This window comes from Triticum aestivum, chromosome 6B (assembly GCF_018294505.1).
Source record: "Triticum aestivum cultivar Chinese Spring chromosome 6B, IWGSC CS RefSeq v2.1, whole genome shotgun sequence".
Taxonomy (NCBI): domain Eukaryota; kingdom Viridiplantae; phylum Streptophyta; class Magnoliopsida; order Poales; family Poaceae; genus Triticum; species Triticum aestivum.
The window spans coordinates 288,547,143-288,619,231 of record NC_057810.1 but is presented as its reverse complement, the minus strand read 5'-3'; positions in this window follow the sequence as shown (position 1 = coordinate 288,619,231).

Sequence of the window (72,089 nt, the reverse complement as noted above, 5' to 3'; positions counted from 1 at the left end):
CGGCAATATCTCCCTCGCCAGCGCGGCATGGGCTCGCACTAGGTTTGCGCCGGGGAGACGGCGCGTCTTGCGAAGAAGCTCGATGTGGTCGTCGTCCACCTCGGAGCCGTCCCACACGCCGGAGCGCACGGCAGGGGGTGTGGCGGCGGAGGAAGAGCTCATCACTGCGGGCGCGGTGTGGTTCGGCACGGCGGCGGAAGGAGGAAGAAGAAGCAATATGAAGCGGGGGAGCAGGGAAGATGGGCACGCGTGCTTCACCGCCCCTCTCCCCCTGCCTACTTATAGCCTCGTGGGATGAGAAGCCGATGGGGCGGGCGTGGGATTAACTGCGCGCAGGACCCCACGCCCCCCTCGATTTACCCACGAAGTTACTGCGCGCAGTAACAACGTGGGAACCCCAACCGTCCGCACGGCCGCGAAGGATCCGTTCGCGTGCCGAGGCGCGGTAGTGGCGGGCCCCGCCTGACGGCCTGTACCGTCACGCGCGTGGGGGGCAGACTGTCCCTGCCATGTGGCACCCTGCAACGGGTCCGCAACGGGCGGCTGCGTAGAAGCGTATCAGACACACTGCCTGGACCCCGCCGTGACTTTCAAACTCTTTAAGGGGCAAGACGGACTTCTGCGAGTCCGGCTCCAGCTAGTCGGCCGAAAGGAAGACGGCGAGCAAGGCCCAAATTCCACCACCAGAAGAATGAAACTGTTGAGGCCCCATGACGTATCACCCTCGGAGCCTCACCAGCTTCGGGGACTACTATCGGAGTAATGGCCCATGGGTAGGCTAACCCGAGTCCCCGAACCTTTCAAAATATCAGGGCAGGCTATGCCCCTCGAGCCCCAAGACGACATGCCGCCTTCCGAGAGTCGGCGGCGACGCTGCCGACTGCCCCTCGCGGCCGAGTCCCAGGGACGACTCCAAGATAAGCCGACTCCTGGCCGACAACTTCCAGAGAAGCCGGCTGTAGCGAGTCGGCCCGTGACTCCAACCACCCCGAACCATCAAGATAATGGACAGGACGGGGAATGGCCACCATGCGGCCCATTCCCGCCCCATTTATCGAGGGCAGGCATGGCCACAGTGCGCCGTACCGACGGAGATCTCCCTCCGGTGCGGCACTGTTGCCATGCCAGCCCTGACATCAGCCCCTGGGGGCGGAGCCCTGTGCCCACGACGGCCTGTCTATACGACCCAGGGACGGTGGGTCCCACCAGTCGGCAGGAGTACAGAAGATGGCGAGAGCGCCACAAGACGGACCCGCTGGGAGTCAGCCCCCCGGAGTCGGCTGGCCCCTCCCACGGGCCCCACACGCCATTAAGCAGATATGATGGGGAAAGGCAACAGTGATTGCCCGTCAGGCGGCGGCACTGTTGCCACGACCCCATGACCAAGCCAGCGTCATTAGAAGCACGGCTACAGTAATCCGCAGCCGGCAAGACCCGCCCGTGGCGGACAAGGACTGTCAGGCAAGTCGGCGGGGCCCACCAATCGGCGGGCCCCAATAGTCGGCGGAGAAGACGATGGCCTGAGAGACAGATGGCTGGGACCCGCGCCCGGCCGGTTTTACCATTGTACCCCTGGGGGGTAGGCCTATATAAACCCCCCTAGGGCACCCATGCAAAGGGTTCGAATCCATTATCACTAGACCAGATCATATAGGAAGGAGGGAGCTAGCCTTGCTTTCTCCTACCTCCAGAAATAGCTCAAGGAGCAACCTTTTACTCACTTTGCCTTAGTGATCATGCGGAGACCCTGCAGAGCAACAGTAGGGGTGTTATCTCCTCGGAGAGCCCTGAAGCTGGGTAAGATCCGCCGGCGTGCATGTCTTCGCCTCATCCCGTTTCCAGGCACCGGCGACGTTCTACTCGCCCCCACCATGATAAGCCATCCCTTGGCATATGTCGCACCCAACCCCCGACATCATCCATGCCATGCCATTCATTGAGCTTTCCTGAAATAATAGTCTTGGAATAGCATTAGCTCAATGAGCTATATGTTGTTATGAATTACCAAAACCACCTAGGGATAGTTGCACTTTCAACATGTTCACACATGTAGTTGAAACAAAATCAACATAGCCTCCATGATATTTATGTTCATGGTGGATTATATCCTACTCATGCTTGCACTCAATGTCTATTAATTTTAATGCATGTTCATGACTGTTGTTGCTCTCTAGTTGGTTGCTTCCGAGTCTTTTTCTAGCCTTCACTTGTACTAAGCGGGAATACTGCTTGTGCATCCACTTCCATAAACCCCAAAGTTATTCCATATGAGTCCACCATACCTTCCTGTATGCGGTATCTACCTGTCGTACCAAGTAAATTTGTATGTGCCAAACTCTAAACATTCAAATGAAATTCTGTTTTGTATGCTCGAACAACTCATGTATCAACTAGGGTTGTCTATATCTTTCATGCTAGGTGGGTTATTCTCACGAGGAGTGGACTCCGCTCCTCACTCACGATAAAATGGCCGGTAACCGGGATGCCCAGTCCCATGCTCAAATAAAAAATAATTGCGAACAAAACTCCCCCAGGATTGTTGTTAGTTGGAGGCACCCGTTGTTTCGGGCAAGCCACGGATTGATGATTGTTGGTGGTGGGGGAGTATAAACTTTACCATTCTGTTTGGGAACCGCCTATAATGTGTGTAGCATGGAAGATATCGAGATCTCTTGGTTGTTATGTTGACAATGAAAGTATGCCACCCAAAATATTATTTATCTCTGTTTCAAAACTCGAGCTCTAGCACGTCTACAAATCCCTACTTCCCACTGCGAAGGGCTTATATATTTACTTTTATGTTGAGTCATCACCCTCTTATTAAAAAGCACCAGCTGGAGAGCACCGCTGTCATTTGTGTGCATTACTATTAGTTTACATTGGGTATGACTGTGACTGGATCTCTTTTACCATGCATTACAATGTCTAGTCAGTCCTTGATCTTCAAAGGTGTTCTGCATTTATGTTATGCGGTCTCAGAAAGGGCTAGCGAGATACCATCTTGTTATATCATATTATGATGTTTTGAGAAAGTGTTGTCATCCGAGATTTATTATTATCGCTCGCTAGTTGACTATGAAATTTATATGAGTAAACATGAGACCTAAATGTTATTGTGAATGTGGTTAGTTCATAATCTTTGCCGAAAACTTAAATGCCGGCTTTACATATTTGCAACAAGAAGAGCAAACAGAGTTTGTAAAAGTTTTTCTTTATCACTTTCAGTTTGTCAACTGAATTGCTTGAGGACAAGCAAAGGTTTAAGCTTGGGGGAGTTGATATGTCTCCATCGTATCTACTTTTCCAAACACTTTTGCCCTTGTTTTGGACTCTAACTTTCATGATTTGAATGGAACTAACCCGGACTGACGCTGTTTTCAGCAGAATTGCCATGGTGTTATTTTTTGTGCAGAAATAAAAGTTCTCGGAATGACCAGAAACTTCATGGAGAATATTTTTGGAATTAATAAAAAATACTAGTGAAAGAATCAAGACCAGGGGCCCACACTCTGTCCATGAGGGTGGGGGGCGTGCCCTACCCTCCTGGGGGCGCCCCCTGCCTTGTGGGCCCCCTGGAGCTCCACCGACATCAACTCCAACTCTATACATTCACATTCGGGGGAAAAATAGAGAGAAGGATTCATCACGTTTTACGATACGGAGCCGCCGCCAAGCCCTAATCTCTCTCGGGAGGGCTGATCTGGAGTCCGTTCAGGGCTCCGGAGAGGGGAATCCATCACCGTCGTCATCACCAACCTTGCTCCATCACCAATTTCATGATGCTCACCGCCGTGCGTGAGTAATTCCGTCGTAGGCTTGCTGGACGGTGATGGGTTGGATGAGATTTACCATGTAATCGAGTTAGTTTTGTTAGGGTTTGATCCCTAGTATCCACTATGTTCTGAGATTGATGTTGCTATGACTTTTCTATGCTTAATGCTTGTCACTAGGACCCGAGTGCCATGATCTCAGATCTGAACCTACTATGTTTTCATGAATATATGTGAGTTCTTGATCCTATCTTGCAAGTATATAGTCAGGATACTTACCGGTGATGACCGTAGTTTGAGGAGTTCATGTATTCACTAAGTGTTAATGCTTTGGTCCAGTACTCTATTAAAAGGAGGCCTTAATATCCCTTAGTTTCTAATAGGACCCTGCTGACACGGGAGGGTAAGACAAAAGATGTCATGCAAGTTCTTTTCCATAAGCACGTATGACTATATTCGGAATACATGCCTATGTTACATTGATGAACTGGAGCTAGTTCTGTGTCACCCTATGTTATAACTATTGCATGAGAAATTGCATCCGACATAATTATCCATCACTAATCTAATGCCTACGAGCTTTTCACATATTGCTCTTTGCTTAGTTACTTTACCGTTGCCACTGTTACGATTACTACAAAACTGCTACTGTTGCTTTTGCTACCGTTACCGTTACATCCATATTACTTTGCTACTAAATACTTTGCTGCAGATATTAAGTCTTTCAGGTGTGGTTGAATTGACAACTCAACTGCTAATACTTGAGAATATTATTTGGATCCCCTTGTGTCAAATCAATAAATTTGGGTTGAATACTCTACCCTCGAAAACTGTTGTGATCCCCTATACTTGTGGTTTATCACGGCAGGCTGGGAAGTGAGCACACGCCAAACAGAGCGCTCGGCGGCACCCAGAGTGCGGCGACAAGCAAGTTGGTAGCATGTACACGCGTGGTCACCGCGTGCACTTTGGCCTAGAGCCACGGATGGCCCTACTTTCATGTCTGGCGTGTAGTCCTTAGTGTTTAGGGTTGTGCGAAGGCTTTGAGTCGAGCTCAGGTGTTGTTAGCTGGAGTTTTACTTCGAGGTAAGTTTCTGGACAGCAACTTTGAGAGTTAACTATGGTTAAATTCCTAGGATTTGGGAGCTGTGCTTTGGGGGTTAGCAATCATCTAGGAAGGTAGTGATGCACAAGAAAATGCAGCAGCATTGGAGCAAGTAAAATGGTAGTTGCTGTAGAAACTACCATTTCTGTCCAGAACATAACATATTTTCTGTAGCTAAAATATTCCAAAGAGTGATGCAATATTTTTGCTCAGGGAGGTGCCTTAGGGTTAAAAGGATTTTTGTGAATTTTCTCAGACTTTTGTGGGCAAGAAAAACTGGGGTTGCTTTGGAGCACAAGTGGGTGGTTCGGGTTTTCGAGGAGAAAATGAATATTTTCCATTTAAGAAAAATATTCATAATATTATTTTGAGGTAGAGCAGTGAAGAAATGATGGCTAGAGAAGGAAATGATTCACTTGGGTGAAAGTCAAGGTGATGCCCGAGTGTTTAAGTCCAACTGAAGTGATTCAGAACTCCAAATTCAAACCAAAACCAAATAAAACTTAGAAAAGAAAAGAGGGCAAAAACCAGGCTGTCACACGAGCCTCGGGCTCCAACTTGGGCAAGGCACATAGTCCACTTTCTCCAAACCGGAGAACTCCCCAATGACCAACATGAGGCTGAAAGAGTAGCCCGGAGGGCCAGTATCTACCAGTTTGTCGATGACACTCTGTACAGAAGGAGGACCAACAATGTGAAATTGAAGTGCATCTACCGGGAAGAAGGAAAGGAACTGCTAGCTGAAATCCACACAGGCATGTGAGGCTCCCACATTAGATCAAGGGCATTAGTTGGGAAAGCATTCTGTCAAGGATTCTATGGACCAAAGCCCTTCAAGATGCGGTCGAGCTCGTCACGAAATGTGAAGCCTGCCAGTTCCATTCCAAGAATATCCACCTGCCTGCCCAAGCCCTTCAAACAATCCCTTTATCATGGCCATTTCCGGTATGGGGGCTCGATATCCTCGGTCCTTTCCCCCGAGAAATCGGGGGCTATGAATTCTTGTTCGTTGCCATCGAGAAGTTTACAAAGTGGCCGAAAGTGACCCCCCGTGAGAAAGGTGACTGCTTAATCACCTATCAAGTTCTTGAAAGAACTGGTGTACCATTTTGGAGTTCTGGCAAGGATCATCACCAGCAACGGCACCTAGTTCACGAGTCGCGCCTTCATGCAATATGTTCGCACCCTCCGAAGCAAGATCTCATTTGCCTCTGTGGCACACCCTAAAGGCAATGGACAAGCTGAAAGGGAGAACACTGAAGTGTTGCGGGGCCTCAAAATAAGAACCTTTGATATGCTGAAGAAGCATGGAAGGCGGTGGATCGATGAGTTGTCGGTAGTCCTCTGGTCCCTCAGAACGACACCAAATCGAGCTTTCGGGCAAACTCCCTTTTCCCTGGTCTATGGGGTAGAAGCAGTTATCCCCACGGAACTCATTTACGAGTCGCCTCGAGTGCTTTCCTACGATGAAGTAGCGCAACATCAGCACCAGCGTGCGATGCTGTGCTACTCGAGGAGAACCGTCTCTGGGCTGCTATGCATGCTGCACGCTATCAGCACGCCCTGCATTGCTATCATAGCCGTAGGGTTCACGACCGGAGTTTTGAGGAAAGTGACCTTATCCTTAGGCGCGTTTAGTCGTCCAAGGGTACAAACAAGTTAACGCCGAAGTGGGAACGCCCTTAATGGTTAGTACGAGTCACCAAACTTGGCCTAGTCTCTCTGGAGATCGGAGATGGCATTCAATTGCAAAACTCAAGGAATATTGAGCATCTTTGCAAGTTCTACCCATAAGCCGCGGCTGCCGGACAGGCCTTGCCGCAGTTGCATGTAACCCCTTGTATAAAGCCAGGGCGATGACCCTGTGCACCAGAGAAATAAATGAAGCGCTGAGGGGGCCCCCGACCAAGTTGCTTGCATGCATAAGCATTCCAAGAGCATCTGCATAAGCATTTCATGAGCATTTGCATATGCATATAGATAGGATTGCATCATGCATCCTTCTCATCTGCATAAAGTTATAGGTTCCTGCCGTGAACTTGGTTTCTACAAGAAGATGAGAAGATGGACCGATACTGCGATCCCTGGCAAGCCAAATAGATAAGTTCTACCTCTTGTCCATAAGTGTTCTGTAAGCTAAAACTTGTGCATGAGAAAGCCTTGCCACTCTTCAAAGCTTAGGTGCTCCCACCTTTGGCTAGAACATTGCCGCCTAGGTGGTCGTAGTAGCCTTTGCTGAGAAAAAGTTGGTGGGGGGCTGGCCTCTCTATTCTTTGCCCGGTAGACTCCGGTCCCCGGCAACAAAATAGAAAAAGGGTGTCGGCAGGATAGTCCGCTGGGGAAAACTTGTTTATTTAATAAAAGATGCATCCCACCTCTGCATGAACCTACACATGCACAAGTCCCCGCGCAAGGCTCATCTTTTTCATTAATATGCAGATCATACAAGTACAAGCCTTACAAAACACATATATGAACTAGAGAGATTACATTATTTGAATTAAAATTTGGCAAGTACCTATAAGTTTAAGATTGAAAAAAAGATAAGTGCCCCATAATCCCCTTTCTTGTCCCTCACCTCCCAGGCACGGTAGGTGAAGGCGAAGAGGGCAAAAGGAAATCCTGGGTGGGAGCCCAGACCAAGCCCATCGGACCCCAGGAAAGGCAGCCCGACGGAGGCGAGGGGACACCGATGAAGGTGACAATGAAGAGCATGGTGGGGGCAACCCAACGACCACCGCCACCAGGGCCAGCAAGGCACGACAAGAATAGCAGAGCTGTAGCCCGAGAGGAAGCCTGGAGGGATCCAGCTGGTAGGCTGCTGGAGGAGGTCAGGAGGCACCGCTCCTGCCTCTACATCCAACTCCCGACAAATCGCCCTACCGGGGAGGAGATGCAGATGATGGTGCTGCCACCTAATGAAGATGGTACGGGTGAAGTTCAACCAGAGTCAGAGTCATCACCCTCCTGCTAGCTACCGTCGTCATCGCCGCCACTACCCTCCCCATCGCTCTTGCTTGGGAGGAGCTTTAGTTGTCGGTAGAGCTCTCCACACAGCATCGTAAGTGAATTCCCGAGTGTCCAAAGATCTTGACGGAGAGCAGGCCGCTCTCCATTAATTTGAACCATAGAACATGCCCCTCTGGCAAGCTATGGGCACGAGCAAAGGTCTTCCAACCACGGCGGTGGTACATAACATGAGGAGCTGGGAAGTCGACGTCAACCAACATGTCGTCGTTCCCACAACCCCTCATGTGCAACCTCAGAGCGTGTGGCGGATAAGCCTCCATTTCCCGTGCGAATGGAGTGGGAAGATGGAGGTGACCGTAGAGAGGCTTGTACAACCTGATGACGAACAACCGTGGCTGATCTCCAACATGGCCTTCAATCGGAGGAGGAGCCGCCAGCGGAGGCGCGACCAGAGCGCCGCCCGTCCTTCTCTCCCTCGAGCACCATGGCGGCCACGGCCTCTCCCCCTCCGTCCACCTCTCAGGAATGGTTTCGGCGCCATGGGATCGGGAGGAGGGGCAATACGCTGTCGAGCATAAGCCCTCATCGTCGTTGCTAGATTACCACCACGCCCTCACCCTCTCACCATGTGGAGCAAAGGAAGACTACGGGGGAAGAAGAAGAAGCTGGTGCATATGGAAATGCACCGTTCCTACCCCCTTTTATAAAAGGGCGAGGCCAGGGGCTGGCCTATCATCCAGAGGGCGGCCGCCCTCTCATCCAATACAACCTCTTCCCCCATCCAAAGGTGCAGGGGATCAGGACCGACCAGCTGATCCAACCAGCAACACCTGATTTCCCGTCATAGCACTCAGACCTGTGCTCCCCACATACACCACCTACCCTTCCTAATGCATGGAGCGCACGTGGCAGATGAACCCGAAGCACGAAGGCGAGTGGGGTGGCAGTTTGCACCCTGTGATCGTGGATGCGAGTGCCATGCGGGCCACGACCTGAAATTTTTCCCGTAACATTGCGCACGACGCGCGGAAAAACCAGAAACTGGCCCGGACTCGAGATTAATGAAGGAGCAAATAAGACGCGAAGGGGCCAACCTCTTCAGCGCCCCTGCCTATGCACTTATTAGGGCCTACCCCGATGATGCCCGACAGCATGATCAAGGCATGCCAGGGGGTTTCTGTCGGTGCAAAAGACCCTGGTATGTTGCCCTGACCGTGCACATGCACATGAACAAGATTATGGCCTCAGTCCATACCAGAGTACAAGGAATCAAGATCTTCAAAGGATCAACATGAAGAACAAGAGGACCAAGATCAAGCTAGAGAAGCCAGATACCACCAGGAGAAAATCCTCCCTTGTGAGGCAGGAGGACTTGGGAAGGGCGGGGCCACCCCCGGAAGGAAGCGTGGCAACCACTCGCCACATGGCAGCCCATTTCTATAGGAGAACCTATGGATGACACCCGTTCGACAATGTTTCAAAGGAGCAGGCATGGAGCTGGCAGATTAAGCCCGACAAGACTTGCCGGGGACACAATGATGTGACATTGAGCGACGCATTTAATGCGCCCTGTCAACTTGTAGAGTTATGTATTATAGCACTATTTGCTATCTTATCAGTGTCTAATGACCAATTTGCCACTTTAGTGACCCCTTAACCTATAAAAGGAGCCCCATGGCAACCGTAGAAGGGGTTGGAGAATTGATTGGGCACTCGCGAGGCTAGAGAGCTAGTCACCCAAACGAGCGTAGGCCACTGACGCCCCACCTGGTAAGTGTACTACGTCCCACCACCACTCTTCCACCATCAATCCACCAAAGTAGGAATAGGGTTTTTACGCCTCCGGCGGCCTGAACCTGGGTAAAATTGTTTGTGTGATCCTTGTCGTGCTTCCCCATGCTCCTCTGCTCTTTGCGCAACGCGACATCCCCCACGGGGGGTGGGGGTGGGTGGCAGTAAGGGGCCGCTTGGTCCCATAGGTGGCCATGGTTTCCCGTGACAAAACCCTAGGGGCGCCACCCCCTCCTACCTTCCCCTATATATAGAGAGGTAGAGAGAGGGCAGCCGCACCCTAGAGCACATCTCCATGCCATGGTGCTGCCTCTCCTCTCCCTCACATCCCTCTTCCTCTCCGTAGCGCTTAGCGAAGCTCTGCTGAGATTCTTCCACCACCACCCCCACCACGCCATCGTGCTGCTGGAGGACTCGAGCTACTACTTCACCATCGCTCGCTGGATTAAGGAGGTGAAGGTGTCATCAAGCCGTACATGTGTTGAATGCAGAGGTGTCGTCCGTTCGGCACTTGGATCAAAGTTCGCAGGACAGATCATGATTGGATCGCGAAGACATTCGACTACATCAATCGCGTTTCTGAACGCTTCCGCTTAGCGATCTACAAGGGTATGTAGATGCAATCTCTCCTCTCCTAGATGTTCATATCCTAGATTGATCTTGGTAAGCATAGGAAGCTTTTTGTTTCCCATGCAACGTTCCTTAACAGGCGCGTCTTCCTATGTGGGAGGGAGAGGCCCCCGGCGACAAGAGGCTGAGGTGGCATCGGTGGGCTTCTTTGCATCAGGACTGCTCTTAGGGAGGAGCTGCCTCTTCTTCGTGGGGGTAGCATCAGGGGGTGTGGCATCACGCTCGCTGTCAGAGTTTCTAGCCATTTCTACCCTGTAGGCATGCTCAAGGGAGCAAACCGCATCCTTCTCATCACAAGCGACACTGATGATGCCATTACACGTAGGCATCTTGAGGATGTTGTAGCCATGGTGAATGGCCGCCATGAACTTGGCAAGAGCAGGTTAACCCAGGATAGCATTGTAAGGGAGGCCGATGTGGGCCATGTCAAAGTCGATCAACTCGGTCTGGTAGTTGTCACGCTTGCCGAAAGTGATAAGGTGGCGTACCTGCCCTAGGGGAATGGTGGAGCCGTCGGTCACCCCAGAGAACGGCTTGGTGGGCATGAGCTGGTCATACGGCACCTGAAGTGTCTCGAAGCTCTGAATAGAGAGAACATTGAAGCCAGCGCCACCGTCGATGAGGGTCTTGGTGACTGCCATGTTGCTGATGGTGGGCATGCACAACATTGGGAGCGTGCCGGCGGTTGTTGAGCACTTGAGGTGATCCTTGGAGTCGAATGTGATGGCGTACTGGAACCACCTGAGGGGACGCACTTCAAACTCTTGAGCATGTGTTTGTTTTCCCTTGAAGAGGAAAGGGTGATGCCGCAAAGTAGTGTAAGTATTTCCCTCAGTTTTGAGAACCAAGGTATCAATCTAGTAGGAGACGACACACAAGTCACCTAGTACCTGCACAAACAATCAAGAACCTTGCAACCAACGTGATAAACGGGTTATCAATCCCTTCACGCTCACTCACAAAAGTGAGATCTGATAGAGATAGTAAAGTAAATATTTTTGGTACTTTTGTTGTATAGATTGGAAAGTAAAGATTGCAAAATAGTAAACGAGATGCGATGTAAGTAAAAGAGATGCAATATAATAGGAAAGAGACCCCGGGGCCATAGGTTTCACTAGTGGCTTATCTCAAGATAGCATGTATTACGGTGGGTGAACAAATTACTCTCGAGCAATTGATAGAAAAGCGCATAATTATGAAGACATCTAAGGCAATGATCATGAATATAGACATCACGTCCGTGTCAAGTAGACCGAAACAATTCTGCATCTACTACTCTTACTCCACAAATCGACGGCTATCCAGTGGATCTAGAGTATTAAGTTCATAAGAACAGAGTAACGCATTAAGCAACATGACATGATGTAGAGGGATAAACTCAAGCAATATGATATAAACCCCATCTTTTTATCCTGATGGCAACAATACAATACGTGCCTTGCTGCCCCTACTGTCACTCGGAAAGGACACCGCAAGATTGAACCCAAAGCTAAGCACTTCTCCCATTGCAAGAAAGATCAATCTAGTAGGCCAAACTAAACCGGTAATTCAAAGAGACTTGCAAAGATATCAAATAATGCATATAAGAATTCAGAGAAGAACCAAATAATATTCATAGATAATCTTGTTCATAAATCCACAATTCATCGGATCTCGGCAAACACACCGCAAAAGAGTTACATCAAATAGATCTCCAAGAACATCGAGGAGAACTTTGTATTGAGAATCAAAGAGAGAGAAAAAATCATCTAGCTAATAACTATGGAACCGAAGGTCTTAGGTAAACTACTCACGCTTCATCGGAGAGGCAATGGTGTTGTTGTAGAAGCCCTCCGTGATCGATTCCCCCTTCGGCAGATCGCCGAAAAAGGCCTCAAGATGGGATCTCATGGGTACAGAAGGTTACGGCAGTGGGAAAGTGGTTTCGTGTCTCTCCCTGGTGTTTCTAGGGTATAAGAGTATATACAGGCGAAAGAGGTACATCGGTGGAGCTATGAGGGGCCCACGAGGGTGGGGGGCACGCCTACCCCCCTTTGTCGGATTTTGGGTTCCAGCAGACCCTCAAGGTTCGAACACTGGGGTGCACGTGAAGATCACACCTCCAGCCTACCCATGTCTCACCGCCTCGCCAGGATCTAAAACTACGCGAAGGACAACACAAGGGACACGAGATTTATACTAGTTCAGGCCACCATTGTGGTGTAATACCCTACTCCAGTTTGTGGTGTGGTGGATTGCCTCTGGGGCTGACAAGGAACAGTACAGTGTAAGAACAGCCTTGCGAGGGTCTGTTCTTGGCTGGGGCAATGAACTGCTAGGAGGGTTCAGTCGCCTCTCTCTCTCTCTCTCTCTCTCTCTCTGTCTGTCTCTGTCTCAGATGCGGATCCGATGCCCTACCCTGTGGGTGGCTAGTTCTATTTATAGGCGAAGGCCTCGGGCCTCTTCCCAAATATTGAGCGGGAAGGGTGCCAACAATTGGCAAATTTGAAGGGGAACATCTAGTACACTTATCCTGACTAAAGTTAGTCCTCTCCTGCCAAAGACCCTGATGATGACACCGGCTTGCGCTCCACGATGACCTCCGTTCTGCCGTCCTGCTGGTCTTGGTCTTGTTGCACCGAAATGGTTGCCTTTGCTTGATACCCTTGCCTACACTTGCCCCCTTTGCACCAAAGAGGAAACAAGGACTCTGCGTAGGCCGGCGCCCGCCTGGTGCCCGCCTGGCCTTGGTCGTCATGGCTTGCATCATGGGCACCTTGTGAGGTACCCCGCCTTGATCTCTCCGCCTCCTCGCGAGCCAGCCTGACGAGGCCGTGCCTGAGGAAGCCTCCTGTCGTCCGTCCCGCGAGGCTTGGCCCCTCGCGAGGGTCTTGAGCATGTGTTGGTGAAGACGGGCCGTACTGGGCCACTCTTTGAGCGACGCCGCAGGCCGCAGGCAGGCAATTCTGGGTACCCCCGTTCCCAGAACATCGACAGTAGCCCCCGGGCCCAAGGCGCACTTGGACTTGGCTTAGCATAGAAGCGAAGAGGCAAGTGCGAAGCGCCGTGGGCCCCAATAGCCTGCGGCCTTAGGCGCCGCGTGGCAGTTGATTGGACGTGGGCGTCCCTGGCTCCCCCACGACGCCTTGGCAACTGCGCAAATTGATAAGGGAGTTGTACCCGTCTAAGCTTACCTTCTTTGCCTTCTCCTTCACTACCCAGATCCCCTTTCTCGCTCCTGTCCTTCTTGCTTCCGAAATCCCCAGATCTACTCCAACCCTGCATCCTAGCAAGGCATGGCGCCCCGCCAGACCCCAGTTGGAGCATGGTACTCGCCCGCTTTGGATCCTCCGAACGTGTCGGAGAAGAACCTCGCTCGGACGTGCCAGATGATGGTGGCGCAAGGCAACGACGGGGCGGCCGCGCTCAAGGTCGGCTCCGCCCTTCCTGAGGGCAGGGGAAGCACCTTGTACCCACTTTTCGTGAGCGCCATCGCTGCCAGTCTGGTGCCCCCTTTTTCCGAGGTCTTCCTTTCTGTTCTCCACCATTACAACCTGCAGGCTCTGCACCTCCATCCCAACTCTGTTCTTCTCCTGGCGATTTTTGCCTACTACTGCGAGGCTCATGTCGGGGTGAGGCCTTTGGTGGCTTTGCTGCGCCATTACTTCTACCTCCGGGTCTCTCACAGCCCCATCACCGCGTGCACGAGCTTCATCGCGTATGGCAGCTCCAATTCCATCTCGAAGCCCGGGAAGAGGATCGAGGGCTTCAGGAGCAAGTGGGTCATGGTGGATGCTGGGCGCACCCACTCCCGGCTGATTTTGCCCACGGGGCAGCCCAAGTCTGTTGACGCTCGGTCCCGCGCGGAGCTCGTTGATCCCCACGTGAAGCCGGTGCTGGAGAGGATGGACGCAGACCTGTGGCCGGACAACATGGCGGCGGTGAAACTGACCGGGGCGTCGCTCCTGAGGGAGTTCCTGGAGCATCGGGTGGCCCCACTCCGGGAACACTCGCTTCCTCTATGGAGACTCGGGGGAGCCGATGCCGCCCTTCGCCCGAACCCCGAAGTCCTGGCTGACGAAGATATGGCCGCGGTCCTCCAATCCTTGGTTGGGGGTGACGTGGCGAGACTGGAAGGTGCTCCTGTGCCACTGTTCCTTCGGGAGGATTTGGAGCAGGTGGTGAACTCCATGTCCGCTTTCAACGGGGACGGGCCTGTGCCCACGGAGGTTCCCAAGGACTTGGCGGCCCTGGCGACGGTGGACGTGTCTTCTGGAAACTCCAGCGGAGAGGAGGAAGAAGAGGAGCAGGAAGAGGAGCCCGATTCTGAGCCGACCAACGGGGAGTCTAGAGCACCCCTCCCTTGGCGTAGGTCCCGCACCCTTCGTCTCATGCCGGATGACGACGAGGATGGCGACGAGCGAGGTGGCGAGAGCTCGCCCCTGATCCAGAAGAAGGACAGGACGGGGCTGGTTCCCCGCGGGTCTGTTGTGGCTCCAAGGCGATCTGCTGACGCGCCTCCTACTCCCCAGCCTCTTGAGGTTGATCCCAACATCCGGCTCTTGGGCTTCAAGTTCGGCCGGAGGTTGCTTGAGCCCGCGAGTGATGACGAGTAAGTGCTCGATTCTCGTTTTGCTTCTTGCTTCATTGTTGAGGCTTGACGTCCATATTCCTTGGCTAGGCCGGTGCCTGCGGCGAAGAAGCTGAAGGGGGCTCCTAAGGCTTCGTCCGGGGCAGTACCCCCACCCTCAGAAGAAGGGGGCGGCAAGACGCGGGCCTCTCCTGCCCGGTCATCCTCGCGGGGCCTGGCGGGGCTAGCTGGAGTGAGCTCAGCCCCCATGGCCCAAGCAATTCCTGAGGTGTCCTTGCCCAATGCCACCGCCGCAGTCGTCGGGGCGCAGAAGGTCCTGGCTCAAGGTGTTGTGATTACACTGCCGTCTTCTCCTCCTACTCCGCTAACTGCCATCTTTCCAACTCCTTCTACTGTCCTGGATCGTGCTGCTACTGAGCTGGACCAGCTGCGGAAGGATCTTCTGGGCGTCGACCCTCGCTTGGTGGCCGGGCACCTGGAGCTGGCCTTTGGTTGGGTCTGCTCTGATGCTTCAGTCCGAGCGGTGCTGGCTCAGGCCGCGACAACTTGCAACAAGGAGAAGTAGGCCACCCTCGAGGCGAAGGCCGCCCGCAATTCTGCCTTGGGTGAGGTTGCGGATGTCCGAGGTCACTGCGAGGCGCTGGAGAGTGAGCTGCAAGGCCCGCGCGACCAGCTTGCCAAGGAGGCCCGTGTCCGCCAGGAGAATGAGGAAGACATGTAGGCTCGCGAGGCTGCCGCCAAGGACCGGGATGCCAAGATTGACGAACGCCAAGGCCGCTTGGGTGCGCTGGAGCAGGCGTTGGAGGCGAAGAGGATCGAGCTGGACGGCAACGCACGGGTCCTGGCTGAGGACCGCGTGGCCTTCGCGAAGCTGGAGGTGAAGGCTCGCACCCTGCTGAAGTCGCTCTATGACAGCGGCCTGGAAAGCCCGCTGGCTAGCGCCGAGGAGGGCCCCACAAAGTTGCTTCCCTTCCTAGTCTGCACCCTCGAAGATATCACCCTCGGCCTTGGCCCCACGGCTGAGGCTGAGGCGCGTGTCCTTTCTTCTGAAGCGCTGACGCGCGTCTTCACCCATGTCTACCTTAGCAACCTCGACGTTGACCTTGACAGCCTGCTGGAGCCGGTGAGCAGCAAGCTTGCCGCCGTCGCTGCTGAGGCCGTGAAGGGTCGAGCGGAGGCTCTGCTGGCGAAGTTCTGGGCCTTCAGCACCAAGCCGAAGCGAGGCGCTACTAGTCCTGAGGCTCCACGAGGCGAAGTCGCCCAGCGCAGCTCCGTCACCAGCGATGGCGCCGCCAGAAAGTGACCCCTTCGCGGTCCCCGTCCTGCTTTTAATTCCCGCAACATGCATCCTGCCTCATGGAGGCGTTTAAACTTGTGTTTGGCATTGCCGAAGTACTCTATGGACTGTAATATTTGCTTTTGAATTCCTTGAGATTTGCGTTTTTCCTTCCTACTTGCTTATGTTCTACGTCGGCAGAGCCCGGCCCCGCGCATACTCAGCCGCCGTTAGCCCCGACCAGAAACCAGGACGGGACCAAGGAGTGAGGGGCTACGTGACAAGTTAGGCTCCTGAGTCGCGATGCTCAGGAGACCCCCTTGACGCACGAACAGCAAGTAGGGAGGTGAGATGTATGGGTGAATTTACCGTTCTACGTCGGTAGAGCCTGGCCCCGCGCATACCTCAACCGCCGTTAGCCTTTCGGAACTAAGGGGTGAGGGGCTACGTGACCAGTTAGGCTCCTGAGTCGCGATGCTCAGGAGTCCCCTTTGACGTTCAAACGGCCTTCGTGCCTTGGCTCCGCTCAGGGAGGGGCGTGCGATGAACCAGGCCCGAGGGGCCTGGCCGGGTGGCGTGCGCTTGGGCATGACCCAGGTGTAGCCCCCGCGCCCAGCCCCCTCGCGCGGCACTCCCGAGGGGAGGCGTTATGATGAGGCCGGACATTGAGCTCTAGGCTCCCTGAGGTTGATGCGGCAGGGGGCCACCCTCAGTTGTTTATCACCAGCGCGGAGCATAGCGCTTCCGTATGTGTACGGGCATAGCCGCTCCTCGGCAGTGTCGTCAGCTAGCACGGAGCATGGTGCTTCCACTGGTGCGTGGGAGGGGGCTCCCCTCCGGGAGGAACCCCCGGGGCGTGGACAGTCCCGCCCTGACACGTGGCTGGCACGGTAGGGCCTGGCGAGGTGTATCTGGGCACCCGTGAGCCAGCGCGGGACTCACGAGGCCCTACCTCAAGGCGGGTTGCGCCTGGCTCTGGGCCTTTACTTGTAATGTGTTCCTGCAAATCTGGTTAGATGTCGGTGCTCTATGTCCTCGGGTCTCGGCCCTCGAGCGGGCTCAGCCGTCGCTGGTATGCCAGGTCGCGATGCCGTGGACAAGGGAAGAGGTTGAGGGCTAGAGAGCCAGTGAGAGCCCATGAGTCGCGATGCTCAGGTAACCCCCTTTAACGTGCAAGCAGCCGACATGAAGAAAGAAGGGTTCCATAGGCAGGTATCAAACAACGATCAGGATGGGTCAAATGCACGACCCGAATAAACGCGAGAGGGATACATGCCACCGGGTCTGGCCTGGGTAGCTTGGGGATAATGCAGCCCGAGGGGCGCCCCCAATAAAGTAAGCTGAAAACATGAACTAAAGGGATACATGCCACACAGATGGACCCACGCGGCATGGGAATGATGCAGCCCTGGGGGGGCGCTCCCAGCTGAAAATGAAACTCGAAGGATGTCACCTGATGATGCTGAACATGGAGGGATGCTAAAGTAGCAGACAGCGTGCGCTGCTGGAGACGATCTTCACGAGCCCCCAGGCCCAGGGGCCTCGGGAGGCTCTGGAGGCGCTGGCGGCTCCTCGCGGACCATCTCCATCTCCGCCAGGACTACGGAATGCCTGACCGCCTGAGGCTCCAAGATGCTCCTCATGAGGCGCTGACGCACAACAGCCGTGTTCGGCAGGCCGTAAGGCATGCGAACATAGCTGTGGGGTGGACCTTTGCAGCGCCCCATGCGTGAGGGCCATAGGCGCTCCTGAGAGGCGGCTCGGTTGAGTCCTGATATATCAATGCAGACTCGCAGCCCACCATCCTCGCCTGGATGGGGAGCTACGACGGGCAAGCGGCGGCTGCCACTCATGACTCTTGACTCCTGCAGCTCCTGAATGATCTTGCTGACGAATTCCTGAGGGTTTGGCCCTCCTTGCCTTGTTCCTTCCTGAGGGAAATGTGCGTTGAAGCACGCTTCCAAGTGGTGCCCGAGAGCCTCCCTCGTGATCCTAGCAAAGTCGATGGCCCTCTAGGAGAGAGCCCCCGAGCCTTGCTCGAAGAGGGTGCCGGGCGCGCCTTCCTATGCGACAGAAGGAGGTGCCCCCTGAACAGGCGCGGACCCTGAGGGGCCTGCCTCCCGAGGGGTCGGGCCAGGCGATGTATTCTTCTTCTTAGGAGCAGCCTCAGGAAGCCTCCCATTCCTGTGATCTGGGTCTTCAATTGACGCGGCTTGGAAAGCATGTTCCAGGTAACACACAACATCTCTCTCTTCACAGGGCACCGTGATGACTCCACCGCTTCCTGGCATCTTGAGGACATTGTAGCCGTGATGGGTCATGACCATGAACTTGGCCAGGGCTGGGTACCCAAGGATGGCGTTGTACGGCGGGCGGATGTGAGCGACATCGAAGTCAATGAGCTCTATGCGGTAGTTGTCGCGCTTCCCGAAGGTAACAGGAAGGCGGACCTACCCTATCGGAACCGTGGAACCATCAGTGACTCCTGAGAAATGCTTGGTTGACTGCAGATGATCGTATGGTACTTGGAGATTGTTGAATGTCTCGATGGATAGGACGTCGAGCCCTGCTCCGCCCTCGATGAGGGTCCTGGTGACTTGCACATTGCTGATGATTGGGGAACAAAGCATTAGGAGGACACCTGCTGTGGCCGCACACTTGAGCTGATGCTCTGAGCTCAACGTGATAGCGCACGCTGACCAACTGAGAGGGCATGTGGCCTCAAGCTTGGGGAGGACTGCATTCACTTCGCGAGCAAACTGCTTGAAGATGCGCTGGGAGGCCGGGGCTTGTGCGCCGCCCAAGATGCAAGCGATTGTGCGCGGCTCCTGGAAGCCTCCAGCCCCCTCGTCCTGGTAATGGTCTTCATTCCTCTTCGGCTATGGTTGCAGAGGAGGGAGGCCCGTGTTGCCTTGTGGGCGATCCTCGCGAGGCTGATCCCTCCAACCCCCCTCGCGAGGTGGGTCCCTCCATCCTCCCTCATGAGGCTGGTCCTGCCAGCGGTCCTCGCAAGGTCGGTCACGCCACCCTTGGCGAGGGCCATGGTTTTCCCATCGTCCTCCACCTCTTCCTCCTCCTCAGCCATAGCCCCTGTCGCTGCGCTCGGGGCGTCGGCCGGCACGCACGTCTCGCATGGCCCTGAGCTCTTGGCATTCGTTGGTGTTGTGAGTGTGAAGGTCGTGGTACACGCAGCCTTGGATGACTCAGGCTGATCTCTGCCTTGCTTGGTGTCCAGCTCTGCCGCAAGCACAACAACTCCCTTGCGCTTCACGTCCTTGGTCTTGGGCTTCTTCTCTTCTGGGTCAGCAGCTGGCAGCTCGAGGAGGGAAAGGCGCCCTTCCTCAGCCCTAGCGCACTTGGTCGCCAGATTGAACAGCTCCAAGGAGGTGCACAGGTCCTCATGGATCGCGAGCTCCTCCTTCATCTTGACGTTACGCACGTCGTTAGAGAAGGCTGAGATGATGGCCTCCTCAGACACCTTGGGGATCTTAAGGCAGGCGCTGTTGAAGCACTGGATGAACTTCTGCAGGGTTTCTCCCGGCTGCTGCTTGATGCGGCGCAAGTCGCTCATGGCCGGGGGCCGGTCGCGGGTGCCTTGGAAGTTGGCGATGAATCGGGTGCGCATCTCGTCCCAGGAGGATATCGTGCCAGGAGCCAGGTTCAGGAGCCAGGTGCGGGCGCCGTCCTTGAGCACCATGGGGAAACAGTTCGCCATGACCTTCTCGTCCCCGTTGGCGGCTTCGATGCCCAACTCGTAGAGCTGGAGGAACTCAGCAGGGTCAGTCGTGCCATCCTAGCGTGGGGGCAGGTCTGGCTTGAACTTGCCGGGCCAGGCCACGCTGCGCAGCTCTGCGGAGAAGGCACGGCAGCCTGCAGTGGCCGCGGGAGCCCTTTGGTGATGGAGAGCTTGATCTTGCGGGTCTTCGTGCGCTGCAGCCAGGTGCAGCGCGGGGTCTTGATGCGCTGGAGCAGGAGCGCGTTCGTGCCGAGCCGGTGCGGGGAGCACACGGGCGGCCTCCTGGGGATGAGAGATCTCTTGGCAGCTCTTCTCTTGCTGTGCTGGCACCAGGCAGAGTGGGTTCCGCCCAGGGGCCACGCGCCTTGGGGCCAAGGCACCTTCTTGAGGGGGAGGCGGCTGAGGCGCCCCCGGAGCTTCGTCGCCCGCGCAGGGCGGGGCGCGGTGAAGTGAGAGGGATGGTGCAGGGGAGCCATTCGTCGTACAGGTCGTCGACCGGAAGGTAGTGTAGGAGCTCCCGCGCTAGGAGCAGCACGGCGTGCGCGTCCGCAGGGGCGCGACGGGCATGGGACGAGGAGCCGACCGGAGTCAGCGACAGGGTGGCGGTGCGGCCCTCTCACCGCACCGAAGGATGCAGGGATGACGCCTGCTGCTCGTTCCCCGCCGGGCCAGTGGCGGCGTTGACGGCAGGCGATGGGGGCCGTCTGAGCGACGCGAGTGGCGAGAGCGGCCCGGCGCACAGCGCGGGCGCGACGCGCATCTGACATGGATGGGACGGGCGATGAAACACGAGGCGACGGAAGGCATATTCCGGCGCACCCCTACCTGGCGCGCCAAATGTCGGATTTCGGGTTCCGGCAGACCCTCAAGGTTCGAACACTGGGGTGCACACGGAGATCACACCTCCAGCCTACCCATGTCTCACCGCCTCGCCAGGATCTAAAACTACGCGAAGAACAACACAAGGGACATGAGATTTATACTGGTTCAGGCAACCATTATGGTGTAATACCCTACTCCAGTTTGTGGTGTGGTGGATTGCCTCTGGGGCTGACAAGGAATAGTACAGTGTAAGAACAGCCTCGCGAGGGTCTGTTCTTGGCTGGGGCGATGAACTGCTAGGAGGGTTCAGTTGCCTCTCTCTCTCTCTGTCTCAGATGCGGATCCAGTGCCCTACCCTGTGGGTGGCTAGTTCTATTTATAGGCGAAGGCCCCGGGCCTCTTCCCAAATATTGAGCGGGAAGGGCGCCAACAATTGGCCAATTTGAAGGGGAACATCTAGTACACTTATCCTGACTAAAGTTGGTCCTCGCTTGCAAAAGATCCTGACGATGACGCCGGCTTGGGCTCCACGATGACCTCCATTCTGCCATCCTGCTGGTCTTGGTCTTGTTGCACCGAAATGGTTGCCTTTGCTTGATACCCTTGCCTGCGCTTGCCTCCTTTGCACCAAAGAGGAAACAAGGACGCTGCGCAGGCCGGCGCCCGCCCGGCCTTGGTCGTCATGGTTTGCGTCATGGGCACCTTGTGAGGTACCCCGCCTTGATCTCTTCGCCTCCTCGCGAGCCAGCCTGACGAGGCCATGCCTGAGGAAGCCTCCTGTCGTCCGCCCCGCGAGGCTTGGCCCCTCGCGAGGGTCTTGAGCATGTGTTGGTGAAGACGGGCCGTACTGGGCCACTCTTTGAGCCACGCCGCAGGCCGCAGGCAGGCAAGTCTGGGTACCCCCGTTCCCAGAACGTCGACACCCTGGGCGCGCCCTCCTACCTCATGGCCTCCTCGTGGAGTCCCAGACTTCAACTCCAAGTCTTTTGGATTGCTTTCGGTCCAAGAAAGATCATCGCTAAGGTTTCATTCCGTTTGGACTACGTTTGGTATTCCTTTTCTGTAAAACTCTAAAACAGGCAAAAAAACAGAAACTGGCGCTCGGCCTCCAGTTAATAGGTTAGTCCCTAAAATAATATAAAATAGCATATTAAATCCCATTAAACATCCAAAACAGATAATATAATAGCATAGAACAATCAAAAATTATAGATACATTGGAGACGTATCAAGCATCCCCAAGCTTAATTCCTGCTCGTCCTCGAGTAGGTAAATGATAAAAACAGAATTTTTGATGTGGAATGCTACCTAACATAATTGTCAATGTAATTTTCTTTATTGTGGCATGAATGTTCAGATCCGAAAGATTCAAGACAAAAGTAGGTCTAGAGGGGGGCTGATTAGACTACTTGACCAAAAAAATTTAGACTTTTCCCAATTTTAAGTCTTGGCAGATTTTAGCAACTTAGCACAATTCCAGCAATCAACCTACACATGCAATTCTAAGAGTGTAGAAGCGGAAAGTAAAACATTGCATATGAAGGTCAAGGGAAGTGTTTGGTGAAGGGAAACACAATGTAGACATGGAGACTTTTGGCGTGGTTCCGATAGGTGGTGCTATCGCACGTCCACGTTGATGGAGACTTCAACCCACGAAGGGTCCACGAAGAAGCAACCTTGTCTATCCCACCATGGCCATCGCCCATGAAGGACTTGCCTCACTCGGGTAGATATTCATGAAGTAGGCGATCTCCTAGCCCTTACAAACTCCTTGGTTCAACTCCACAATCTTGTTGGAGGCTCCCAAGTGACACCTAACCAATCTAGGAGACACCACCCTCCAAAAGGTAATAGATGGTGTGTTGATGATGAACTCCTTGCTCTTGTGCTTCAAATGATAGTCTCCCCAACACTCAACTCTCTCTCACGGATTTGGCTTTGGTGGAAAGATGATTTGAGTGGAAAGAAACTTGGGAAAGGTTAGAGATCCAGATTCTTGTGGTTGGATTGGAATGTCTTGGTCCCAACACATGAGTGGGTGGTTCTCTCTCAGAAATTGAGTAGTGGAAGTGTACGCAAAGAAGAGAAGGGGGTGGAGGGGTATATATAGCCTCCACACAAAATCCAACCATTACACACATTTGATCCAACTCGGTCAGGCCGAATATAAGAACTCAGTGAGACCGATTCAGTTCAAAATGTGAATGTTAGGAATCTCGTTTGTGACAGCCTGGTTTTTGCCCTCTCTTCTTTGCTAGATTTTTAGTTGAGTTGGTTTTGAATTTGGGGGTTTGAATCATTTCATTTGGACTTAACCACTTGGGTACCCCTTGATTTTCACCCAAGTGTTCCCTCTCCTCCTCACAACCATCATTTCACCCCTGGCCCAACCCAAAATTATTGTTTGGATATTTTTCTTAAATGAAAAATATTCATTTTGACCTCCAAAACCCTAGCAAACCCTTTGAGCCCCAAAGCAACCCTAATTTTTCTTGCCCCAAAGAATCCTGAGAAAAATCCCAATTATTCTTTGGACCACAGGGCACCTTTTCGAGCAAAAATATTTCACCACTCTTTGGAATATTTTGGCTATAGAAAATAAAGTCATTTCTGGACAAAAAATGGTAGTTTCTATAGCAACTACCTTTTTACTAGCTCCATTGTAGCTGGTTCTTCCTGTGCCTATTTACCTTAGTAAGTGTAAGTAAAACCCCAAAGCTCAGCCCTTGACTCCCAGTGGTTTGACCACAGTAACTCTCCAGAGTTATTGTCTAGTAACTTGTCAGCAGCAGAAATTTATTTCTACTGCACCTGAAACCTAACCAAACTGTGGTAACAACTCAGTTTACTAAGGACTACATGCTAGACATCTTTGTTAGTGCGTAGGGTGGCCTAATGTAACGGTTCATGCGGTGACCGCGTTCGTCCGAGCGTGCTGGCATGCAATACACGCCCTCTGCGCGCCGCCAGCGCTTTGTTGAGCGCGTGTTCGCTGCCTAGCCGGCCAGAGCATGCCACACCTCGCCAACATCCTCATCTCCACCTCCATAACTCCCCCCTGCAGCTCGCCGATGCCGGAGCTCGCCGCAGCGAGCACGGGCACGGTCCGGCCAACGGCACAGTTTGCGGCGCACTGTGCTTGTCGCTTTCCCCCTCGCTCCTGTGCTCGTCCGCGCTTGCGCACAGTTCCTGTGTGACCTCCATTGTCTTCTCCCTCTATGTCTGGCGCTGTTTGTCACCGGGCGCCGGGGACAGGTGTCCTCCGGCGGAGCCCGAACCCTCCTTGTCGCCCGCCTATAAAAGCAGCCACCCGCAGACTCTTGGAGCACCCGCAGCCACTCCCACTTCCTCCATGAGCCAGTAGAAGCCGCAGCCCGGCCGGGCAGGCTGCGGGCTGCTGTCCCAAAGCCGAGCTCGCCGGCGATCCCCTCTAGATCGTTCCCGCAGCTCCGGTCCCTCCCAAGACAAGGCGACCCCACTAGGGCCTCCGCCTCTCCTCTGTGAAGCCAACCCACCCCGCTAGAGCCCCTGGAGCCGCCCCAAGCCGCCGTCGTCTTCATCTCCGGCAACCTCCACCCTCTGCCTCCACTGGAGAGGTAGATTCCGACACCGTCCGGTCACCCCTAGCTATGCTACAGGTACGGGCAGGTGCGCAAACATCTCCTCCGTCGATCCCTCCCTTCATTTGACTCCAAGAAGCCTCACCGCCGGCGTGTGCTCCGTCGAAGCGCCACCCCCCTCTGGTTAACTCTCCCCTCCCTCTGGCCTGACTAGCAGGGCCCACTAGTCAGCCACTAATTACGCTCGCAAAGTGGTATGAGTGGTGGCGCCCCGGGTGTTTACGCTTTCGATGTCACCCCCTGTTTAATTATTTCAAATTCATTTAAAATCCAGGAAACTTCAAATGGCCATAACTTTTTATCTGTAAGTCCAAATGCATTGATTCTTTTTGCATTGTGTTTTGTGTCCAAAAATCTAACAGCACCCAAAAGATGGGATTTTTCCTTGCTGTCTAGATTTTCTGGTAATTTTCAGAAGGTTTCTTGATGTTTTCTTTTTGTGGTTTTAGTTATTTTCAGAAGAGCCAGCTTGTCTTAAGGATCACCAGGAGCTTTGTGAACCTCATCAGCACTAAGGCAAGCCACAGTAACATTTTCATAGTGCCACTTCAATATTTGTGACTTTCCTACTTGAACTTATGAATATTTATGCATTTAAAATTAGTTATATAATGAGTATATTCTGTTGGATGTTTGTCATGTTAAAATGCTTGAATTACAGAAAGTTTGAAGTAAATCTTGTTGGTAAGATGAGAAGAACTTAGTTACAAGTAATGAACAAAGGATATGGTCATAGAGTTTAATAATTAGTTTTAATTATTATCTTTGCATGATGAAAAATGATGAGATTGCTAGAAATGATTCTAGTGTAAGTGAGGTGTGATCTTAACCAGAGTAGTAGCATGAGTTGATAATGGCTCCGTAGGAGCATGGTTTATTCATTTATTTGCATGGTTATGTGATGCATGTGTTAAGTGATGCATAGTATGGCATTATGACACCGGTTATTTTCACATTAAGTTGAACCGGATTAATAACTCAACTTGAATATGTTGTTGATCAGGTCATGGTGCCACTGAAACGAGTCTTTCCCAGTGCAACCACATTTGCCGGTATGGGACGGCCTTAATACGTTTCATTGTCGTGCCTCTGGTAGGTGCCTCCATTTAGGGAAGGTTATGGGCGTGTTGTACCCTGGCCCGGTAGGCAAGCATAACCTTGTGAGCCCATTGTTAAGTTAAGTTTTGGTGCCGGGTCCCAAAGTGGATCGTGGCCACGGCGGTGGTCGAGGTGTCTGGAGGTAGACACGGGGCCATCCAGGACTAGGCCGATGGGGACTGAGTCGGAATGACCGGGAGAGTGTCATGACAATGAAATGATTTCGTCGAAATGCCGTTGGTCCACCCGAATGGGAGTGCAAGGACATGGGTTCCGTAGTGTGGGTACAGTGTACTAACCTCTGCAGAGTGTTTTTAATCTATTGATAGCCGAGTCCACGGTTACGGACACACTCGAAAGTAGGCTACACCATGGGTCAACACTTAATAAAATATGCACACTAAGTTTGTACTGAGTATGGCTGTGATGCCATTGTGTTGAGTCTGGCCATGAGTTGGTCGGGTTGTGATCGCTGTAAGGATCATGGGCCATGAGTTGGTCGGGTTGTGATCGCCTTAAGGATCACGGGCCATGAGTTGGTCGGGTTGTGATCGCCGTAAGGATCACAAGTGTGTTCTAGAAATTATCATGTTTGTGGTCTGGAAATGATCAAGTCCGGTAAGCAAGTCTGGGGAACGAGTACTAGTTGAGCATAGTCACGACATGTTGGATATATGGTTGCATTGTTGCTTAAACTAGATCATTGGTGGCGCGCGTTGCTGCGCCCCTCTATATATAAAATGAAATGGTAGGAATATTCATAAATATAATATGACATGAAACATATAGAATTTGCATAAATAACACCATGTATCTGTTAGTAATCAACAGACATCACATACATACTCGCTAAAAGCAAGGTTCATGGATACAAATTGGCTTGGAATAACATACGCAAAAATGTACACAACAAATACTACTCCCTCCGTCCTAAAATTCTTGTCTTAGATTTGTCTAAATATGGATGTATCAAGTCACGTTTTAGTATTAGATACATCCATATCTAGACAAATTTAAGACAGAAATTTTGGGACGGAGGGAGTACTAATCAGTACTGCCAGGAAAAATAATAAACATTAGATTGTGTGCATGGTCCGTATACTACTGGCCATTTCATGGGACAGGAGTGCTAACAAGGTAGTTAGTTACTACATACCACCATGCAGATACATGCAGTAGTGGGTATATATAGTAATCAAATATTAGCAAAAGGAATGGACACAAAGCCAATAAAATAATCAGATACAACTAATCAGATATTATACACCCATAATATGATTTTCTTATCATGTAAGGTTATCATATGAGCCTGAATACCACTCTAGTCCATCTGCTACTTTGCAATGAGTAAATGATCTTGTTTCATCCAAAATATCAACAATAAGTTCAGACTATTTGATTCAGCAACTAAAGAATGAACAAAATAAAGATAAGTTATGCATAATGGCAAAAATAAGAACATCATTCAGATGAGACTTGCACAAAGCAATTGTTCGATACAAAATTCTTGCTTTCCAGCCAGCAATGTGACACCATAATGCTTTCTACATCACCGATCAAGTGACAGAAAAGAAATTCAGAGCCCTCCTAATTGTGAATTAACATGCAGGAAATTAATTAAAAATAACGCCTTGCACAATGCTTACACTCAACATCTTATTGTCCAAATCAAGATAGAAAACCAAGTCCAGGAAACACAATGTGCAAGCTAATCTTCTTTGACTAAGCAATATTTTTCTAATGTAAAATTGGAAATGAGATGGACAACCTACCGTAGTTGTGAATATTGTTGTTGTTGCAATGAGCCAATATGCTGCTTAGGACCCCACCTATTATCTTTATACCTCTATTCATGACCCAAAAAACATCAAACCTATTATAGGATTGGTCCAAGAAAATGTACATATAAAGAACTTGAGCACCTACAGGAATGACAAATAGGAGCAACACTGATGAGATCTGAGGGCACGCAATATGGTGCTAGAGCAGGTTGAAGATACCAGAATGGGCAACAGAGTTCAGATTCGGCATATTTGGGTGGTGAGGTCGAGCAGCATGCCAATGTGTCTGAACTGAAAACCCTACCTCCACGCCCCCAACTTCAAATTTAGAAGAAACGCAACCACACAAGTAATAGTATTAGAAGTCAACTACAAAAATCAAAATCACATCAGTGAATGATATGATACTTAGGGGATCATGGTTAACTCATATTAAAATTACCTAGTTCATGTTAAGCTAAAAGATATCACCTGAATATAGATCATATGGCCACATCATCAGAACCTGCATCTTGCAAAGCATCATAATGCAGTGATAAAATGATTGAAACTTCTACCAATGGTTACTTCTAATTATAATGTCTAAATGTTTTCAGCGACATATGGTTACCTACCACCAATCATGAAATATCATCGTCAGCATCATCACCACCAACTTTTCCATCTTGGGGAGGGCTATCTTCATCAACATCTTCAATATCACCAACTCCTCTCAAACCCTAGTTCATCTCTTGTGTTCAATCTTTGTAACGAAACAATAGATTGGTGCTTGTGGGTGACTAGTAGTGTTGATTATATCTTGTAGTTGATTACTATATGATTTATTTGGTGGAAGATTATATGTTAAGATCCATTATGATATTCAATAACCCTATGATCTTGAGCATGATTATCATTTGTGAGTAGTTACTTTTGTTCTTGAGGTCACGGGATTATCATGTTGCAAGTAATCATGTGAACTTGATATGTGTTCGATTGATGATATGTATGTTGTTATTCTCTTAGTGCTGTCTTGTGAACGTTGACTACATGACACTTTGCCATATTTGGGCCTAAGGGAATGCATTGTGGAGTAGTTATTAGATGATGGGTTGCGAGAGTGATAGAAGCTTAAACCCTAGTTCATGCGCTATTCTGTAAGGGACCGATGGGATCCAAAAATTTAATGGTATGATTAGAATTTATTATTAATACTTTTCTCATATTTGTAGATGCTTGCGAGGTGGTTAATAATAAGTAGGAGTTTTGTTCAAGTCAGAACAGCACCTAAGCACCGATCCACCCACATACCAAATTATCGAAGTAGCAAACACGAAGTAAGCCAACATGATGAAAGTGACTAGATGAAATTCCCGTGTACCCTCAAGAACGCTTTGCGTATCATAAGAGACTATTTTGCCTTATCCTTTGCCTCAAAAGGATTGGGCTACCTTGCTGCTATCATTACTACTATCATTACTTGCTTGTTACAAATTATCTTGCTATCAAACTACTCCGCTTCTTACAAATTTTAGCACTTGCAGACATTACCTTGCTGAAAACCACTTGTCATTTCCTTTTGCTCCTCGTTGGGTTCAACACTCTTACTTATCGAAAAGGCTACAATTGACCCCATATACTTGTGGTTCATCAAGACTATTTCTTGGCGCCGTTGCCGAGGAGTGAAGCTCTTTTGGTAAGTGCAAATTGGTAAGGAAACATTATTACTACGTGCTGAAATTTATTGTAACTTGCTACTATGGAAAACAATCCTTTGAGGGGTTTGTTCGGGGTATCTTCACCTCGACAGGAACCACAATTAGTATCCCCTCACTCTACTGCACCTACTGAAAATATTGAATATGAAATTCTTTCGGGTATGGTAGAACAACTTCTAGCTAATCCTTCTGTAGGAGATGGAACTAAACATCCTGATATGCACTTGATATATGTGGATGAAATTTGTGGATTGTTTAAGCTAGCAGGTTTCCCCAAAGATGAAGCTAAGTAGAAGGTTTTCTATTTATCTTTGAAGGGCAAAGCATTGACATGGCATAGGCTATGCGATTATATTGGATCTTGGAACTGGAATCGGGTGAAATTGGAATTCCATAAAAAATTCTATCCTATGAATCCAGTTCACCATGATCGGAATTATATATATAATTTTTGGCCTCGTTAAGGAGAAAGTATCTCTCTAGCTTGGGGGAGGCTTAAGTCAATGTTATATTCATGCCCCAATCATGAGCTCTCAAGAGAAATTATTATTCAGAATTTTTATGCTCGGCTTTCTCGTAATGATCAATCCATGCTCGATACTTCTTGTACTGGTTCTTTTATGAAGAAGACTATTGATTTCTGGTGGGATATTTTAGAAAGAATTAAACGCAACTCTGAAGATTGGTAACTCGACGAAGGTAAAGAGTCAGGTATTGAACCTAAGTTTGATTTTGTTAAATCTTTTATGAATACCGATGCTTTTAAAAAGTTTAGCACTAAATATGTACTTGACTCTGAGATAGTAGCTTCCTTTTGTGAATCTTTTGCTACTCATGTTGATCTCCCTAAGGAGAAGTGGCTTAAATATCACCCACCTATTAAATAAGAAATTAAAGAACTGGTAAAAGCTAAAGAAGAAACTATCATTTACAATGTTGATCCAGTTGTTCCCGCTACTTATATTGAAAAACCACCTTTCCTTGCTAGGGTGAAGGAACATACTAAAGCTTCAACAGTTGTTAACAAAAGTTATGTTAGAACACCCAAACTAGCTGAACAAATCAGAGTTGAACCTAGTGTTCTATGATTAACGATCTCTTGGTCGACAGTATCGATGTGCATGCTATTTACTTCTGTGATGAGGTTTCTAGAATTGCCAAACCTAATAAAAAGGATAAACATAGACTAGTTGTTGGCATGCCTGTTATCTCAGTCAACATAGGAGATCACTGTTATCATTGGTTATGTGACATAGGTGCTAGTGTGAGTGCTATTACTTTTCCCTTATATGAAGAAATTAAGAGTGAAATAGCACCTGCTGAAATAGAAGACATAGATGTTACTATTAAACTTGCCAATAGAGATACCATATCATCAATTGGGATTCTTAGAGATGTTTAAGTCTTATGTGGGAAAATAAAATACCCTACTAATTTTCCCATAAGATGACTTTTGTCCCATTATCTTTGGTAGACCTTCCTTGAACACCGTCAATGCCAGAATAGATTGTAAGAAACAAACTGTCGGTGTTAGCTTTGGTGATGAATCTCATGAATTGAATTTTTCCAAGTTCAGTAGGCAACCTCATAAGAAAGATTTCCCTAGTAAGGATGAAATTATTGGCCTTGCTTCTATTGTTGTACCTCCTACTGATCCTTTAGAACAATATTTACTAGGACATGAAAATGATTTGCATATGTGTGAAAGAAATGAAATAGATAGAATCTTTTTCGAACAACAACTTATGCTTAAACACAATTTGCCTATTGAAACTCTAGGAGGTCCTCCTCCACCTAAAGGTGATCCTGTGTTTGAATTAAAACAATTGCCAGACACTTTGAAATATGCTTATATTGATGAGAAAAAGATATATCTTTGTTATTATTAGTGCTAACCTTTCAGAACATGAAGAAGAAAGATTATTGAAAGTTCTAAGGAAGCACCGAGCTGCTATTGGATATACTCTTGATGATCTTAAAGGCATTAGTCCCACTCTATGTCAGCACAAGATTAATATGGAACCTGATGCTAAACATGTTGTTGATCACCAATATCGGTTAAATTCGAAGATGAAAGAAGTGGTAAGAATGGAAATATTGAAACTTTTGGAAGAAGGTATAATCTATCCTATAGCTGATAGTAGATGGGTAAATCTTGTTCGTTGTGTCCCTAAGAAGTGATGTATTACTGTTGTTCCTAATGACAAGAATGAGCTTATTCCACAAAGAATTGTCAAAGACTGTAGAATAGCAATTGATTATAGAAAATTAAACAAAGCAACTAGAAAATATCATTACCCTCTGCCTTTTATTGATCAAATGTTAGAAAGATTATCTAAGCACACACATTTTTGCTTCCTTGATGGATATTCTGGTTTTTCACAAATACCTGTTTCACAACCTGATCAAGAAATTACCACTTTTACTTGTCCTTTTGGAACTTATGCTTATAGACGTATGCCTTTTGGTTTATGTAATGCACCTGCTACCTTTCAAAGATGTATGACTGCTAAATTTTCTGATTTTTGTGAAAAGATTGTTGAGGTTTTCATGGATGACTTTTCTGTTTATGGGAAGTCTTTTGATGATTGTTTAAGCAATCTTGATCGAGTTTTGCAGAGATGTGAACAAACAAATCTTGTCTTGAATTGGGAGAAGTGCCACTTTATGGTTAACGAAGGTATTGTTTTGGGCCATAAAATTTCTAAAAGAGGTCTTGAGGTGGACAAAGCCAAGGTTGATGCAATTGAGAAAATGTCATGTCCTAAAGATATCATAGGTATTCATAGTTTCCTTGGTCATGCTGGTTTCTATAAGAGGTTTATCAAAGACTTTTCTAAAATTTCCAGGCCTCTTACAAATCTTTTGCAAAAGGATATTCCCTTTGTGTTTGATGATGATTGCTTGGAAGCCTTTGAAACACTAAAGAAAGCCTTAATTACTTCACCTATTGTTCAACACCTAATTGGAACTTTCCTTTTGAGATTATGCATGATGCTAGTGATTATGTTGTTGGTCCTATTCTAGGACAAAGAGTTGATAAGAAATTGAATATTATCCATATGCTAGTAAAATTCTAGATAGTGCTCAACGAAGTTATGCTACTACTTGAAAAGAATTCTTAGCAGTAGTGTTTGCTTGTGATAAATTTAGATCTTACATTGTTGATTCTAACATGATTGTTCACACTGATCATGCTGGTATAAAATATCTTATGGAAAAGAAAGATGCTAAACCTAGACTCATTAGGTGGGTTCTTCTGCTACAAGAATTTGATTTGTATATCACTGATAGGAAAGGAGCATAGAACCCTATAGCTGATAACTTGTCTAGGCTTGAAAATATTCTTGATGACCCACAACCTATTAATGATAGCTTTCCTGATGAACAGTTGGCTGCAATAAATGTTTCTAATAGTACATCACGGTATGCTGATTATGCTAATTATATTGTTGCTAAGTACATACTACCTAGCTTCACATACCAACAAAAGAAAAAAATTCTTCTATGATTTAAGACATTACTTTTGGGATGACCCACATCTTTATAAAGGAGTAGATGGTATTATTAGACGTTATGTACCTAAGAATGAACAGGAACAAATCCAATGGAAATGTCACTCCGAGGCTTATCGAGGACATCACGCGGGAGACAGAACCGCTCATAAGGTATTGCAATATGGTTTTTATTGTTATCTTTTGCTTTAGATGAATAAAAGTTTATTTCGATCCTTTCTTTTTGAGAGTTTGCTTAGTGATCAATCTTTAGAAGCGTGTGTGAGATATATACTAAAATTTAGTATGAGTTTTCCCTTCTTTACTTTCTTGTTTTAATAAAAAGAAAGGAAATAAATGAAAAATAACATATGCTAATCTTTTGGTAAGTTATGACATTACACAAGGAAAAGTATAAGTAGAAATTTTTATTGTAGATTGACAAACATAGCATTGGTCAATGATGTAACTCGTGAAAGAATTAATAAGGGAAGAGAAGATTCACATGCAAACCCACTATCTGGAAATCTTTTGTGATTGAGAGTACCCATGAAAATATTATATGCCAAAATTGTTGACGTTGGACAAGGAAGACAACGTAATGAATTATGTTTGTTCATATTCACATAGAAGTTATATTGTCATAAATCCTTCAACATGTGGTGCTGGCCCCTATCTTTGCTAGCCCAAAATTCCGCACTAAATAGAGATACTACTTGTGCATCCAAAACCCTTAAACCCAAATCTTGTTTGAGAGTCCACCATACCTACCTATGGATTGAGTAAGATCCTTCAGGTAAGTTGTCATCAGTGCAAAAAGGGCAATAAAAATTGCTTCTAAAAGTGTAAGATCATTTACTATAAGGGAAAATTGAGCGTTGTACGAACTTGTGATGGCGAAGAATAAAAGCGATAGATTGCATAATAAAGGTTGCCATCACAAGGGGCAATATAACATGACGTTCTATTGCACTAAGGGGTTGAGAATACAAACAAAAAGCGCATGGCAACCTCTGCTTCCCTTTGCGAAGGGCCTATATGTTTTACTTTCATGTATTTACTTTCATGCAAGAGTCAAAGTCCTTCTCTCTATTCCTTTTTATTTTCTCGTTTGGCAAGTATCATGTGGTGAGGAAAGATCTAGGCACATATATCCAGTTGAATATGGGTAGCATGAGTTATTATCATTGACATCACCCTTGAGGTGAATGTGTTGGGAGGCGAAACTATATGCCCCTATCTTTCTATGTGTCCAGTTGAAAGGTTTTTCTCATGTGTACGCGGTGAGTGTTAGCAATCATAGAATACTAAATGATGTGTGTGTGGACATGCCTAAAGTCTCCAATACATGACCCTTCCTGAAAAGATGATGAATTGTAGTTGCAAAGTTGACCGAGAACATAGTTTGTTGGTTTCCAATAGAGTTTATGCTTTATACTTTGATGTTGTGATGAATTTTCACTTCTTCATGAGAAGCCTATGATAAAAGTTCTATGTTAAAGTTTGTTGTTGTTATAATAAGTTACAAGATGCTGCTATGTCTGTATTTTTGTTTTTATCAACACCTCTCTCTAAGCATGTGGACATGTTTTTCGATTTTGGTTTTTGCTTGAGGACAGGCGAGGTCTAAGCTTAGGGGAGTTGATACGTCCATTTTGCACCATGTTTACCTACTGTTATTTGTGTTGTTTTATTGAATAATAATGCTTTTTGGAGTAATTCTAATGCCTTTTCTCTCATAATATGCAAGGTATACACAAAGGGGGAGAATTCTGGTAGCTGGAAATCTGCACCTGAAAAAGCTACGTCAGGCTACCTATTCTGCACAACTCCAAATGAGGTGAAACTTTACAAGGAATTTTTATGGAATATTTGAGGAATATTGGAGCAAATAAGTACCAGAGGGGGCCCACCAGGTGGGCACAACCCACCTGGGCGCTAGGCAGCCCAGGCGCGCCATGGTGGGTTGTGCTCACCCAGGCCCACCTCCGGTGCCCCTCTTCTTGTATATAAGTCATTTTGACCTAGAAAAAAATAAGGAGAGGACTTTCGAGATGAAGAGCCACCGTCTCGAGGCGGAACCTGGGAAGGAGCACTTTTGCCCTCCGGCGGAGCGATTCCGCCGGGGGAACTTCCCTCCTGGAGGGGGAAATCATCGTCATCATCATCACCAACAACTTTCCCATCTTGGGGAGGGCTATCTTCATCAACATCTTCAATAACACCAACCCCTCTAAAACCCTAGTTCATCTCTTGTGTTCAATCTTTGTACCGGAACTATAGATTGGTTCTTGTGGGTGACTAGTAGTGTTGATTACATCTTGTAGTTGATTACTATATGGTTTATTTGGTGGAAGATTATATGTTTAGATCCATTATGCTATTTAATACCCCTAAGATCTTGAGCATGATTATCATTTGTGAGTAGTTACTTTTGTTCTTGAGGTCACGAGGGAAATCATGTTGCAAGTAATCATGTGAACTTGATATGTGTTCGATATTTTGATGACATGTATGTTGTGATTCCCTTAGTGGTGTCATGTGAACGTCGACTACATAACACTTCACCATATTTGGGACTAAGGGAATGCATTGTGGAATATTTATTAGATGATGGGTTGCGAGTGACAGAAGCTTAAACCCTAGTTTATGCACTATTCTGTAAGGGACCGATGGGATCCAAAAGATTAATGCTATGGTTAGAATTTATTCTTTATAATTTTCTCACAATTACAGATGCTTGCGAGGGGGTTAATCATAAGTAGGAGGTTTGTTCAAGTAAGAGCAACACCTAAGCACCGATGAACCCACATACCAAATTATCAAAGTAGCCGACACGAATTAAGCCAACATGATGAAAGTGACTAGATGAAATTCAGGTGTAACCCCAAGAACGCTTTGCTTATCATAAGAGACCGTTTTGGCCTGTCCTTTGCCTCAAAAGGATTGGGATACCTCGCTTCACTTTCGTTAGTACTATCGTTACTTGCTCGTTGCAAATTATCTTGCTATCAAACTACTCCGCTACTTACAATTTTAGCACTCTGAAAACCACTTGTCATTACCTTTTTCTCCTTGTTGGGTTTGACACTCTTACTTATCGAAAAGGCTACAATTGACCCCATATACTTGTGGGTCATCACGCGGCTGTGCCTCGTGCCTTGGCTCAACATCGTTGTTTCCCAGGGGATGAGGAGGCAGGTCATGCGCTATGCCGCACGCACGAGGTGGTGGAGGACAGAGCGAATGGGAAGGCGCCAGGGCCTTTCCCATGGTGTTGACAAGTGCTACGTCTCGAGCTTGCGTAGGTTTTCCCCGAAGAGGAGAGGATGATGCAGCACAGTAGCGTAAGTATTTCCCTCGGTTTTTGAGAACCAAGGTATCAATCCAGTAGCAGGTCACGCGCAAGTCCCTCGTACCTGCACAACACGATAGCAACTCGCAACCAATGCTTAGGGGTTATCAATCCCTTCACGGTCACTTACGAGAGTGAGATCTGATAGAGATAATATATTTGGTATTTTTGATAGATAGATGCAAAGTAAAAAAGTAAAGGCAAAGTAAAAACAAAGCAAGTAAATAAAGTGATATAGATTGATATGATGAGAATAGACCCGGGGGCCATAGGTTTCACTAGTGGCTTCTCTCAAGAGCATAAGTATTCTACGGTGGGTGAACAAATTAGTGTTGAGCAATTGACAGAATTGAGCATAGTTATGAGTATATCTAGGCAATGATCATGTATATAGGCATCACGTCTGGAAAAAGTAGATCGAAACGATTCTGCATCTACTACTATTACTCCACTCATCGACCGCTATCCAGCATGCATCTATAGTATTAAGTTAAAAACAGAGTAACGCTTTAAGCAAGATGACATGATGTAGAGGGATAAATACATGCAATATGATAAAACCCCATCTTGTTATGCTCAATGGCAACAATACAATACATGCCTTGCAACTCTTTCTGTCACTGAGTAAGGACACCGCAAGATTGAACCCAAAGCCATGCACTTCTCCCATTGCAAGAACTACCAATCTAGTTAGCCAAACCAAACGGATAATTCGAAGAGACTTGCAAAGATAACTCAATCATACATAAAAGAATTCAGAGAAGAATCAAATATTTTCCATAGATAATACTGGAACATAAACCAACAATTCATCGGTCTCAACAAACACACCGCAAAAAGAAGATTACATCGAATAGATCTCCACAAGAGAGGGGGAGAACATTGTATTGAGATCCAAAAAGAGAGAAGAAGCCATCTAGCTACTAGCTATGGACCCGAAGGTCTGAAGTAAACTACTCACACTTCATCGGAGGGGCTATGGTAATGATGTAGAAGCCCTCCGTGGTAGATGCCCCCTCCGGCGGAGCTCCGGAACAGGCCCCAAGATGGGATCTCGTGGATACAGAAGGTTGCGGTGGTGGAATTAGGTTTTTGGCTCCCCCTTTGATCATACGAGGATACGTAGGTATATATAGGAGGAAGGAGTACGTCGGTGGAGCTCCGAGGGGTCCATGAGGTAGGGGGGCGCGCCCAGGGGGCGCCCTCCACCCTCATGACCTCCTTGGAAGCTTCTTGGAGTAGGGTCCAAGTCTCCTGGATCATGTTCGGTTGGAAAATCACGATCCCGAAGGTTTCATTCCATTTGGACTCCGTTTGATATTCTGTTTCTTCAAAATACTGAAAAAGGCAAAAAAAGCAATTCTGGGCTGGGCCTCCGGTTAATAGGTTAGTCCCAAAAGTAATATACAAGTGAAAACTAAAGCCCAATATAGTCCAAAACAATAGATAAAGTAGCATGGAGGAATCAAAAATTATAGATACGTTGGAGACGTATCAAGCATCCCCAAGCTTAATTCCTGCTTGTCCTCGAGTAGGTAAATGATAAAAAAAGAATTTTGGATGCGGAGTGATACTTTGGCATAATTTCAATGTAAATCTTCTTAATTGTGATATGAATATTCAGATCCAAAAGATTCAAGACAAAAGTTCATATTGACACAAAAATAATAATACTTCAAGCATACTAATCAAAGCAATCATGTCTTCTCAAAATAACATGGCAAAAGAAAGTTCATCCCTACAAAATCATATAGCTAGGCTATGCTTTATTTTCGTCACACAAAGATGTTCCCAACTTCTATACCCCCGATGACAAGCCAATCAATTGTTTCATACTTAAATAATCTCAAACTTTTTCAACCTTCACACAATACATGAGCGTGAGCCATGGATATAGCACTATGGGTGGAATAGAATATGATGATGGGGATTGTGTGGAGAAGACAAAAAAGTAGAAAGTCTCACATCAACGAGGCTAATCAATGAGCTATGGAGATGCCCATCGATTGATGTTAATGCAAGGAGTAGGGATTGCCATGCAACTGATGCACTAGAGCTATGAATGCTCAACAAAAGAAAACTAGTGGGTGTGCATCCAACTTGCTTTCTCATGAAGACCTAGGGCATTTTGAGGAAGCCCATCGTAGGAATATAAAAGCCAAGTTCTATAATGAAAAATTCCCACTAGTATGAACAAGACAACTTAAGAGACTCACTATATGAAAAACATGGTGCTACTTTGAAGCAGAATATATGAGACTCACTACATGAAGAACAAGTTGCTACTTTGAAGCACAAGTGTGGAAAAAGAGATAGTAGCATTGCCCTATTTTTGGGCCTTTCTCTTTTTTTTGCCTTTCTCTTTTTTTTATTTGGGCAATGCTCTAATGATGATCATCACACTTTCATTACAACATATGAATTACAACTCGATACTAGAACAAGATATGACTCTATATGAATGCCTCCGGCGTTGTACCGGGATGGTGCAATGTATCAAGAGTGACATGTATGAAAAATAATGCAAGGTGACTTTGCCACAAATACAATGTCAACTACAAGATCATCCAATGGCAATATGACAAAAGTAATGCATGTCAGGATGATGATGGTGGAAGTTGCATGGCAATATATCTATGAATGGCTATGGAAATGCCATGATAGGTAGGTATGGTGGCTGTTTTGAGGAAGATATAAAGAGGTTTATGTGTGATAGAGCGTATCGTATCACGGGGTTTGGATGCACCGGTGAAGTTTGCACCAACTCTCAAGGTGAGAAAGGGCAATGCACGGTACCGAAGAGGCTAGCAAAGGCGGAAAGATGAGAGTGCGTATAATCCATGGACTCAACATTAGTCAAAAGAACTCATATACTTATTGCAAAAATTTATAAGTCATCAAAAATTCAAATACTACGTGCATGCTCCTAGGGGGATAGATTGGTAGGAAAAGACCATCGCTCGTCCCCGACCGCCACTCATAAGGATGCACAAGCCAGGTACACTTCATGTTTCAAATTTGTTACACAACTTTAACCATACGTGCATGCTATGGGACTTGCAAACTTCAACACAAGTATTTCTCAAATTCATAATCACCCAACTAGCACGACTTTGATATTATTACCTCCACATCTCAAAACAGTTATCAAGCATCAAGCTTATCTTAGTATTCAACGCACTCAAAAGAAAGTTTCACATATCTTGAATACCAAGTATATTAACATTAAGCAAATTACCATGCTATTAACGACTCTCAAAATAATCTAAGTGAAGCATGAGATATCAAGTTTCTTTAAAACAAATCCACCACTGTGCTAAAAAATATCTAAGTGAAGCACTAGAGCAAAAATTATCACGCTCAAAAAGATATAAGTGAAGCACTATGAGCAAACTATCAAGCTCAAAAGATATAAGTGAAGAACATAGAGTATTCTAACAAATTTCAATTCATGTATGGCTCTCTCAAAAGGTGTGTACAGAAAAGATGATTGTGGTAAACTAACAAGAAAAGACACAAATAATACAAGACGCTCCAAGCAAAACACATATCATGTTGGTGAATAAAAATATAGCTCCAAGTAAATTACCGATGGAAGTGGATGAAAGAGGGGATGCCTTCCGGGGCATCCCCAAGCTTTGACTTTTTGGTGTCCTTGGATTATCTTGGGGGTGCCATGGGCATCCCCAGTCTTAGGCTCTTCCCACTCCTTGTTCCATAATCCATCAAAAGAATTCACCCAAAACTTGAAAACTTCACAACACAAAACTCAACAAAATTCTCGTGAGCTCCGTTAGAGAAAGAAAACAAAAGACTACTTCAAGGTACTGTAATTAACTCATTCTTTATTTATATTGGTGTTAAACCTACTGTATTCCAACTTCTCTATGGTTTATAAACTAATTTACTAGCCATAGATTCATCAAAATAGGCAAACAACACACGAAAAACAGAATCTGTCAAAAACAGAACAGTCTGTAGTAATCTGTAACTAACGCAAACTTCTGGAACTCTAAAAATTCTACCAAAATAGGAAGTCCTGGAAAATTTGTTTATTGATCAGCAGCAAAAAGAATCAAAGCAAAATCACTCTCCAGTAAAAAATGGCAGCTAATCTCGTGAGCGCTAAAGTTTCTGTTTTTCAGCAGAATCAAATCAACTATCATCGTAGGTTATCCTATAGGTCCTAGTTGGCACAAACACTAATTAAAACATAAAACCACATACGAACCGAAGGTAGATGGATTATTTATTCCTAAACATAAGCAACAACAAAAAACACAAAATAAAGTTGGGTTGCCTCCCAACAAGCGCTATCGTTTAACGCCCCTAGCTAGGCATAAAAGCAAGGATAGATCTAGGTAGTGTTATCTTTAATTTTCAGTTTTTTGGTGGAGTCATGCTCGAATCCGGGAGGTTCTTTCCTCTTCCCTTCATACTCGGAAATTTTTAGATCTAAATAATCCAACCGCTTATTGCAAAGAGTAATCAACATATTCATGCGGTGAAGATTTCCGCTAACACTTTTAAGAGGCTCAAGAGACTTTTGTAAACAAATTGTTACTTCGCAAATCTTCTCAAACACTTGGGTTTCTCCTTGGGTAGGATGAGATCCTCCCTTTTGGGGTAGTGTTCCCACTATTCCCTCTATAATTTCAAGCACAATTTTGGGATCAATCTCAATGAAATTTCCCTTGGCAATGTAGTCCAAGAGTTGTCTATGCGTCATATTTAACCCAACATAAAAATTTCGAAGAAGAATTCTAAAGTTCACCTCTAGGGTGCACTTATGATAAGAATCCATCATCCTATACCAAGCATCTTTTAAGTTTTCTCCTTGCCTTTGCTTGAAGTGTAGAACTTCAAACTCGGGAGACATAGGAGCGGATAAGGAATTAGACATGATGACAAGCAAGCAAACAAACACACGAGCAGACAAAAGGACGAGGAAAAGGCAATGGAAAGAGAGGAGGAGATTGGGAAAGAGAGGGCGAATAAATCGGCAAGGGTGAAGTGGGGGAGAGGAAAACGAGAGGCAAATGGAAAATAATGTAATGCAAGAGATAGAGATTGTGATGGGTACTTGGTATGTTGACTTTTGTGTAAGCCTCCCCGAAAACGGCGCCAGAAATTCTTCTTGCTACATCTCGAGCTTGCGTTGGTTTTCCCCGAAGAGGAGAGGATGATGCAACACAGTAGCGTAAGTATTTCCCTCAGTTTTTGAGAACCAAGGTATCAATCCAGTAGGAGGTCATGCTCAAGTCCCTCCTACCTGCACAACACGATAGCAACTCGCAACCAACGCTTAGGCATCACGTCCGGAACAAGTAGATCGAAATGATTCTGCATCTACTACTATTACTCCACTCATCGACCGCTATCTAGCATGCATCTAAAGTATTAAGTTAAAAATAGAGTAACGCTTTAAGCAAGATGACATGATGTAGAGGGATAAATTCAAGCAATATGATAAAAACCCCATCTTGTTATCCTCGATGGCAACAATACAATACGTGCCTTGCAACTCTTTCTGTCACTGAGTAAGGACACCGCAAGATTGAACCCAAATCCATGCACTTCTCCCATTGCAAGAACTACCAATCTAGTTGGCAAAACCAAACGGATAATTCAAAGAGACTTGCAAAGATAACTCAATCATACATAAAAGAATTCAGAGAAGAATCAAATATTTTCCATAGATAATACTGGATCATAAACCCACAATTCATCGGTCTCAACAAACACACCGCAGAAAGAAGATTACGTCGAATAGATCTCCACAAGAGAGGGGGAGAACATTGTATTGAGATCCAAAAAGAGAGAAGAAGCCATCTAGCTACTAGCTATGGACCCGAAGGTCTGAAGTAAACTACTCACACTTCATCGGAGGGGCTGTGGTGATGATGTAGAAGCCCTCCGTGGTGGATGCCCCCTCCGGCGGAGCTCCGGAACAGGCCCCAAGATGGGATCTCGTGGATACAGAAGGTTGCGGCGGTGGAATTAGGTTTTTGGCTCCCCCTTTGATCATACGGGGATACGTAGGTATATATAGGAGGAAGGAGTACGTCGGTGGAGCTCCGGGGGGCCCACGAGGTAGGAGGGCGTGCCCAGGGGGGCACGCCCTCCACCCTCGTGACCTCCTCGGAAGCTTCCTGGATCACGTTCGGTTGGAAAATCACAATACCGAAGGTTTCATTCCGTTTGGACTCCGTTTGATATTCTGTTTCTTCAAAATACTGAAAAAGGAAATAAACAGCAATTCTGGGCTGGGCCTCCGGTTAATAGGTTAGTCCCAAAAGTAATATAAAAGTGAAAAATAAAGTCCAATATAGTCCAAAACAGTAGATAAAGTAGCATGGAGCAATCAAAAATTATAGATACATTGGAGACGTATCAAGAAGCTTGGAGATGCGGCCAAGCCAGGCGCCATAGCCTTTGTTGACGGGACGGTACTGTAGCAGCTCGCGCACCACGAGTAGCACAGCGTGCCTGTTCGCCGGCCCGCGATGAGCGTGGGAGGACGAAGCCGTGGCCGGAGTGAGAGAAGGTATGGTGGTGCGGCCATCATGTAGCACAGAGACGGCAGAGAGGAGGCCTGCTGCTCATGCGCGGCTGGGTCAAGGGCGGCGTTGGCCACGCCGGAAGTAGAGTGGCAAGGAGTGTTGTGACCTGCCAGCACCTTCTGGGTGACGTGGGAATCCTGACACTCGGCACGAACACGGCGAGCATCGGCTATCACGAAGATGGATCTGAAGGGGATCGTGTAACACCCTGGATTTTGCCCTTTTCTTTTTTGTTTGATTTTCTTGGATTTATTGATTTGATTTGCTTTTCAGTGGCTATGTGGTTCCAAAACTTGGGAAGATCATGTCTTCCTAGGTTTTATTGTGGCTTGTCATCCTCATTATCATCCCTAGATCATGTCATTTCCATCCTAGCCCAAATCCCAATATTCTTTTATTGGGAGTATTCCATTTTCATTAAAGGAATTATCCTATTTGCCCTAGGTTGTGAAGCAACCCATCTTTCTGTCACTCAAAAAATTCCCAAATAATTCTCATAATTGTTTGGGTCATATCATCCTCAAATATGGCAAAACTTTTCATTGCCATGTTAAAAAATAATCCTCCAATAGTTTCCTATTCTGCCCTAAATGGCACATTGCAAAGCAAGTCCCATTTATCTTTGCCCAATCGCTCCCAAACTTATTGGACATATTTTCTTGTCCATATAATTGCCCCATCCCAAAATTCAACTCAATTTGCCTAGTAAATATTCCTAAGCAATTTTTCAAAGTTCCTGTCCGAGGGAAGACATCGTGAAGGAAGTGCAAAAGCTAGGCATATCCAAATGAGCTAAAAATTTGCAAGGTCCATATGATCAAATCATGACTCTCCACCAAATGTGAGCTCATGTAACTCACGTATGTGAGCATAACTCCAAATCTTGGTTTCTGGTCAGATTTTCAGTTTGTAAAGAAACTATATTTTACTAGTTAGTTGCACGTGATTTGCACGCCAATACATAATCATGCATAAAATAATGAATAACTCGACAAGGCATGACTCACACAACATTTTGCATTTTCAATGAATATTGCAAAAAAAATAGGTCCAGGAATGTTATCATAAAACTGATAAATAAACAATTTAACGATTTTGTATTTATCAGTTGCATGAAACTGCAAATCGGACCAATCGATTTCATCAAGTGTCTTATGTCGAGAGAGGTGTGCCGGTGAGGCCGATCCACGAGTGACTTGGACTCGGGGATGGCGCAACAACATCGTTGTCGGTGGAGGGGAGTCATAGTTTTGACTTGTTCGAATGCAATGGGGGTGCTGGGAGCTTGCCGATGATGGAATCTGGCGAGGTTTACAAAGAGGCTTAGGCGGCAGAGGATATGGAGTCGAGCAGGACAGAGGGCGGAGCGGTACGTTGTTGGGCCTGCGTCGGGCAATGGTTCCAGAAAGAAGAACAACAGTAAAATGACAAGGAATATGAAGTTGTGGCCGCTGACCTGAATCGGATTACAGATAAAACTTACTAATATAATTTGTTTTTAGGATTGACATGTAGGTTTTCCCTTAATTCCACATCTAAGTGAGTTGTTAAATTTCTTTTTGTTTGTCATTTTACCTAGAGAATTTTTGGCATGCCCTTTACCCCATTTAGTGCACATTGTCAATAAAAAACTGAAATAAACCATTCAACTATTTATCCTAAACTTGTGTTATTCTCTTTTGATTATCCTTTCAGAAGATTTCCATCATGTAGAGTTTGATCCTTATGTTAGGCTCATATAGCGGACAATGCGAACGGTATACATGCTCAACATAACTAAACACTAACAATATTTACAGAGATTTTCCTAAATATTAAAATAAAAACAACTCACTCATCTTGAACCTAAACAGGAAAATGATTATAAATTATTTTGGGATGTTAGCAAATATGTGGTTCGCATTCTATCAAAGACACATGTGTTCTTTAATGAAGTCAACATATATTTGTTCAATTATTGATTTTGATAATATAGAAAATCATCTATTCATAATATGTCTATATGAGGTACGTAGTTTGGAAGGTATGAAACATAAATATTTTTTGATGAAATAACACATATTGAATTATGTGAATATGTTGCTGTAAATATAATTTGATAAGCAATGTAATAGTAGAAGAAAAGTACATTTATATTTACTTTAGAGAAGTACATAATCCAAAAAATAAGAAATGAAAATTATATTGGCAGATGGACCAGCAGGACTTTTTTTTGTGGCGAACACAATAACACGAATAGGTGTGTACTCCCTTCGCTCCTAAATATAAGTCCTTTTAGAGATTCAATTACAAAAACTACATTCGGATGTATATTGACTTTTTTTAGTATATGTTCACTCATTTTTCTTCGTAGGTAGTCTATAGTAGAATCTTTAAAAATATTTATATTTAAAATGGAGGGAGCATTTTTTATTATCCAGCCAAATCGTGGAGACTTGAAGCATTTTGAGGTTGATATTTCTTTTCTGGAGGTTTCCACCGAGCTGGCCTTTTCTTGCCTTTGCAGCAGGTGGTGTAGAGGAATCGAGTAGAGTAGCTGCCAGTTTTTTATAGAAGGAATCCCCTGGAGTTCGCGGGAAAGATGCAAGATGGGCCCCATATGTCACATGCTCAGTACCAGCCTATGCCATGTGCGCATGCAGGAGCAGGCCGCACCACCGCGAATCCCTGGAATGGAAGTTATACGATCTTTTAATTGAATGTTATATATTGCAGCCGTAGCGGAGCAAACAAATGTGAGCCATTCGATTGAAACCATCCAATGGTCCATATTATAAGTTACTCGTATACTATATAGTAGTATAGATATTGCTTCATTTAATGTGTAAATTTTTCAGGACATTCTCCTATCCATATAAACTCCCTCCACCAAGTTTTGGCTCAATCCATACTCCATTTGCCCTGTGTAATATTTGCAAAATTCTATCCAGACAGATGCTTTGTGAAGCAAGTGCTATTTTGGTTCATCCAAATGGCATGAAACTTTTTGGGCATCTTCAAATCCTCAAATCATTGGGCCATGCCTAATTTTAGCTCAACTTGCCTCTTCATGTGAGTGCAACTTCATCTTTCCTAAATCTGGCCATTTTGGCACTTTCTACAGCAACCACCCTCTAAAGTCCTCCTCTTAAGCTGATTTTTGGTGATCAAAGTCACCTTAGTGTGTGATAAGCACCAGACAAATCAGTTCCTTCATTGCCAAGTTTGTGTCCCCTCTAGAGAGCACAAACAAGTTGCTGCGGATCTGTTTTGGCTCCTCCTGTTTTTCTCTTCTTTGCCCCTGAACCAACTTGTTGCTTCGTTTAGTCTCAGGGCACTAAGGTAAATGCACTAGACATGTCGGTTCGGCCAGAATGCGCCGCGTATGCCAGCTCACGCAGTGACCATGGGGTGCATCAGCCAAAACCTTGCTCTGGTATGTTGTCGCCACTGTTCCCGTCATCTCCCTCATCGTCTCGACCTCAAACTTTGTCTAGGAGATCACCCGTGCTCAACTGCATCAACCTGCATAGCTGCCCGCCCTGAGACGCTACAGTGTGGTCGCTGTCACCATGCCCGTGATGCTAGCTTCCCCTGTCCATCATTGGAGCTTAGGAGCTCGCCCGTGAGCTTGAAAAGCCTCACCCGCGTCTATATAAGAGACCCCCAAGTCCTCCCGCAGCTCATTCAGCCCTCCCCCGCCTCATTTTGTCACCAGAGTCGCCTAATCTCTCCGGAGTTTGCTTGTGTCCGCCATGGCCGCCGTGGTTCCTCCTTGGTTTCAGTGAGCCTAGCCTCCCTCCCCTCCTCCCAACCTGTCCACGAGCTCCCCCTCATCCTCGCGCGTCGCCCCACCCACTTGCCCATCATTGGAGTTGGCCGTAGCTCCGAAAACCACCACCCCCGCCACGCCTATGTAGCCTCCAGGCGCCGCCCCTCCCCTCGGTTCCACCCCTCCCCGGTGCCCCCTTGGCCTCTGAACGGGTCCGCCTCATTGTCCCGCACCCTCCGGTGGTCTCCTTTCATCCGTTGGTGGCCTGAGTTGGCCATGCTCGTCACAGGATCACGCCACTGCCGCTTGCCGCTGCGGTCGCCTCGTCCTGTCCCCGCCTCTCCTTCGGCTACCCCTGGCCGCGCCGCTGCATGGCGAGCTCGCCGATGACCGTGCCCTTGCAGGAGACGGCCGGAGCCGGCCAGGCCAGTCGCTGGCCGAGTCCCTCACCTTCTCCTCCTCTGTCTCGATTGGGATAGAGGGAGGAGGAAGAAGATGAGCGCCAGCCTGCCCCCTGCCCCCTGGACCCACATGTAAGGGACCCCAGCCCTGGGCCCGCTCGTTTTAACACTACAGAAAAAGACACATCCATGACATTTTGGAATGAACGAATTTTTTTCCGTCATGCTTATGACACTTCAATGACGATAATTGTGAAAAAACCCAGTATCATCATAGACGTGGTGGGCTCCTACTTCTATGAAAAAAAATCATGATAGAAAATGGGCTTTTTTTCCTGGGCGGGCCGGAGACGCAACTGCATGACATTCTTTGGGCCATCCATGACAGAAAAAACCGTGGTAGAAGGAAGGGCGAGGAAAATTTCGGGGAGTTCCTGGTTACTGTGGGTGGTCGGGGGCCGAGCGATGCGCGTTTCTCTCATACACGTACACGCGTGTGTGCGAGGCGTTGGGCTCTAACTAAACCCGAGTGAGACGTTGGTCTCTAACTGAACTCAAGTGATTGCACTAGCTACATTACTGAACTAGACCGATCGATGGGGGTGAGCATTGTTGGGGGGTTTGGATGAACAGTTCCTGGTGGGGGTGGATGAACACGGCCCCGTGGTGTTGCCATTGGATGAATAGGACCCCGATCGAGCCGGTTGGGGGTGGAAGAACAGGACCCCGTGGAGGGCTGGATGAACAGGACGACCCCGTCGAGGGCTGGTTGAACAGTAGTCGGTGGAGGGCTGGATGAACAGTAGGCCGTGGAGGGGTGGTTGAACAGGACCCCATGGAGAGGGCTGGTTGAATAGTAGCCGGTGGAGGAGCGGTGGAGCCTGGATGAACAGGAGCCCGTGGATGAACATTCGTAGGTGGAGGCTGGAGGAGGTCGATGGTGGATGAACAGTAGCCCGTGGTGGCTCGAGAAGGTCAACGGTGGAGATGAACAGTGTCCCCTGGAGTCCCGTTTTGTGGTACGCCACACCCCTCCCGATGAACAGGACCCCCGTTTCAACTGTAGCGCTCCAACACAAGTCTGTTTCCTCCGTTTTGCGGTATGCCACACCCCTTACGATCAACATGACCTCGTTTCGACCATAGGAGGTCCAACAGAAGTCCGTTTCCTCCGTTTTGCGGTACGCCAGACCCCTCCCAATGAACAGGATCCCGTTTCGATCGTGGTCGGTCAAACACAAGGTTGTTTCCTCCATTCTGCGGTACGCCAGGCCTCGTTTCCATCGGTTGTTTTCGTTCTGCGGTGTGCTCCAACACAAGGTTGTTTCCTCCCGATGAACACGACGATGCATTCCGTTCCGACCCAGCTGGTTGGCTCCCCATGAAAACAACAACGACGCAGTTTCTCCGTTCCAACCCAGCCATGTACACGAGCCCTGGCCGTACATATGCGCGAGTAGGCGTTCGAGACCCCGCCCGTATGTACGTACATGGCCGTATTTTCTTTCTTGCACCCTGGCCAATGTACGTACGTGTACATGCTACGTGCGCGCCTCTACTACGGCACGTGCCCGCTTCTACTACGACATGTGCCCTTTCGTCCTCTACAACGCTACGTACGCTTCCACCAGGTGGGTCCCGACTGTCAGGCACTTCCTTGCATGCAAAGATGTAGCTGGTGGGTCCCAGCAGTCAGGGGGCGAATCATTTTTTTGCCCGGACGCACTTCCTTGCATGCGAAGATGTCGCTGGTGGGTCGCAGTAGTCAGGGGGGAAACGTTTTTTCCATGAAATATGGTGGCCCATCTGGTGGGTCCCTACTGTCAGGTGGAGGAATATTTTTTTTGCGCGTAATAAGGAGGCACTTCCTTGCGGCTACCGTGGACCTAGCTGTCAGCCTCTCCACGTACAGTACTCTTCCGATGGAAGTCGTTCCTTGACCATGTTGACCACGCCACCCCGAGAGCACCAGGGCGATGGACGACGCCGAGGCCTAGGAAGGGGACGACGTGGAGCCTGGGAAGACGCGGCAGTGGAAGCTCACGTGGAGAGGAGTACGAGGGTTCACTGGTTCGGTTGCAGTGTGAGGCTGCTATCACCGCAGAATAACAGGGGGTGTGGGTGAGGCATCCACGGCATCACAGCCGGCCACGGGAGGCAGGAGCACGCGGCATGACCAGCGCTGGTTTGGGCGGCTGGAGCAAGAAGACCAGAGGTTGAAGAAGCACTATGGCCGTTGGATGGACATCGTACAGTCACTGGAGCTAGAATCGTTCATATTGACTAAGTTGACAAAGCTCTCCATCCCCGTCAACTTAGTAGGCCCACAAGTCAGCCTCCCACTATGGTGGGTCCCAGCTGGCAGGGGGTATTCATTTTTTGTGCGCAATAACGAGGCACTTCCTTGCGTGTGAAGATATAGCTAGTGGGTCTGACCTGTAAGCGGAGGGGGGGGTCGCGAAATACAAATGCCCTTCCAGTGGGTCCCAGATTTCAGGTGGAGGAATCATTATTTTGCGTGTAATAAGGAGGCATTTCCTTGTGTGCGGCCGTGGACCCAGTTGTCAGCCTCTCCACGTACAGTCCACTTCCGATGGATGTCGTTCATTGACCACGTTGACCACGCCACGCCCAGAGCACCAGGGCGGTGGACGACGGCGTGGCCTACGAAGGGAACGACACGGATCCGAGGAGGACACGGCAGTGGCTGCCCACACGATGGGGAGTACAAGGGTTGACTGGTTTGCTGTCGTCGCCGGAAAATAATAGGAGGTGTGGGTGAGTAGAGGGATATAAGGCTAGGGATGCGAGTATGGTGGGGCCGTGAGGCCTGCTCGACAGCACAGCCGGTCACGGGAGGCGGGAGCCGGCGGTTCCGTCAGCGCTGGTTTGGGCGGCTGGAGTAGGAAGATCAGAGACTGAAGAAGCATGATTGCCATTAGATTGACATCTAATGGTCTGACGCTGGTAGAGTCGATTGTTGACTAAGTTTCTTTTTTTTTGAGAAACCTTGTGTACACATGAACTTAGTAGGCCCACAAGTCAGCCTCCAAATCCGTGGCAGACAACATAGAGCCCATTTGCTAATTTTTTAATAATTTTCAGCCCATTTGCTAATTCTTAAGTAATTTATTACAGCCCATTTTCTGCCCAGGACCATGGTCAAAAAGTTCAACCTTATTTTGCATATTTCGGTGGAGTCCGAACTGTTGTAATCCCGAAATGATAAACATTTTTTAAGAACTTATTGATTTGCCAAAAAATCGTTCTGTTTTTGTAAGCAAATAAGACGTGGGACAATTGAGTTGGTTTAAGGGAAAACCAGTGGTAAAAAAATCAGCGCTGGGAGGGAAAAAAATAAGGATGTAAATATGAAAAGGGAATTTTATGTATTTTCAATATAATGATACGTGTATATGAACTAGTAAAACTATAGGTAGAGATTAGAAAATAGATGTAGGACATGGCGTGTCAAGAGGAAAATATAATTGGGCTGTGTGTTTGATTTAGTAAAAAAACTGCCTGTGGATGTTGTAAGACAAAATATAACTAATGCTAGCGGGCAAGAGGCCAGTAGACCTGCTGGATCTTTGTGCCCCATTGTCGTCATGGGCTGGGTCTGTTAAAAACAAAACCAAGCCTGGGTAGTCTACAACCCAATTGAAACTTGCTCGACCTGAAAACACAATATACCTGCTCAATAAGCGAGAGAATTCTGCAAGTATAGACTGATAACTGGGAGCAGGTATATTGTTTTTTCATCATGATAATAAGTGCATGCACTTGTTTCGAAAAATTTGGAGAACTGGGAATTTAACGACATGTGCTTATGCTACCCATCAAATAAAAATCAGGTGCCTAAAAATTCATTTGGAAACAAATGATTCATCTTTATATCCACTTCGGCCCTCGGCATGATGGTTGGAAGCAAATGCCAAGTTCATAAAGAAAGACGTCAACAACAATACCAACTTGCGGACGACAAGGTAGTACAAGTACCAATACCAAACTAACTTATAATCTTTTTACTCCTGGCCCTAGTGTTCGTCTGGTAGAAAATCTTGCAGAGGATCAGCTCCCTCTCCTTCTCTTGCTCTAGGTCCCGGAGGTGGTACTGGTGCATCACCCAGTTGGTCCTTTGCTGGTTGAAGTTCTTGTTGGTGTGCAGCACCAGAAACTTTTTGCTGCCCGTCTGCCCTGCCGTTGACCATCACCGGCAAGGTATTGCCAGTCTTGTGCCACATCGCGTGCATGCCACACTCCGACTGTATCTTGCGACGCGCCCACATGCCCCTTTTGAACACCCTAGAATTGTGCTGGAAGAAATGCTTGCTTAGGCCAGTCAGTGTGATACCTATAGTATTGTCGAATACAGGTTTTAGTGTACGTAGTTGGCATTTTCATAACATCTTTGGCATGTTGCAGTCACTTGTTTCACTTTTTATTAACTGTCAAATTGTAATTGCTTCACTAGGTCAGCATCTAAAAAGAAAAATAGAGCTATAAACAAAGGAATATGTTTGTGCAAGTAGAGGGCCAATTGGTGTCTTACCCGGAAGTTTCTCAGGATTGGTGTAGCATATGCCGTGCTCACTGTCGATGGTTGGTATGAACAAATCGATGAGAGGCTAAGATCTCGTGCTGTCAGCACTCACTTTGTCCTTAAGGTGCTCGACTAGCTCCTGATCCGTGGGATCGAACTTGATGCCAGCCGGCAGCACCGGCCAATCCTTCTTGGACTTTCATCAGTTAATTCCAGTTATATGGTACTGAATATATGTTCAGTCAACTGTTTTAAGTGAATGATGAAAGATTTCGACAGATAAGTGGTACTCCAAATCTGAAGTCCAGAATACCCGAACACGTTGCCGTGATTCTTGTGTAACCTCACGCGTAGCGTGTTGTCATGTCAATTTGACTGACGTATACTAATACCGCTACTATACTACTTACTAGTCATATTTACTGTCACATTTTAACCATAGGTTTAACTAACAAGTACGCACCATAGGTTCTACAATAGGCTCCCCCTGTATAGGGCAATTTTCAGGAAAAAAACCTAAACCGAAAACAAAACCCTCCCATGGTCCCCATCTCCTACCCCACCTCTACGCTCGCCTCCCGTGCAGCTGCCACGGCGACCCTCCACCCACGCCGACACGCCGCCACGGTCTCCCTCCAAGGCGGCGCCCGCCCGCCCTCCCTCCCCCGCATCGGCGGGCCGCTCGCCCGCCCTCCTTCCCCCGCAATGGCGCGCAACCCACCAGCCTGCCTCCCCGGCGCCGCTATTCCGCCCTTCCACCCCCGAACCGGTGCGCCGCCACCCGCCTACCTTGCACCAGGGCGCCGCCCGCCCGTCCTCCCTTCTCGCGCACCACCGCCTGCCTACCTTCCCAGCGCCGCGTGGCTGTCTTCCCTTCCTTGCATTGTGGCGCCGCCCGCCCGCCCTCCCTCCCCCCGCACCGATGCGCCACCAGCCCGGCTCCCCTACCACGAGCCAGCGACCTGCCATGGCCCCCCTCCCACGAGCCGGTGCCCGGCCTCCTTCCCCGTGACGTGGATATTGCCTGCAAATCGACGCCATGCACCTGTCTACGGGATAATTGGAACATGGCTGCTCATATTAGACGTTGTTCAGTTGATTTATGATGAGCAACCTGCAGTTGCAAATTAAAATGATGTTGTACTTGATATCAGTGACCATTTCAAGCTACAGATATTGCTATATTGTATTATATATTGCAATATAGACTTGTATATTGTATCTGAGCTCATTACCTAATGTCTCTTATATTCTTTTATACTTGTTATAAATAAATCATAAGCAGTACAAGAACCTCATAGAAAGAAATACAAAATATATTGCCATCAACAGTGCATAACATATATATAAAGAAGTACAAACTACATATTGAAAAAAAGATGCAGTATTACCATTTATTCATTTTGGGCGCAACCCATTGAAGTATCAACATTTATCAACAACTATCCCAGGGTTAAAAGAAGCGATTAAATAACATGTTTATTTTTATTATCGGGCAGTGCCATAAAACAACTATGGGAAGTAACACTGATTCATTATGAGCAGTACCGTTTATATAACTTGAGCAGTACTGTTTATATAACTTGAGCAATACAAAACATTTTTATTACGTGGTGGTACTATTGAATCACTCTGGTCAATACAATTAATGTATTTTAAGCAGTACAAACACATTTTATTACCAGGCAGTACGAAACTTATATTTCACAAAAGTACAAAATAGATGTCAAGGGGAGTTTAGTTCTGTAGAAATAATTTACGGGTAGTATAATTTATTCATTTTGAGCAGTACAATTATTATTATTATTATCGGGTATTACAAAACTCATATTCCACGGAAGTACAAGGTACATGTGAAGGGAATTTGAGTTCTCAGGAAAAAATTATGGGCAGTATAATTTAATCATTTTGAGCAGTACAAAAACTTCTTTATTGCCGGGCAGTACGAAACCCGTATTCCACAGAAGTACAAGGAAAATTTGTGTTCTTTTAAAGTAAATTCGAGCAGTACAATTTATTCATTTCGAGCAGTACAATTATTATTATTATTATCGGGCAGTACGAAACTCATATTCCACAAAATTAAAAGGTACATGTGGAGGGAATTTGAGTTCTCTCGAAAAAACTTATGGGCAGTACAATTTAATCACTTTGAGAAGTACAGAAACTTCTTTATTGTCGGGCATTACAAAACTCATATTCCATAGAAGTACAATACTATGTTTCCTTGTAACAGGAAAAATCTTGGTATTTTGAATATTGTTCAAAAACCGTGAAGAATTAGAAAAATGTTAAAACACAAAAATTTGCTAAATTTCAATACCTTTCCAACGCCATATCATTTGCATCATTTCGAGGTCCAAAGAACATCAATGATCATATTTTAATAGATCTAAAATTTAGTATTTTCAAAACTGTTTCAAAACTATGCATAATTTGAGAAAACTTAAAAAAACGTTTGTAAATTTCAGAAGCTTTCCAATGTTATATCATTTGCGCTATTTCGAGAAGTGGTTAAAAAATTAATATATAATTTCTGTTCGTCTATTTTGAATGAATCTCGGTATTTTCAAAACTGCTCAAAAACTATGTAAAATTTGAAAACATTAATAGACGAAAAAGATGGGAATTTCAGTACCTTTCCAACACCATATCATTTGCATCATTTCGATATCCAAAAAAGATCCAGGATCATCTTTTAATTAAACAAATTTTTAGTATTTTCAAAACTGTTCCAAAACTGTGCAAAATTTGAAAAAACTTACAACATGAAAATGTCTGTAAATTTCAGTAGCTTTTCAACGATATATCATCTGCTATATTCCGATAAGTGGTTAAAGAATTTCGTTCAAAACACTTTTCATTCAGCTTGTGATGATTTCTGTTTTTTGAAAATTCATAATAAAAATAGAAAAGTGAAGCAAGTTACAATATAAAAAGATGATAATTTTCTGTAGCTTTTCAACGGTATATCATTTGCGCAATTCCGATTAACAGTTTAGAATCTATTAGTGAATTACTATGCAAGTACAGAAGAGTAGTACCGACTTTACGAAAAAGAAGTACGGTAGTGTTATGCAGAAGCAGTACCAGATCTTTATTCCGAGCAGTACGAGATTATTGCAGAATATTATTCTACCATCGATTGTAGAATAGACGACATATATATATAGCGTCTGCATCATCATTATCAGTACATCCTACGCAGGTGAGTTAGAATGCACTTGATCCCAGAAAGGTATCTATCCTTCAAACCAGAGGAGTGTTTCAAACTAACAACAATACATAATATCCAACAAAAGAGGGTCGTGCTACAGCAGCAGAATACATGGCCCAATCTAGTATCAGTATGAATCAAGTTGTGCATATTTGTTGTTAGCATGAACCACATCGCCGCATGTCGGGTTTGCAAAAGCCATCCATCGCATGGAAGCTTGATGCCTTTCACACACTAAAGATTATCTAGCAACAAGCTGTGTCGACGAATCTCTAGATATTGTGATTCATGAAACCCATGGTATGATGTGTAAACACAGTCCCCCCTGGCGAATGGAAGTTGCATAGCACGGTAATCATGGCTGGTGATATGATTGATGATTGGTTGGATGATCGGATAATTGAGCCCGAGGAACATGGAGTCGTTGCCGAGGCTGTAAACCCGCCTCCAGTTGAATACTCCTGGCCAACAGAGCCGGGATCTTTCTCGAACATGAAGCAGCCATAGCCATCAATGTCACGAACGCCCTAGGCATTGTACTTCATGTGGTTTGATGTAATGGTTTGGTCATTTTGGTACGTGCGAATGAGCATCAAATGACCGCCGTTAGCTGAACGAGTGATAAACCACCACCCATCGGCTAGTATGATTCCAGGTCCTGGAATCATGAAGGCCAGCGCATTTGCATCTGCTGTAACAATTCAAATTGGAGACCAAAAGGAAAAAAATAAACAATCATATTCAGAGTATGTGTGGAATTAAGATTATTATAACAATGCCACATATCATAGACAGAGAATTGCAATGTCGTGGTCATAATCATACCCCAAGTTAAAAAATAAGCCAATGGCTTTCATATTCTAGCAATATGTCATGGTTCAAACATCATGTAACAATGAGAGGAAAAAAACTCTAAGCAATAACATGCGGTGTTATAAAAATCTTGGAAATGTGAGTAACATATAGCAAACATGAGGTTATGCTCATAGTATCTATTCTAACAATCATTAGATGCCAATTGTTCTCATATCAACTCTAACAATAACATGTGTGGTCATAAAATAGGAAATGAGAGGAACATATAGCAATGATGTGGTTATAGACATACTATCTATTCTAAATTTGTATCTATGAACGGGCAGTCGTATTCATAAGGTAAAGATGAGGTGAGAGAGAACAATTACATGACGATAGGTTCCACAACTATAGGCAGCCAATCTGTGTGTCGACCGCGTAAATGATGCCATCGTGCAGTATAGCATCAGACAAATGTTGCCTCAACGGGATTGACGATGAGCCATAACCATGTATGGCGACCGGATTCCAGATAGACTAATCCCAAGCATTAGCAAGCAGGGTTCCACCGGATTCCAGATAGACAAATGTTGCCTCAACCGGATTCCACCTACGAGGATCAAGCATTAGCAAGTAGGGTGTCTTGAAAAGAGCCGTCCGGTTGTAGACAAGTAGACAGTACAAAGACACCAAGCATGCGGCTAGATGGATGGTGTTGAGTAGGTCCATACGATTATAGATATGCTCCAAGAGAACATCATGGAGGGAATTCCAATCGAGGGTCTGCGTGTCACTCAGTTCTGCCATTGGGGTTTTCGGTGCATGTGAGCCAGCGGGGAAGTGGATTCGGGCGGGCTAGAAAAGAAGCTTCTCCTCATGTGGCCGAGCAGTGAGTGGGGGGCTATGGTACGCGCGAGCTACCAAGTAAGATGGTGCGAGTGGACGAGTAGTGAGCGGGGGGAAATGGTGTGCGGCCGACAACGGGGAAGGGAGGACGAACAAGAAGAGAGGGGGAAGAAGAGTGAAAGACAGGGAAGAAAGTGCATTAAATCTCAATTCTACTAGTACTACTACCAGGATATACCGTCCTTCGAAGTGTAAATAGTTACACCGATGACATGTGGGTCTACCTCAAGAGGGCCCATATGTCAATTAATGGAGGAGAGAGGTGCGTAGGCGTATTTGCGTAAGCGTGCTCTACTAGCAAACATGATGGTAGTACTGGGTAAGGCTGATTTAGTAACATCAACACGCTAGTTCATCTTATTAATTAAGTGTCCCATCTGCTGCAGCGTGTATTGTCACTTCACTACGAAGACTAGTTGAATAGTTCTCTCTGACCGAGATGGGGAATAATGGATCGCGAAGACTTCCTATCTACAGTATCCCTATGCCTCTATGCTCACTTCACTCATTTTGCTCCATACGTACTCACTTGTTGAAATACCTAGAAAGACAAATACTCCATATTTGGGAATAGAGGGAGGCTTTTACTCTGTATTTGGGAATAGAGGGAGTATCACCATATGGAGGGAACACATGAAGCTTGAAATATGAACATATCAATGGGAGGGAGTAAAAGCCTCATGCATGCATGCAACATGCAACACTCACACGTACACATGGACGCACGCAACACTCACGCACCCATGCGACATACAACACACGACGCAACACACACGCTCACGCTCAAGTGCTCAATCTACTCCCTACATCTGTGAAAGACTGTACATTTTGATATTTACATATTGACCAGGGCATAATTAACGCCCAAAAGTAGTAGACCTATGTGTGCATGCGACCATTGAGAGAAGAAGATTAAACGAAGGTTGTTGCATGATGTAATTAAGGATAGACATGTAGCCTATACCTAGAGCACAAGTTGGTGCATTAGTCAATCAATATCGATTTAGATTAAAGGCTAAATGCATTGGACATGTAGATGTACAATCTTTGTTTTTTAGCCAATGTACACTCTTTGTTGGAAGACCGAGGGAGTACACATGCATGCACTCACATACACATCCAGGGTGGTTCACAATCAAGGGTTGGACCCCTGTCGCGCCTGCGTATAGTTTTGTTTAGCTGATTTCTTTGCTTTGCCAACTGACAGGTGGGACCCAGAAACCAGGTGACAATTTAACCAGTCAACAAAGTGCCATGTCGACTATGTGGCCGGTCAGTAGGGTGCAATACGGTGCTCTACGATGACCTAGTGATCGCATAATCACCGCAAAATTATATATAGTGACCGTAAAGAGCGTATTGTTACATACGTTGACTGCCAGTGTATTTTTCTCGTTTCAAATGAAGCCATATTAACCGGAAAGGACGCAGTATGGACTAGTACTAGTATTGCTTTGATGTGTCCCGTCAACTCGCCGAACAAGGAGAAGCTTGCTTACTACGCCTCTCGCTCGCCCACGCATGCGATGGCTCGTAGGACGAGTAGAGGGTTTTGACTACAGCGCCCTCTCCCTCTCCCTCTCCCTCGCTCTCTCCCTCGCGGTGGACATGCAGCAGTTCAATCAGTGTCAGATTGCCAGAAGCATATTGTACTGTAGTATCATCATTGTTGGACCTTCCGAAGAGAGGAAGAGCCAAGTGCAAGGTTCACACGAGTACGAACTGTTGGACCTCCCGAAGAGGAAAAGAGCCAAGCGCAAGGTTTTATAGGAGTTGTCATCCTAGTAGGAGTATACTACAACTATAGCGAATGATGCTACTGTATGATGCCGCCACGTCACCTATGTCCAAAGTTATGCCACCTTTTTTTTTCTCAAAGAGCATGTTGGAGCCCGTGCAACAACCACACAAGTTGCACGTACACATAACACATTTACTAGTAATAAATTCTAAAGGAAAAATGCTAGTATGCCACACAAGTTCATCTCCAACTCATGTGATAAATTTGTGCACGACTAGTCTACATATATTCACAGCGCTACCATTCACAATTTACCATACTCAACTTACACGTTATAGATGGGATACATGTCCTCCTCCAGGTTCCAGTCCCAGGTGTTCTTCATGGATGGAACGATCCATAGCAGCGGGCAACGGGAATCATTGTCGCAGCTTTCTAGTCCGGTTCCACACGATGGACACTCATCCAAGCTGAAGTGACATAAATCAGGGATAGCGTGTCCCAGCATGTCATTCATCCTGCGGTGCGCACTGAAGACACAACCATGGTTCATGAATGGCAGGCCCTAATGAAAAGCGAGTACTCTCCAAGTGTGTTCCTCGGCACACACGTAGCATCACGGGGGTCGAACTCGGCGCCGTTCATCTGCTACACGCGGCATCACAGGTCTGGACACGTGGTGACGTACATAGTTAAGGTCCATGCATAATAATGTTGTGCTCAAATATGGCAGTCAGTAATACTGTGCAGCAAATAGTACTACTTTGGTATAGAGGAAGTAAAATAACCAGCTTATTATATATAGACACTCTTGGCTACATGAATTAGATAGTAGGACATGGAAAAACAAAAATGGTGGCAACTAGTGGGTTCAAGTCTTCAAGGGCCTAGCTAGCTATACACGTCCTCCAAGGTAAAAAGTACTCCTACTAGTACTAGTAAGTAGTAAAACAACGAAAGAGAAGCCAAGAGGGTTAAAATGGAATACCTGGGTCGATGGTGACAGTCCGATCATGGTAGATTGTGTGACCATGTTACACATCAGTGGTACCATGGGTAATGACTGCTAAGATAGTTGATCCCAATATGCCAAAGTCAGCTACAAGGTTCCAGGTTAGACTGAATTGCGGATGCAAATGCACATCCAGGATCGACGATCTTATTTTGATCGGGGGATGACTGGTCCATGCAAAATAATGGAGTACCGTTAGGGATGCAAATGATGGTTTGTGCATTCCGTTTGTAATCTCCCGTACCGTAGGATGGCAACCAGATGAAACAAGTCCCCTGGTTTGTCACCATGAAGATGCGACCTAGATGGTGCACGGCGTCTTCGAACGTGTAGGGGTACAAATCTACCGCCGCCAACATGCGCCAGCCTCTGCCATTACTGCCTCTTATGTCGAACACCGCGATGAGATAGTAATCGTTGTAGCCACGTCGCTTTGTCGGCAGGTCCGCCATTGCTATCTCCTTCGATCTCATGTAGGCATCATCATACGTATTCAAGCCCAGCTAGTCCGGAAGGCCAATCCCAATGGTGGAGAAGGGGTCTACGGGAACGGCCGCACTACTGTGGATGTTGTGCAAAATGTTGTGGTATCCGGCCGGAGGTATGCAAGCCAATCTTCGTTGGCACCAACCCAGATCTATATATAAGATGGTGGGCAGCGGAGAAATTAGGAGATGGAAATGGAATAACTAAGTACTACATGATCAAACTCCATGACTGACTTGCTCATCGGACAAAATCCGACTACTTCTCAGCGTCGACAACTCTAGTGGAGTGAACGTGCTACCATGGCCAGGGAGCGGTGGACTGTTCGAAGGATTGTCCCATAGAAGAACATTCTCCTCGAGGACGCATGGAAGACCAACAAGCATGGCCTTTTCCCAAGCCTGTTTAAGCACCATCTTGAAAAAGTTGGTGCAGGAAGCATCGAGTCTTGCGGCGGTGAGGACGTCGGAGCAGCGTGTGATTTCTCCCATAGGATCATCATCCAAGGTCTCCCAGCCACGACGAGGAGGAGAACCGCCTGGCGAATCCATGGGAGCAGCGAAAAACTACCTTCTCTTCGGGGGGAGGGGAACTAACTAGGAGGAGATAAGAGCGTAGTAACCGCAGGGCCTCATCCCGTCCAAATGTAGCTCCTCGATCGTTCCTTAGCAAAGGGGTGAGGCTATTATTTACTACGTACTCGTACAGTAGCAGTACTAGTACTACTTTCTCAACTAGTAGTGCGATGTACTATACTTCTATTATAGTGCACCAGTTTTGAACTCTTGAATCTCAGGGCCAAGGAGCTACAGCTGGAAGTGGAGGGTACTACTGTTCTCTAGAACCATCGTAGTACTATCAATGCAGGGAAAGTACACCTGCATAGTGGGTACTCCCGGTGCTCTATTCAAGCGCGTAGCTGGCCTATCAGCCGCTGCTCTCATGCACACACTAGCATCCTGTTTATCAGCGACGGTTACTGCGGGGGTAGAACATTTGAGTTATTTGATACAACGAGACTAGGCTTTTCGCTTCCATTTATGGAGGTGTAATGGATCTCTTTGAACTTTGTTAGTAGTTCCTTCTTTATGAATGAGATGAGGCAAAGCTTTTGCCTCCGTTCAAAAAACAATCACGTTAAGAGGAATTTCTTTATAGAGCTGATAATGGAGTGAAGTCCATGCGTGCAATGCCACAAGCTCCACAGTAGTAGAGTACTAATAGAACTTTATGTAAAGATTCATATTACATAGTTCCCAACGCCCAGCCTCCAGCTCCTCGGGCTTAATTGGGAGGTGTTAGTTTAAATATGCTACTAGCTGATGAGGAAGCTGCAAGCTAGGTGCGGCTAGGGAGAGCACGTGAGCCACGAGATGATGGGAAGGAAAACCCGTTCACGTGGCTACGCTATCCAGTGCACCCAGATTGTGGTGCCGCACGTCTGTTCGACTTCAAAACTCAAACTACCCGTGTACAATGTTGGCTCGTAGCAAAGTTACTATTTTAAAAAAGGTCGCCATGCGTTCACCCGGGATCGAACCCACACAACCTAGAATCGCCATTTGTTGCCAGTAGTACATTGTTCCTTACAAGAAACCACTAATAATGCCAAGAAACTACTATCACTTCCATACATGGCAGACTTAAGATAAGACTACCTTATCAACCATTGTACATGCCCTTACCAACCAGCCCTACCAAGAAACGACTACTCTACAAAGTGCCGTTATAGGCACGTTTCAACCCATGTCTCCCCTCAAGTCAACGCCTTCTATTTGACCAGGAAGTTAGGCGTTATGACTTGTGGGACCTACATGTCAGTCTGCACACAAAAATCCCTGAGTGACCTCCTACCTCCGGCCCGTCCACCTAGTCATCCTCGGCCACGGGACGTAGCTACCACCGTCGGCAGAAGGCGAGGTCAAAACAGCCGGCGGTGAGGAGCCCATCTTGCGGCAGCCCGGATGCCAGCTCCGTCCGGTGCTCACGGCTGCTAGCTAGCCAAGATAGCTCCGTCCAGCTGCTTTTCTGCAAGGTTTGCTAGCTATATTGGCACGGCGGCGCGGCGTCTTGCTCACGCACGCCGCATTAGGTCTAGCCATATGGCATGAGCAAAGGCCAGCGCGGCGGCTTGCTCGCTCTTGAGTCATGCTCGGGCCAGCCTGCCTACCCGTGCGGAGGCCAGCGCGGCGTCCTTCCCGTCCGACGAAGCGGTGGCCAAGTCGCTCATCACCGGCACCACCGACGAACATGCATCAGTACTGTTTGAAGTAATTTTCAGGAAAAATAATGATTTGAGGGGGAATAACAAGATAGAAGGTCAGATGTGGGTCCCTCATGTTAACGGTCAAACAAAATGTGTTTGTTTAAGCTGCCTCGTCAACACGGACGTGTGGGCCAACCCTGTCATAAACGGGTTTAAACGAGCCTAATCGGCACTAGATAGTAGTTTTTGGCGTGGATTAAGAAATTTTGGGTATGTTTTTGCTATTTTTTGTACAATAATTTCTTCCTAGGGCTGGTTGAAAGTGGTAGTTTTTTGTTAAATACTCTACATATTGTAAGTTGGAGTGAGAGTTAAGCTTTGGAAGCCAATAAGCAAGGCTAGTTACATAGTGCATATGTGTACGTGATTGAAAGTAAATATCAACCATGAGTGACTAATATCTTGATGGAAAACTCGAAACTATGGAAATACTAGGATTTTTTTGCACGGTTGGAAATACTAGCAATATACATGTGCGTTGCAATGGATCATAATTAGAATAATACTTATTCACAAACTTGATACAAAACACTCTAATTTTGATATACATGTATCACTAGAGATATATTATGTTTAATCAGAATATATTCCTTGGGATGTTTTTGTGAGGTGAGGGAGGGATGTGGTCGGTTTTAAGATACTAATTATGGGTTTTTCTGTAAATTGGTAGATAAGTGGGATGTTGGTAAGAATAGGCAACAAGTTACCTCACAGTCATTAGATGTAGATCTAACGATCAGAAATGATGGATGGCAGACACACCATCATCACCAACTTAGTCTTTTGTAGGAGTACTAGCAAGATGTCCATGCATTACACATCAAGATGCATTTATTTATAAAACACTTGTTGTGATTGACCCAAGCGGGATTAATCCCATGTGTAAAAACTAAAGATATCTTGAGAAATAGGAGATAAGGTGAAGAGGAGTGGGGCGTGGTGATGATTGGTGGTCGGACTGAGCGGAGGCATGGGGATGGACGACGCCGGCAGTGGCCACCAGGCCAGTTTGTTCTAGAGGCTTCCTTTTTTAATTGCTCAACAATGAGGTTGTTGGAGATAAGGATGAACAAGGGAAGACCCTGTCTGCAAATGTGGAGAGAGGTGCGGGTATCTTTTAGTTTAATTTCCATCCGTCAGATATAGATCGTACGTTCTATATTGCAAGATGGCACGCGTACCATCATCACCAACTCGGTTTTTTATAAGAGAAGAAATATAAGTATGGAGATACAAACGTATTATCGGTACTTGTTACCATAAACTAGGATCTACATTCTATTCCACACCTCAGCATGTGGGGCCTTAGCACAATGACTTCTTGACTTTGTAAAATAAAGGTTTTCCCGTCACCGATAAGGAGGGGCTGTGCTTTCGGCTTGCTCTAGTCCTAGTAGTCATACTAGGTGGTCTAAGCACATGTAGATTTATTCTTTTTCACGTCTCGTGTTCACCGTACTGCCACGACCATTGATGAATAGATGGTAAGTTATTCACGGGAAAACCCTTGTTGAGTATGTTTGCGAGAGAGAGAGAGAGAGAGAGTGTGCATGTGTGGTATGTCTAGAGACTGAGGCAATGATAAGATATTATTTGTGTCTATGTGTGTGGATGATAGAGAGAGACATGTACATGGGGCTTTGTGTTGTGTAATGTGGATACACATATACATAATCAGAGAGTGACTGTGTGAGATAGACATGCGGACATGGGGAGAGATGAGGATCCAGATAAATGGGTGTTTGTGCATGTCTGTGTGTGTTTGTGTGCACGTAAGTGTGTGAGAGGGAGTGTGTGTATCTGGAGTAGAGAGACCACTAATGTGTAAACCTAGTATAAAGGAAGGGGGAATGTGTGACATGTGTAGTAGCGGGATAGCATGGGTGCGGGAAGGGGGAGTAGAATATTTGGAAGAGACATCGAGTGTGTGTGGGAGAGGGGTGTGAGAGCAAGAGAGAGATAGAGAGCTAGCGATGGAGAGAGAGAGAGAGAGAGAGAGAGAGGCAGAGAGGGGTCGTTTGTGTCCAGAAATGGCATATAGATAGGGAGACAATGTTGATGTTGTTTGAAATTGGCCTATGTGCGGAGATGCAAGGGAAGCGAGTCATCATGTGTGTGATATGGACTTCATTATAGATCTAGAATAGATGGTGTAGAGAACAACATGCGAGATTGATAACGATGATACATTAGGGAGCTATGGATAGAGTCACGACATATATGTATACAGGGAAGGAGCTCGGGCGGGTCTGCATGTGGGAGAGATAGAAAGAGGAGAGTGGTGCACAAGGAGACAAAGTGTGATTGTTTGTAGTGGGGGTGGTGTGTGAGGTGAGTGTGCAAGAACCACATAGCTAGGGAGATAGACGTTTGGGGGCAACGTTTTTTGTGCATGGGAAATATACACTCTACATAGTGCGTGTGATTGGGAAAGAGAGATGCCGGGAGACCTAGAGAGTGGGGGAAGAGATGTGTGCATGCCCGAGAAACAAAGTGATGGAGACCTATATTGGGGTCCGGACTTTAGAAGAGAGAGGGGTGTTAATGTGCTCGTGTGTTCGTGTCTGGGGGAGAGAACGACTTGTGTGTGTGTGGGGGGGGGGGTGGCTTCAGATAAAGAGTGAGGTGTCTATATTTGAGGGACTTTAGCGTAATTGAGATATATATGGTCAATAGTGTGTGCACTCATGGTTGATCAATTCGTTTCACAGTTTGGACTATGAGATAACCATACTTCTGAACATGCGTGATATACCTTGATGTACCATAATTACATACCTAAGATTGGAATTTTGGAATTCGACTCCATCGTTAGCTTTTGTAATTCATTTAAACAGAGGTACATTTTTTAAGACGGGATTTCGTGATTTCCAATTCATATATCAAACCTAGAGATATACACATACGGGCATGTTCAAACTTTATAATCATCCACTTTATTTATACACATACACATTTTTGCTTTTGTCATCATATTTAGGATAAACACATTTGGAATTTCATTTGAATTGGACCGTATGATGGTATTTTCTTGTACTAACTCAATGATCCATGAATTGAATGGACAATCTAAGTCTCGAGTTGGAGACATTGATTTTCAAAACTTGCACTTTTTTGCATGCAAAACAAACAAATTCTCGGCCATGATATCATAGTCGTCCGTACAAGAGCAGAATATAATTTCAGGTGCCAAAAGCTTTCAAACTTCCCGCTCACATCGAAATATCTCGCGCTGAAAGTTTAGCCCTACGATATTCTTGTATTACCCCTGCCACATGAACGGAGAAGGGCTGCTTGGGTAACTCCATTGTTTTCCCCTCTTTGCCCCCAACATTCTTCCCCATAGCCCCTCCCCCTCCCCCCTCCCCGACCCCCCAACCACGGCAAGCCGCTGAATCTAGTCCTCCGCGTAGAGGTACACCTCACACCCTGCCGGATCTACCTTCCGCACCTTGGAACCCCCAACTACCAACTCACCACTTCACTGGAGCCACTTCAGCGACTGGCTTGTCCATCGCTCCAGATCTCCTTGACCGCCATCATGGTCCACCGCACCAGATCTGCTTAACCAACGCCCTCGTCCACCACAGTGTAGGCTCTTCACTGACTCGCTCATCCGCCCCATCACTAGCCCTTCATACAAGCCCTCGTCTGCCACAACAGATCCGCCCCACCAAAAGCACTGTCTACAAGTTTTGTATATAAGAGTCGAGGAAGGGGCGAAGCTCTTCTTTTGTAACGCCCCGGATCCAATGCGCTAGGTGTCTGCCAGTTATTCGCTGTCGTTCCCATGTCATTTGCTTGCGTGTTGCATTTTATCATGTCATCATGTGCATTTCATTTTGCATACGTGTTCGTCTCATCCGTCCGAGCCTTTTCCCCATTGTCCGTTTTGCAATCCGGCACTCCTATGCCCTTCGGCATCCCCCTTTTGTCTCTCATCGTGAGTGGGTGTTAAACATTCTCAGAATGGACCGAGGCTTGCCAAGCGGCCCTGGTATACCACCGGTAGACCGCCTATCAAGTTTCGTTCCATTTGGAGTCCGTTTGATACTCCAACGGTTAACCGGGTAACCGTAAAAGCCTCCTTCTCTTTGCAGCCCAACACCCCTTCCAAAGTTGCCCAAAACCCATCTAACTCACCTCCATGCTCTCGGTCGTTCAATCACGATCGTGTGGGCGAAAACCACTCCACATTTGGACTCTCATAGCTCCCTCTACCAATATAATCGCCCCCCCTCCTCCATTTTTTGGATCAAAACCCTAGAAAATCGCCCTCCGCCGCCACCGGACGCGTCCGCCCCATGCCGGACACGTCCGTCACCGCGCCCGCAGCCAACCATCGCGCGCCACATCGCTCGGGCCGCCCCACCTCGCCGCGCCTCCACCGCGGGCCCGCTTGGCCCGTGGCCGGCCCTCCCGTGCCGCCAACCGGGCCCGCGCCTGGATCCAGCCGCGCCGCCGCTCGCGGCCGCCGTCCCCGCCTCCGACCTCAGCCACCCCGTCGCCGGCAAGCTCCGCCGCCGCCCCTAGGACCACGCCGGCGCCGCCCCGCTCCACCGCCTTCTCCATGTCGCCGCCCGGTCCTCCTCCGGCCAGATCCGTCGCGGATCGAGCCGGATCTGGCGGCTCCTGGCCCTGTCGTCCATCCCCGTGCCCGCCGCCGGCCATCTTCGCCGTTGGCTGCCGCCGGCGCCCTGCGCCTCGTCCCGCTCGGGAGCGCGTCCCTCCCCGTGGGCCGGCTGCAACGCCTCCAAGGCCCAGCACGCCCCAGCCTGCCTCCTCCCTCGTCATGGGCCGAGCCCAATGTGAGCGCCGACCCTATCCCGCGCCCTGTGCGTCATATAGCCATATAGCGCCCGTCTATTTTTTTTCCAGAAAAACGACTAAGTCCCGTATATTTTGACATTATCATGTCATGTTCGTCATGCCGTATCTCTACATCCGTAGCTCCGTTTCGTGCGTTTGATATGTCAAATTGTTCGTCTCAACGAGTGCATCATTTCGTTCCATTGCATCATATTCATTTGAGTTCATCTTGATGCCTGAATCATCGTTGCAAGAGTGCTTCATGATGTTATCTGCTGTTTGTTAACAGAACGAGCTCTTTTGTCATTTTTCCATGATTGATGTGTGCATCCTATGAGGTTGATGTCTACATGTGTTTTGAACTATGCCATGCCATCTTTACAGGGGGTGTATGCCATGTATTTTTGTGATCAATGTGGTGACTAGCACAAGCATGCAAACTAGGCATCGTGACGTTACTGATTGTAGTCCCTGTTCTGCTGTTATTTTGATGCCATGTAAACTTGTTGCTACAGAGAGATCGATGCATATTTTGAGATACTTCAGTAAGGGTGTTTTGAACTTTAGGTTGTTCTCTATCCATTAATGGCCATGTTTGCAATTATGGAGTAGTCTAGCATGTCATTTTCGTGCTCTTCTTTTGCTTCAAAATGTTTCCTGGAAGATTGCTTACATGTTATTCAATTTTGCCAAGGTTGCTATAGTTGATCCTTGCATGCTATGAACTTGTTCTTGACTTGGTTTGTTTCACAAACATGTCTTCTTGATGATGCTATGCTTATCGTGTCATGCAATGACTTGTGGAGAGTGTATCAAGCTTGTTAAGTAGTGTACTCGTTGTTGCTGTTTTGCTAGGCTAAATCTGTTATTTCGTGATGCTATATAAACCTGCTTCTATAAATCATTCTATGCATAATCTGGAGATGTTCACTAAACATGTTTTGTTATACATGTCATGCTCTATCCATCCATGCCCCTGGTTGCAATTATAGCTTTCTGTAGCTTGTTCATATCTTGCTCCAAAGTTGCTTCGTAATGTTGCTGTCAGCCTGTTAACATTAAGTTCAGTTGTTGCCATGATTGTTGCTAGTGTTCCATGCACCCTATGGACTTGCTTTTGCCATGCTTAGCTTCACAAACATGTCTTCTTACTGTTGGTTGCCTTGCCATGCCATGTATTTCTCTGTAGTGAGTTGCACAAGCTCATCTACATGCCTTCATAATTTTGTTCCTGCCATGTATGAATCTGTATTATAACTTGCTATGTTACATGGGTGCCATCATATTTTCTGATCCTTTTTGGCTCATGGTCAGTAAAGGACTTTTGATCTGTGCATTTAGTAGTATCATGCCATGCCTTTGTTTGCCATGATAAGTTCCTACATGTTGTTTGATAGCTCTAAACATTACAACCTGATGTTAATTTCTGCAAAGTCTGAAATTGTTATTACTTGCAATCTTGCCATGTGTGTTTGAGGATGTTCTAGTGATTTCTGGAGTTACCTCAGTGTTCATGTTTTGTTTTGCTTTACCTATACATCATGCCCATGCCTTTTGTTATTATATTGTGGTGCTTTAGCATGTTGTTTTGATGCTTGCAATATGCCTAGTTGCTGTTTTGGACAGCTTGTCCTTTAAACTTGTTTCATGTGTGTGTGTTGAACGGTTGCTCCGTTTTGAGTGTGCTCTATATGAAACTTGCTTGGTTTTTGCATGTAGTTTCATATTATCATGTTGCATCCATGTTTTGAGGTGTTTGCTTGATGTTTGAATGCATTTTGCATCAATGCCATGTTTAACTTGTTTTGCTCATATCTTCTAGGCCGTAGCTCCGAACTAAATGAACTTTATATGTAACTTGACTAGAATCTCGTGTAGATCATCTTTGTGCATCTTAACTAGCTGTTTAACAACTTGAACATAAGTTGTATTCAGATATGGACCAACTTCGAAATATGCATATGAGGACTTACCGGAATTGTTATATGTTGTTCCCGGCCTCATTTAAACTTGCCTTGATGTGTTGCTCTTGTTTGCATCATCTCTTGCCATGAGTAGCTTCATGTAGCTTTGTCATGCATCATACTTGTTTGTGCATCATGTCATGTTCATGTGTGGTGTGTTTACTATGTTGTGTGCTTCTTCTCGATAGTTCCTGTTTCGTTGCGATCGTGAGGATTCGTTCCTCTACGCTTGGTTCGTCTTCATGGCTTCATCTTCTTCATGGAATCATTCTCCTTCCTTGCGGGATTTCAGGCAAGATGACCGCTACCCTGGATCTCACTACTATCATTGCTATGCTAGTTGCTTCGTTCTATCGCTATGCTGCGCTACCTATTACCTGTTTATCAAGCCATCCCAAATTGCCATGTCAGCCTCTAACCTTTGACACCTTTCCTATGCAAACCGTTGTTTGGCTATGTTACCGCTTTCCTCAGCCCTCTTATAGCGTTGCTAGTTGCAGGTGAAGTTGAAGGTTGCTCCATGGTGGACAGGATTTTGTTTGGGATATCACAATATCTCTTATATTATTAATGCATCTATATACTTGGTAAAGGGTGGAAGACTCGGCCTTTTGCCTGGTGTTTTGTTCCACTCTTGCTGCCCTAGTTTCCGTCATACCGGTGTTATGTTCCCGGATTTTGCGTTCCTTGCACGGTCGGGTGATTTATGGGACCCCCTTGATAGTTCGCTTTGAATAAAACTCCTCCAGCAAGGCCCAACCTTGGTTTACCATTTGCCTCACCTAGCCCTTTTTCCCGTGGGAATCGCGCTCTCGAGGGTCATCTTTATTTTATCCCCCCCGGGCCAGTGCTCGTCGTGAGTGTTGGTCCAACCTGTCAGCCGCCGGTGGTCACCAGGGGCAACTCTGGGCTGGCCTACCGGAAGTTTGGACAATCCGGTGTGCCCTAAGAACGAGATATGTGCAGCTCCTATCGGGATTTGTCGGCACAGCGGGAGGCTTTGCTGGTCTTGTTTTACCATTGTCGAAATGTCTTGTAAACCGGGATTCCGAGTCTGATCGGGTCTTCTTGGGAGAAGGTATATCCTTCGTTGATCGTGAGAGCTTGTCATTGGGTAAGTTCGGACACCCCTGCAGGGTATAATCTTTCGAAAGCCGTGCCTGCGGTTATAGGTAGATGGGAATTTGTTAATGTCCGGTTGTAGACAACTTGACACCTGATCCGAATTAAAATGCATCAACCGCGTGTGTAGCCGTGATGGTCTCTTCTTGGTGGAGTCCGGGAAGTGAACACGGTCTCTGGGTTATGTTTGACGTAAGTAGGAGTTCAGGATCACTTCTTGATCATTGCTAGCTTCACGACCATTCCGCTTGCTCTCTTCTCGCTCTTATTTGTGTATGTTAGCCACCACATATGCTTAGTTGCTGCTGCAGCCTCACCACTTTACCCCTTCCTTTCCCTTAAGCTTTGCTAGTCTTGATACCCATGGTAATGGGATTGCTGAGTCCTCGTGGCTCACAGATTACTACAAAAACAGTTGCAGGTGCAGGTTATGCGATGTTCATGACGCGAGAGTGATGCTTGCTTGCGTTGAGTTCTTCTTCTGCTTCTTCTTCGATCAGGGGATAGGTTCCAGGTCGGCAGCCTGGGCTAGCAGGGTGGATGTCGTTTGAGCTTCTGTTTGTGTTTCATCCGTAGTTGGATGTTGCTCTTTTGTATTGTGATGTTGTATTCGTGTGGCATTGTATGCCTTATGTATGGATCCCCATCTATTATGTAATGTTGATGTAATGATATCCACCTTGCAAAAGCATTTCAATATGCGGGTCTATCATTGGTGGGACCTTCGAGTTCCTTTTGGATAGGGTCGCATATTGGGCGTGACATCTTTACAATTGTGAACAAGGAGACCCAATAGGTGATTGAATCTATCAAGCCATGCAATGAAGGAGTGTGGCACTCCTCTGAAGAATTCATTGTTTCTCTCCTTCCAGATAATCCACGCGGCCAGCAAGAAGATGTCCACAAGCAGTGGTTGCCTCCCTTGTGTTTTACCTTCGTGCAACAGAGATAACCTATTGCCAACATTCGGCCACCTCAGTCCCACCCTATCCCAGCAACGTTGTCTAAAGGGCACGAGAAGAAGAGGTGCTCAACTGTTTCCTATAGAGAGTTTTGGCAAAGCATGCATGCATAGTTGTTGTCCACAACAGCATAATGCCTATGTTTCAACATGTTTCTCGTGTTCAGGGGGTCAACTAGTAGCAGCCAGCCAAACATTTTGAATTTGATGGGGCTCTTGGCCTTCCAAAGCCACAGAAAAGCATCGTCGGCGATCGTCTCCCTGAAACAGTGATTGTAGTAGTTTTCGGCTGAGAACTTTCCTCCTAGGGTGCAAACCCAAAGATGAACAGCACCCCTCTCCGGTATGACATGCATCGAGCCCTGCTGAATCTCTTTGACTTCCTCTCTTGCTTGGGTAGAGAGTGGGAGATGTAAAAGCACAGCTGGGTCCGTCGCTTCTAAAGCAGTCAAACAGACTCATCCTCATTTGTGGAAAATGAGAAGGCTCTGGGAAAGATCTCGGAGAGCGGAGCTTCCTGGTCATGCTCAAACCACACATCTTTCCAGAATAGGACTGATGTACCATCACCAACTGTAACTTTTGAGATTCCATGAAACACATCGCTGAGTTGCATGATGTCATGCCACCAGAAAGGTCCGATCGGATCAGCTGCATGTGGTACCATACCCACGTAATATGTGTCCTAGATCAAAGTCACTAATGGGACATCCTGACGATTGTAAAATTTATAAAGATGTTTGAGGAGGAGGGCCACATTTTGAGTTTTGATGTCAATCACCCCAACACCACCATTGTACTTTGGCCTACATACCAGCTCCCAAGCGGCCAAAGATTTATTCTTGACCCATTTCTCTGTGTTTTTGGCCCATAAACAGTATCTACGCAGCTTGTCAATGTGGTCGATCACTTTTGGGTGAAGTTTAAGCGTGCACATAGCATAGATCATCATGGAGGTGATGGTGGAGTTTACCAGAGTGAGTTTGGCGCCGGCTGAGAGCAAGGACAAGGCCGTGGACAATTTCCTCTCAATCCCACACACCAACGGCATGAGCTCAAGAAGCGTAAATGGGAGCGAGTTGACAGTGCAACCAAAAATTTGGGCCAGGACAGAAGCATGCTGCAAGTCAAGATTGATGGGAATCAATGTTGACTTATGAAAGTTTATTTTCAGACCAACAGAATCACCATAATCGACCATGATGGATTTCATGCGAGCGCCTTGATTGGGGCATGCTGGCATGACTAGGATTGTGTCATCGACATATTGAATCACCGGGTAGTCTCCCCTCCGATTGCATGGGAAAGGTAGCTCAATTGATCCTTGGTCGTAAGCATCATTAATCGCCGCTTGAAGGAGATCGGTGGCCAAAACAAAGATGAGAGGCGACAATGGGTCTCCCTGCCTCACACCACATTTGCATAAAAATTTTCTGCCTGGGACTCCATTCAAGAGAACTGAAGAAACTCTAGAGGCAAAAAATGATTTCATCCAGCCAAGCCACTTGTTATCAAAGCCCATATGCTTCATGATCTGCAACATTGGATCATGTTCTATTGTGTCAAAGGCTTTAGCAAAATCAAGTTTGAGGAGCACTATCTCTCGCGAAGATGCTTGACACTGATGGATGTACTCAAAGGACAATGCAAGACAATCTTGAATGGTTCTTCCTTTGAGGAAACCATATTGATTCCTATGGATGATTTTCAGAATGACTTTCTGCAGACGGTTGGCCAGGATTTTGGTGATGATTTTCGGACAACAGTTGAGCAGAGTTATGGGTCTGTAGTCTTTAGTTGTCTCAGGAGAGGAGGTTTTCGGTATCACGGTGATATA